We start from the raw sequence: 70,840 nt of genomic DNA on the forward strand, positions 1-70,840 counted from the left end.
CTCTTGCTTTGCCTTTGCTTTCACTAACAACTTTGAGCTAGATTTAAAGTCCTCTGAAGTTAAAAAAAAGGGTTTTTTCCTTCTTTGCTAGTCTTTGTGTCTGACTCCTAAGGGAAAGACTAGGTATTTTTTGCCTTCTGCCTGCAGCATCTAACTTGCTTTTGCAAATGAGTTTGATTCAGTGCCTGAGGGTCTGTTCAGTCTTCCTGCCAAAAAGCCCACTGAAGCCAGAGGTGGGTGAATTTTTCCAATGAACAGTTTGCTTTGAGAAAGATGCAAGTTTGGTCTTTCCAAATGTATTTGTAATTCAGAGCTGAATTTGGTAAGTAACAGTGATGAACTAAAACACACACAAAATATTACTGAGGTGTTTCCCTCCAACATTTCTAAAACAAAGAGCCTTGATTTTCTAGCGCTAGAATGCTGAGAGTCCCTTTAGTACAGTTTGGGGGTCTCGCAAGGGCAGAAAGGCAATCACCACCCTCACCGTGAGGCTGAGGATCTGAGACCCCTTGGGTTTGAACTGCTTTCCATCTTGATTTAGAGCAGAGACCTGAACTATGCTCTTGTTCTCAGAAATGTGCCTTCCTGGCTGATTTGCAGAACATACCACCACAGGTACTTTTCACTCTCCCCACCGAAGCTGGTTTGCTTCATGTAAGCAGTTAAACCCTCGCTGGGCTGATGGGAGAAATTCCATAGCTGGTATTTAAAAACCTCAGTGCTGCTCCTGGGCTTTCCCTTGCTTCTGCCAACTTACAAAGTGGAGAGGTGATGCCAGTGAGAAGGACAGAAGCAATCTGGCCGACGGCCGGAGGGAAAGCTCGCTCCAGGTGCCTGGTCTGGCTGGTGGAACTTTGCACCAGCCCTGCCAGGGGAACAGAGGAGCTCATCCTGAACTGTGCTGGGGACAGGCTGTAAAAATGTCCCACTCACCAGGCTTGAGGGCGCGAGGGCACGTATTGCTTCTTGCCTGTTTTGTGAATCTGGGTCTGTGTTTCAAATAGCGATCCCATAAATGAGAGATGTGGATGGCCAGGCACTCCAGTTAACTTCCAGTTAACTACAGGTCAACAGAAAGTTATTATCATGGAGTCCTGAGAGCATAGTGGTTATTTTTTGTTTGATCCCTTATGCTGAAGCAGTGCATCTGAGGCTAAGGCATATTCATTTATTTTAGCAGGCTTTCAGCTCCTGCAAGGAGATTGATATTAGTATCAGAAGGGAAACAGAGACATTAAATGAGGTCAAGGCAACTGTACATAAGCATTAGATAACACATTAATTTAAAATGATGAATGAAATAGTTAAAGTATTTTAATGGTAAACTACTGCACAGACACAGACTGTCCCTTGAAGCATGGGGCCTGTGAAACTGTGTGAGTATTGCTGGCAGCCTGGTGCACGGGAGGTACGAGGGGTAGCAGCAGGTACACAGAGAGAGGAGCTTTTTCACACCCAACTGAAAGAGATGAAACTCCTGCTGTCCTTGTACAAACCAGTGTGGGCTGGGTGAGGGAGGAAGCCAAAAAATGAGAAATAGGTAGCTTTCACAAAACAAGTGAGAAAAGACAAAGCTAAAAAATAATTCAGTTTCATACATGTTGTTAAAACATAATGACCCAGTTAACTGACAACAGCTGGAAAGACTGGATTCAAATAATTTTCTCTCCAATGTCCATTTGTGATGAATACTTAAGAATAAATTATGCAAGATAACGATAGTTACAGAAGCATGACTTGTATTTAATAGAGCTGCTGCTTGGGCGTCAGATGTAGGAAACCAGCGCTCTGAAATAATAGGTACGTGATTGTTTTATAACAACTGTAGAGTCTGATTCTGCAAATCCTATGCAAATCCTAAGCCATGTCAGAGTGGAACTACTCTTCTGAACACAATATATTATATGAGTTCAGCAATATAGATTTAACATGCATAGTTATCAGAGCCTTTGTCTGTGTTATAATTTTAAATGTTACATCTCCATTTTGGTTTAAAACTGTGGAAATATACAGAAAAAAATGCATGCACATCTTGGGGCAGAAATAATGATTGTGTTCTGCTGCAATAAAAATAGGTTTTTTCCTTTTATATCTGTAGCTTCATGAGCTTTCATTAAAAAAATCAAAATCTTGTTTTTTGTCAAAGATAGTTGTTAACTTTCCTTTTTAAAATCTATTCAGAAAACGCGATGCCACATAAGATAGAACACATTAAAGAAAGTCAGTCTTTCTCTTTTCCTTTCCCTCCCTCTCTTTTTTTCAAAGAAGTAACTTAAAATATGTGTGCTGTGTAAGAACGTGTGCTGAAGTTTCATGTTTCAGGTAATCTTCTTTAAAATAATGGGAGTCTAGATTGCATCAGTTAGTTTAAAAACTGCTATGCTATTGGTAGGGACAAAATGGGATTAGAGCCAAAATTTGACTGTGTTACTGCCAAAGTCTGTATCAGATTTAAGACACATGCTTCTGCAAGCTTCCATGAAGGTTGTGAAAAAAGTTTTAATACAGAGTTGGATTACAGCTCTCGAGCTCAAAACATTGGCCATTACACTACCATCTTAAAAGCCTGCTGTAACACGGAGCACAGAATAGAGCAGATTTCTTACATTTTCTGGACCACAGATGGATTTTGGATGCCTCTTTGTGTCTTGATGGAAGATATATTAACTTCATTAACTGGAATCCATACCTGATCACTTGTGAGCGTGTATGTTTATACATACAGATATATATCTATTTAAACCCTTATCATGATTTTCTTTCAAGTCTATCTAAAATCTGCTCTAAGAAATGATATTCTCTAGATGAACTTAAAATTGTTTTGAGCAGTAAAGAGCCAGATATTTACTCTCGGATGTTGGAATCCTTTGTGAGTTTATAAGAGAAATTCTGGAAGCTTTTCTCTTCTGTACTGGTGATAGAGAAATGCATTTTGAAACAGACGCCTCTAGCTGTATGACGACGACTGTGTAGTAACCTGTGGATTTTGAACACCAGAATGTACAAAACGTGGGCAACTGTGAATATATTCATAGTTTCTTTTCTACATCTGCTGCAGGGATCTGACTATGAGAATGGGTCTGTGAAGGTAGGTGATCTTTATTTACTGTCATTCTTAATCCAAATTGCCAGAATTGCATACATTTCACGTGCAAGGTGGTGGTCTTTTTGCTGTTTTGGTGCTTGGGGTTTTTTTGTGATGGTTTAGTTGCACAGATGTTTAGCAGTCACAGAGGAAAGAATCTATAAAGAAGTTCAATCCATATTCACTGTTAAATATTTTATGTCTTTTTACTAGTTATTATTAGGTACTTGTATACTTTGTTCTTAAATTAAACTTTTAGTGTCAGTCATGCAAAATAAAAGCAAAATCTAAACAAAAATGCAAGTCAGAGCATCTAGAGTACTTGTTAAATACACTTTTTTATTTCAGGTATTTATAATTGCAGGAATTAGTATCCTGGTATTGAAAATTTTCCTCTAAAAACACGTGTTCATCAGTTGTTCACTTGTTTGCCAGAAATGAGAGAAATGTTTTTCTTTTGTTTTATTAGGAGATGTTATCCAGGACTTTAAAATAAGCAGCAACTAGTAATAATAGAGCACATTGCCTGGCAATTAACCTGTCTACTGAATATAATACATGCAACAAAATTTAAGCTGAAGCCTCACCTTGAGAGTAGGATTTTTCAGATCTGACTTTCTGAGACCATGTGAGAACATCCAGGACAATCATTTAGAAAAATCAGAACAAAAACTGGAACAAGTTTCTACATGTGCAGTGTGTCCAAAAAGGATTAATTCAGTGTGTGGTCCACAACAAATTATTTGTTTTTCACTAACAGAGCAAAACAAGCTAATACTTTTGTTTTCACTTCAGAAAACCTCCCGCTTGCAAGAGATGACCACACACTAGTCTGTGAACTGCACTGCATGCTGACCTGTGTTTGAGAAAAGAAATGCTAAGTTACGTGCTTAATTGCAGACTGCTGTTGCCAGCATGAGAAGTTAGCAGTGGTGAGCAATGTGCGCCTCAGGGTGACTAACAGCTAACCCCTTTGCCTGCTCACCATTCACGGGCTTTTAATTTACAACCTCAGCAATCAGTTCTTTGAAGGCATCAGGACCAGAGTAATCAGTCTTGTATACATTACCTTTATGTACTGCATGACAAATCACTGGTTTCTTGCATGTAGGAATCGCACTATTTAAACTGGAAAGCATTTTCTAATATAGAATATGAGCCATTGTATAATTGGCAGTGATGATAATTCTGTCCTCACGTGGGACACAAGTTTATTCAGCTTAATAGTAAACCACTAGTTAGTCCTTTAATTAAATTTTGAAACCATATCCACTTTGCCTAGAATAAATGCAAGAGCTTTTCTTGCTAATTTATACTGGTTTATAGTTTATTCACTGTGATAGGATTGCCCATCCAACATATGTACATCTGTAATTGTTTTCATTGAAATCTGGCTACCACACTCAAGCAGCCAGCTTAGCCACAGGGTACTGTATATAATAACAAATCACTGTTAGTTTCCCAAAGGTATTATTGTATAGGTCACACTAAAAAGGGCTGTGTTTCACATGCATTGGCTGCTGATTGCCACATGGAAGAGACTGGTTTTCCGCTTGTTCTGTCTCTTTCTGCGTAGACAGAGATTTTTGGCTAAGCTGTTGATTATTTTTCTTTTAATGTTTTACATAGTATGTTAGATTTCTGGGTTGTTTTAGCATGTATGACCTGTGGACTTTCGTGTGTGTACATATACCCCCCCCCCAAGTCCTTCATGTTACAGTGTTTAATTGTACCCAGGGTTATGCCTATTCTTACCAATCGCATTTCAAATTGAATTTGCAGAACACAGAAACAATGTATTGCATTCACCTACCATACCGTATTTTTTTGACGTTCTTTAAGATCAATGGTAGTATTGCCTGGATAAAAAACACAAGGTCAGGATGCAGGTAATATGCAATTAATGAGACCCAAGAAGGGTTAACACCAGCAACCTGCTCTCCTCCCATGATACGTGTTCACATAGCTGAGCTCTGCCCAGGAGACCTGAAGTTTTAAGTCTGTTGATGCTGTAAACAATCAGGTGTTGTCGGTGTGGTATCATGCGACATCATAGTTTCAGGGGGCTAAGGATTTAAATACTCTCTTACCCTCCTCCCGCAAATATCCTAACTAATGCCGTGAACGTTAAAAAGCTTACATACAAGCTGCCATGATTCAGCAAGGATCGCCATTGTGCTTGGCTTTTCCCAACGCTTCAGAAACGCCGTGCTCTTCTGGATACAGGGCTCCCTTTTCCCCCATGTGCGCACCAAGGCCGGTTGTCCCCTGCCCGTCATGCCCAGCTCCTCCTTGTCTCTCCATTCCTGACCTGTTCCAGTCCCAGCGTTTGACCTGTGTTCCCTCACCTCCAGGACTCAGGGTCTTGGTTTCCCCACTAGGCTCCCGTTCGTGGTCTCCGTGTGCCGTCCTCCTTCCCACTTGCTTCCTCCTGGGTGGGGATGTCCTGCTTCTCTCTCAGACCCCCAGGAGGTCTGCCCAAGTTCCTCAGAGACAGCCCTACCAGACCCTTTTGCTTTCCAGTCCCATCTGACCATGCTCCCCCCTTCCCTCCTCCATCCCTAGCTTCTCGCTTTGTCTCTGTGGTCACGACTTCCCGGCTTTCCTTCTCTGGACCCCAGTTTCTAGCTCTGGTCTCCCTGGATGCTCTCGGTCTCCTTGGCCAGGTCTTGCCCTCTTCCATCAGTGTTCATCTTCCCCTTCCACAGGCAAATCTGGCAGCTTCCCTTCGCTGGTCGCCCGATGCCCGTGGTCTGAGGGCGAGGAAGGGCAGGTCCTCTGCTCTCAGCCCCATGGGCTGGACCGGCGGTGGCCGGCACCCGCATCCTGCTCCGCTCCCAGATGGAGTGGGGTCAGCACAGGTCCCGTCTGCTGAGCGCCTAGCTGCTAAACTCTGGCAGGTCTCTGCTGTTGCTCTCGGAGGTTTTTACGTTTGGGTGGATTTTTGCAGCAACAGCAGTGGACGTATCTGGGCCAACAAAGGTTCCTCAGGTGTCAAAACTTCACATCTGTGACCCACAGCAGGGAAACGCCAGACGTTTGCAAAGATGAGATTGCCAGGAAATGTTTTTGCGTGGATAAAGAAGGACCTTCATCCTCAACTGCAGTCAAACCGTTTTGACAGCGAAAGCAAAAAAATTATTAAAATCATTTTGAGGCAGACATCTGGCGTGGAAAGTTTCAGCCTGAACATCTAACGTCTGGCAGTGTTATAAACAACTGGAAAACAGTCTCATGATGGGAAGCGGTGGGCAGCCTCAGACTGGGACAGTGCAGGTGTCCGGCAGGGCTCCTTAGCTGAACTCTCATCAAGGCTGGCAGCAAGCCCTCTGCCTCGCACGCCAGTTGCTTGGTTCGTGATGCCAGCCTGACATATGAAGTCCTCATTGAACAATTAGATTTCCACATGGGTTTTCTGAAGACTGAGCATTTTTTTTTTTTTTTTCATCAGGAAGTGCTTTAAAAATTCCATGTTGAAGTTTTCTCCTGACAGTCTCTTACGTTTTGGAACCCCTCAGCTAGGGAACCGCAAACTTCACTGTCTCTTTTCCTGTCTCTCCCCCACACATTTTTCCTCTCCTAGAGCAACGACAGACATAGGCTACTTTTTCCAGAATTTTAAAATTAGATGCGAAGAGCTATGTCCTGTATTCACCAGAGCTGAGGGAATTTTTTGCCAAGAAAAGCCAAAGATCTGTCAGAGCTGCTTCTGCCTTCCAACACTAAAACTGCCTCTCTAATGAGGCTGCAAGGTCTTGATCTCTGAGAATTTGAGTCTCATTGCTCTCTGCCCTATTCTGCCCCTTACGTTGTTAATAAAGTGTTAGGGGGAAGGCAAGAGAAAGGGACAATCGGTGATGCCCAAGGTATAAACAGACTCACAGCCTTTTCTTTTTGCAGAGGTCTTCTCCCCATGGTGAACTCTCCTTTGGTTCATTAGAGAGAAACCCACAACTGATAGGCCTGAGGAGTATCACTGAACTAGAAATCTGCTTTCTGATCAGAAGACCGAGGGGTTAGACATGCTTAGCCCAGGAGGTAAACACGGCTGCTCTCTGTTACGTGCACTCCTTTTTGACAGCTAAACCTTTTTTACTTCTGCACCAAACGTTGGTACAGCCTTGAGTGGTCGTTTTTGCTCTAACAGATCTTAGATTCAGCGATCTCATATTGCCACTGTGAACTGGACAGAGGTGGAAGCCACTTTCCAAACACAGCTGGTACATCGTCCTTGTCTGCTGGTGAGAGTGAAACAGCACTTCCCCATGATCCTCAGGCCCTGGACCACCTAAGTGGAGAATGCCGTGCCCTTGGGAAGGCATGAAAATACTGGAGAGCCATCACACCACGAGCGGAAGGAATCGGGAGGCTCTTTCTTTGCATCTCTCCCTTCTCAGAGCCAGCTGCAGTCTGTCTGTCTGTACAGCCAAAACAGAGCTCTGCGAAGAAACCTGAGCAGCAGAGCTGGATGTAAGCTTTTGTCTCTTTAATTACCACTGACACTGTTTTTCTGATAGACCTACACAGCTCTCTAGTAACTGCTTGCAAATGTTGCTTAGTTTCTAGACAAGAGAGATTCTAACAAATCTTCTGTCTCATGGGTTATCTTCCTCAAAGGCAACTCCTGAAAGTACAGCACACTGCTCAACAACTAGAAAAAGCAACTCTAAAGGTTATTTGAAACAATTTGTCTGTTTAAACTAGGTTTTTCATCCTCACATCCAGCATCGTTTCGAAGTTGACAAACTCTTTTAGATAAAGATTATGAAATTGTGGTTTTCAGAAGTATTTTATTATCCCAGCTTTGTCACTGCTGCTTTTGATTCTCTGTGATTACCATCTCTGATAGGCATGATAAGCCAAAAACGTGTGAAAATGTACTTGCCGCGCTCCTGCAGAAATGATTGTTTGTGCTTTTCCTGCAGGAGTGGGAAGCTATCAGCCAATTTGTTCTGACTTATCTGCTACTGCCTTGACAAGGTACAGTGAAGGATAAGAGAACAATTCTGTATTGTTGCCATGCCACACGGCATCTGTCCTTGGCTCTTATCAGTTTGGAAAGGGAACTACTAACACACTGCTACTTTTCAAGAGCAGGTCTCGCTCATGAGAAATAGCAAAAAAATCGCTCCCAGTCCAGTCCCTCTGAGCTAAGATTGTAATGTCTGAGGAAAAAGCAGAGCTCTGAAAAGTACATCGGGCTGTTTAGATTAACAAGATGCAGCATTTGAGAAATTCATTCTAATAGTCAGCTGTTTGAAATGAAGACAGCGCTAATTAACTTTGACATCGGTGGCTCACATCTGAAACTCTGGAACCAAGGCGGGGCAGGAAGGCATGTTCAGAGGGCAGTGGAGCAACTTTCTGTTAATTTGTGGTCACAAGGCAACCAAAACAAGCAATCGGCTCAGGCTCAGCGAGCGTTGCTTGTCTCTGTTACCTGCAGCCTACTTGTGCTTTCTCCCTCACAGGCATTTGCGTTGTTTCTAACCATTGATGTGGTAGTATTGATGCAGGGTCCTACAGGAGGCAGAAATAGTCTGCTTGAAAATGAAAAAAAAAAACCTCGTGCAAACTGGTTTGTGAGACCTCTGCCATTGTGTCTGCAAATTTTGTTCTGATCAATACTGTCCCTGCTCCGGACTAGATCTGAGTAAGGTTTACTTCTGTCTTATCTACTGTGGACACCACATTGGTATTTGGGAAAAATAAATAAGGTGCAGTTGCTGTAGGTGACTTATTTTAATTCTTATTGCCATTAAAAACCTTGTACAGTAGTTTTTATAGTTATCACTAAATGACTGGGACCTGTGTTTCTTTTAGACCTTTCTCTCAGGGCAAGTAAATCCAGTTACAAAACTGGCCATTGCTGTTTCTTGGGCTTGGCTTTGAGATGTAGTCCCAAAATGACTGTATTGCTCAGCTTTGCTGGGGGGGGGGGGGGGGGAGAAATGACCTGAGATACTTTGCTGCAGGGAAGTAAATCCAATATGATACCTTTCCTACAGAAACCCTTATTCCGTAGGAATTCCTTATCCTCCCGCTATGTGCTTATCCACTTTTCCACCTGCTCCCTACCTCCCCAGCATGTTTTGCAAATCTTCATAAGTATTGTTGGGATTTGAGGAATGGACACAAAATGCTGTGTGCCCCCACGACAGCTGCAGACACCCCATTTGCCCATGGGAAGACCAAGCAGAATTTGCTCTTTTTTTTATGTCCTTGTGAAAGAGCTGTATATATGGGCTTCTGTATCAATGAATAGCGGAACCATTGAGCAGGGTATTTTAGTTTGCTCGCATTAAGAAAAATTCAGCTTCCTGAAGGACATCTGCATATTTTTTCTATTTTCCCCCCAAATGTGACTTAAAGCGTGTGACCACTCAGCTAGTGGTAGAACGCCATCTAGGGTCCTTGCTGCTTCAGCAGAGTCCTGCGGAGTACCACGGGCGCGCAGCTGAACATACGGGATTTGGCAATCCAGCGTGGGTGCCACAGGCGTTTGGAAAGGGGCAACTGCTCTCCTTATTATCAGGATGGCTTTGTCTGAGCCATGCTTTCGGATGGGAAGTGTGCTGGGTTAGTTTTGAGAATTCGTTGTCGCTGGCTGCAGTGTGGTCCCTATTTGTGTGCAGTTGGGGAGGGAATTCTATTTGAGTCAGGTTTAATTGCAAAAAAGTTGCATCATGTTACTGTATCACATGTCACGTTGCACATAGAGAATGTGCCATACAAACAGGCAAAACTTTTCACTTTAATTAGCAATGTGACTCAGAAACCACGTTAGGATACTTTCCTGAACTGCTAGGGAAATATTACTTAAGAAAAACTACAATTCCAGGAAAATGTGTGCATGTGATTGGGGTAACATAAGTTCATTCAGTATTGGCAATGACTTTGCTTTGTGAAGTGACATTTTGAAACCTGGCTATCCAATTGGCTAGTCACACTTCCAAAACATTTATTGAAGTGTCTTGGGGCAAACCCAGAAACCAATGAAAGCACTAACTGAAGGAACCTTTATCACATTAAAAAATATTTTCAAGTATTAAAAGAATACAGAGTCATCTGATTTCATTCAGGTCTCTGTTACTGAGCCATTCCAAAATCACTGTCCAAACACCAGTGACTTCCAAAGAATGGACAAATATGAAAAGAGACTACCATCTGGACACGCTCTTTGTAAACACATATAATATGCTATTTTTGACATGTGTACCCTGTCACAGTGTTAGACTAGCACCTAACATTGTGTATGATGAAGTAAGTGCTATGTACTGTTTCTATAGCTGCGCTCTGTACTGAGCATCACAGCTTCCCGAACAGATTGCAGCAACGCAAGACGATATGAACAAGCATACAAGCAGAGGCCCAGAAAACATACTGTAAGACTCCCAAAGCTGTCAGTAGCATTTGGGATGTATCAATGAGAAACCACCCTGGACATTTATGACAATCCATCTGTGTCCTTTCACTGACCAAGCAAATATACTTTGCGTGATCACCATAGGAGGGACCTAGAGGTAAACTCTCAACGTAGATGACTAGGCTTCAACAGAAAGAAACTCCATACCATAGTAGACCTACTCTTTTATTCCATCTGCCCGTCTGGCGTTTCCATCACTGCCAACAAAATGATGCACATTGAATGTTGTTGCCTTCAAAATCACACTTCAGCTGCTGTGAGGATGTTTCCCATGAGAGCCAAAAGACCTCGCTGTGGGAAGAAATATTTGTTTAATGAGAGTTGTAGCTGGTTCTCAACATGTTTCCTGGCTAGAAAAAAACCTCCCTCATTTTGGTGTAAAGATCTAGCTGGCTAAAATTTTATAGTTGTGACAGGTGTTTTGATAAAATATTATCAGTCTCTTGCTTTGGATATGAAAAATATGAAATATTCTGAGATTTATGCTTTCACAAAATCATGTAGAATTCTGATATTTTCAGTTCTTTGCTTTGAATATTTTTGTTCATTCAAACCAAAAATACAGCAACTGAAATGTCTTGTCTCTGAGGATTTTGATAATGTAAGCATGCTACTAAAGTGCAAGAAGTCTGATTTGTTTGCTGTAGCACCACAAAAGATCTATTCTAGTTCAAAAGGCCATTCAAAATATGAAACAGCTGTTCTCTTGAAGCCATAGGATAGCTAATATGATTTACTTGTGAAAACATATCATCTTCAGCTAAAGTAGAAGCTGGTTTATCACCACCTTGACCACCTAGTTTAGGAAACGGGTAATTAAGTCTCCTGTCTTCACTGCCAGTAAGGCTGGAGCCCAAGGAGACAGACTCCCAAGGAGAGGAGTCTGGAGTGAACTTTTTACCACACTGAACCTCAGAGGTGGAGCAGTCTAGAAGTTGCTTCTCCTCCAGTTTTTGGTCTTGGTCAGACGATGTACTGACAAGGTTTTAGCAAAAGAGGCCTTCAAACATCACACCTGTATCAGTGAGAAATGTGACAGTCTCGGATAAATGACTCCCCGTCAGCCCCCTGCCCCCTCATACAACACCTGGTCAAACTATCAGTTTTACCTTTTCCCATTCCTCCCAAACCCACAAGTAACGTATCTGTCAGTGCTTCTTTCTGTGCTCTGGCAAAGCGCCACTGCTCCTCTCACAGCGCAGGGCTCTGTGCAGGGTCTCTTTCAGCAGCCGTGACGCAGAGACTTCAGGGTGAAGCGGTGCGATCGCACGGTCACCCTTTCTTCAGAGGATGCATGGCCAAGGCCAACACTCCTTAACTCTCGAGGCAGACGAGAGAGAGGTTTCACATAGGCTGCGGGTGGGGGAAGCAAAAGTTTTTTTCCCGTGCCTGCTCTTCAGTCCTTGAGCTTTTTCTGGGCAAGCAGGCACTGATGAGGGTAGAGAGGTGACCTTCAGGCGTTCCACTCGGAGTACCATTTTCTCCTCCGCAGGCACAGCAGGAGTAGCCGTCTGGGCATCACAGCCAGGCGACGCATGTCTGACACGTGTATTTTTGCTGGTGAGCGTTATTCAGAGTCTCCCTTTGATGCAGTTGCGGAAAATGCTGTAGTAGTGGGCACAGCTGAAAATATTAGCAGGCAAATCAAGGTATCAATTATCTGAGAGGGCTTTGGAAAACAAAAAGTGCTGCCCTGGTGATTCTCCTCCGAGCCCCCAAACCCTGACTTCTTTGATGACCATATGTCTGATGCAACCCTAGGGTTTCTCAACTGTAACACCGTCCTTACTAATTTTATATTCAGGGAAACAATGTGGAAGCCATTTTCAACCTCTTAAAGAAGAAATTCAGCCCAGCTGCACATTTTTTGCTGTATACTTGGACAACATAGCTGTACGCTTTCAATACAATTCTCACTGGAGAAAGCACCCTTTTAAAAAAGTGACAGCTGGAAATCTGCCTCACAGGGCCTAAACTTCTCCCCACCATGAGCAGCATGTCCCTCCAGGTTATTAATGCTGTAACTCTGGTGATCAAGTGAATGTTCAGTCTGGATAAGGCAGTGCACTCAGAGAGCCTCAACTTTTTTCTAAGTACTAGAATGGATTTGAGTATTTGTTTAAACAGTCACCATTTGAAGGTGGAATGAAGTACTGCATACTCCTGAAACTTCATTCATGCTTCTGATAATGATGGCAAAGACTGTAATAGTCACTGAAAAATCCCGTGACAAGCCATCTGTTTCAGAGAACAGTATTAGTAAGAAGTCAGAATATCTCATTGTTTTGTTTCTCTGTGGTCATGTTCACTATAATTAAAAATAGCTTATTTTTGCACTAATAATGCATAGATAATCATGCTTCCAGAGGGGATACAGTCAGGGATGGGACTTCATACTCAGAAGTTCACAGCTGACAGAGAATCAAAATTCTGATTTTATTGGAGCTGTTGAAAGGTAGATGTTCTTCCTCTCCTCAGAAAATAAATACAATGGTGATGATAAAATTAGTGTAAACTAGTATGTGTTAGACATGTGGTAGAGTTAGATGCCTCATGCTAGATGTTTATAGGATGATGCAGTTGCTTGTTGATAAGGCAGTAAGTCACTCCTGCAAGCCTGATGTTTTCAAGCTGCAGAAGATTCCCTTACTATTTTATTACCCATTATGCAACACCCCAAGGATACAAGATGCTGTATTGTAGACAACATTTGTTATAAAATTCAGCAATGGTTGAGTCCCTGCTATCTCAAAATCATGGCCAATCACTCTGAGCAATATCTTCTTGTGTTTCCTTGGTACTCCCTTTGGATGAATGCCTTCCTCTGTTTCTCTCATCTTTTACTTTGGTTGTAGACACCAGGTTACGGATAGTCTCTTTATTTTGTGTAGGTACCTGACCCCATACTCCTAGGAGCCACAATAATGCTAAAAATACTACTACTAATGATGAAAATCCTCAGAAGGAGTTCTTCTTACTGCACAGACTCCACGCAAGCTTGTTTGTCATCCTCACCAGGAAAATGGTCAAACATGAGACCTTGTGCTGGTTTTGGCTGGGGTAGAGTTAATTTTCTTCATAGTAGCCAGTATGGGGCTATGGTTTGGATTTGTGCTGAAAACACCACAACAGACCTCACAATAGCAGGAGCTGCCCTGTTTTCCTGCCAAGAGAAAACAAGACTTTTCCACAGGAACTCCCTTGCAGTTCCCTGGCCACATCAGCTCACAGTCTGTGCGCTGCGAGCCACAGCACGGCTGGGCAACTACCCCACGGCTTTGAGGCCACCAGCCAGTCCCAGGTCCTTCAGACCTTGGTGCAATTGCACATCCCAGTTGTTTATATTTGTGTATCTGAGAAAAATTGACCACTGTCCCTCATAAATTGCTTGTGCTTTGGATAAGGAGAGGGGATTTCATGTCATTTGAGTGCTCTCAGTTGAGTGGGATTCAGGTCACCTAACTACAGCTGAGCTAGTGACCTGCCGACTCCTCCTTCAGCATCAGTGGGGAGAAAGAGGCAGTTTGGAAGCACAGTTTATCCAACAGACTTCAGAATGAGATGAACATTCACCCAGTGGACCTATTTTTCTCCATTAACTATAACAGGAGTCTCAGATAACTAGTTCATATTCATACAGGTGAATGACCCATAGGATTGGATTTTTTTTGTTTTAATGATCATGGGGTGGCAGGGAGCTGTAGGCACTCTATCTTTGCAAGGTGAGCCCTTAACTATGATCGGCTCATACACTGTCATAAAAACACCTTGGGGAATGCATCACGGAAGAAAAGGAGGTTATTTTCAGGCATAGCATACATAGCAGCAAAGTTCATTGGTATTTTCATGTGGCGATGAATCATCTACCTAGTATTTAAACTGGTTTGAGCGTAGTTCTGAGAATAGCCTTTGGGCAGCACTGGAACGGGGGGAGTTCAACTTCTGGTTGCGTGAAGTCTGTGTCTTCTACGTGCCTTCTCTTGAACTGAATGCAGCTGCATTAAGCACAGAATACTCACATAAAGGTTCAAAATGTCCTCACATGCTGCCAGCACTCTTTGTTGATGTCCAAGTGCCCTCACTTTGTGATGAAACTCTCCCCCCCAGATTGGTTACTTTTGAAAGATTTAGTCTGAACTTAGCTTAAACCTGTTTGGCCATGTTTGTGATACAATGGCATTAAGAGAATCATCGCTCTGGGTTATGCAGCTACGATCTGCTTTCCCTGGCAAGATAAAGCTGTTACCTTCTTTTTATTGCTTCACTGCTGAGAGGATGGATCATGAAACAGTGCAAGGTTATTGAGAGGTTCCTTAATCATTTGTCCTGGCCCCAGACACAGTGATAATGTTGAAGAGTTCCATCGGTATTTATGCAGCCCTTGCCACAATAGTATCTGTGACCCTAACTCAGAAGAACATTCCTTTTCAGAAGAGCTCTTGCACGTGTTTAGCTTTTAGCAGAGGTTTATGTCCCACTATGGATAAAGACTGTGAGGCTGGGGCTTAAGGAAAGTAGTCATCTGTGTAAGCTTTCAGGATGTATTTCCTGGGTCTGTGGGTGTGCTTGAGTACAGTCTGAAATGCAAGCAGGACTTTCCTCAGATTGAGCAAAATATGGATTTCAGTCAACCTTTATTTTTGTCTTTTCATGTACCCAAAATATTATTCACCATGCATCTGTTTTCTTAATAAAAATACTAATAGTTACTGATGGCCTTGAAAAGAATTAATTTTGGGTCCTAGGCATGCGTTTGTGCTATAGGTCCTCAAATAAATTTAGGACTTTAGTGGGCCTTTCTTTTACTATTGTATTCTACACATCTTTCCTCCATTGTTCAAAATACCTCCAAGAGATCCTGAAACACAGCATTAATACAAAGACCATCTGTGTCAGGCTTGCGAGAGCAGCACATGCAAAAAAAGGGGTTCCACAAACATGGGTTCTGCTGACTCACTCAGACATCAGTTTGAAAAGGGTAGGGTATTTTTTCTTAGGCAAGAAACCTAGGAGCTTGTCAAGCATGGAGAAAAGGTGCAAACTGCTGAGCTGCAGCACCTGGTAGGAGATTGTCAATACTGATTCTCAAGAAGGGGCCCAGTTTGAACAATGTAGACTATGTGTGGGATTGTGCATCTGTATGACATGATGCATGAGCCAAATATTTGACTAGCATAAATCAACAGGGTAATGAACTCACTGTCTGATTTAAGCCAGCATCCAAGGTGGGAAAGGCCACTGAATGTATCACGGCTTTTTCTCTTGTTCCTTTCCAATGGTAACTACTTTTAGGGTTTTTCTGGCATCTGAGATTGCTGGGAAGAAGATAGATAGCCCATTATGGTTTCTTTTGGAAGGACTAAAGTTGTAATTATCCAAAAATCACAATGCTAACCCATGTTATAATTTCCTGATGTCAGTGATGTTGCTCATAGCCCAGATAGAGGAAAATAGATATTCCTCTTTGAACTGAAGAATAGTTTTGGAACATATGAGTGATCAGTGTTATGAAAAACATACAACTTCATTTAAATATGAATCTGATTTTTATCTCTGGGTATGGGATTCATTCTTAGATAAGGTACTTCTTAGAAAAGTGATATTAAGAGCAGCAGTAAGCTGAAGAGATAAGAATGAACTACTTAAACCTACTACTTTGATATTTGTTATTGATGAGTTCTACGCAAACATTTCTTGTGAGCAATAGCATTATGTGTTTGGTTGACTACAGGGTGTACATTTACAGGTACTGAAAGTTTAGGCCATTTGGAGCTTTCCAGTGATATGGCTCCAAAGGTAATTTGTTCATTTTGGGAGCACGTAAAGGACATTGCCCTGGCCCTTTGCCAATGGCTCCTTCTCTACTTTCTTTCTCTCTCAAGCCTTAATGTATATTATAAGATTTCTGAGGCCAGAGATCATCATTTTGCTACCTGTGTGAACCACGCCAAGTGCAGCGCAGTCTTGCTCCACATCTAGGTTGCAGCCATTCCAACCAACAGCTCCCACAGTGGTGACAGCTCACCCCAGCTGACTACTAGAATCTGGGTCAATGTAAGGGAAGCGGAGTGGGGGCATGGCAGGGAGAAAAATGGATGTTCCTCTGCACCAGGAGGCTGAACAGCTCAGCCTGAGGTAGGTCTTAGTAGACTCCCACGAGGCAGAATATGGGGAAAGGAGTAAAAAGAAACAACGTAAAAGCATAGTGGGATCCAAGCAGTACAAGATGATGAGAGCAGAGTGAAGAATGGGAGGGGAACCTGGAAGGAAGGACTGTAGTTATCAGAGAAAGCCTAAAAAAGGGAGCTAGGGAGTATGTGAAAAGTAGGAAATAGCATGTGCAGATGACTACAGTCAGGAGAAGCAGACAGATAGTGGTTCTGTTCCTCTTGCTTTTTGTCAGGAGCTGGATCTCCCAAAAATGTCAGTGGAGGTTTGACCTCTCTGCATGCTTCCCCCTGCTCTGTGGCTGAGTGGGGAGCTCCCCTCCTGTTCAAATGCTGATTTTAACTCGATATCACTGTGAGAGGGGATAAAGTCCTTGATCATCACATGAGGGGTAGGTTTGGGATGCTGTTAAACCTAACACCTTCCTCTAATTTCACATTTTGAAACATTTATTCACCTTTCCCTGCAAAGCTGCACTCTTTTAAGTGGGGCTTTTCAGTCAGCCAGATTATGCTTGTCTATATCTAAAGAGGGCTTGAATTTAAACTGCAGTATGTAAAAGAAGCCTCCACATCTGCGTGGTGTAGCAGCCCTATGGCACATCATCTATGGCATTATCTGAGACCGTAAGGGGTTCTGTGTTTTCATTTGATGACGTCCTTTTCAAAATAGGATGACCAGAAATGAATGCTTTGGAAAGATTTCATGACGACACGCTATTCAGTACTGCTGTGCCATAGCAAGAGGATGCCCGCCTGAAGCGGTTCAGTCTGTGGTGTCCGAGGCCATAGGGCTGTGCCTGGCTGGTGGGGCTGGTGCACGTTCCCCACTCTTTTCATTTTTTTAAGCTTTTAGTTTTGAATGATTTTAAGTGGTGGATAGCTACCTCTATGGTCAAAGTGTATAAGGATGAGGGATGTCCTTCTAGATGTTGAACAGTCTGTCCATGCTCTAGCAAGTGTTTAGAAGAACATTTTAGGTGAGAGTATTGTAGTAGTCTCAAAGGAGACATACCAAACATATAAGGTGATATTCACTGTTCCCATTTCAGCACTGTCACAGTTTAAGCCCAGCCAGTAACAAAGCACCACGAAGCCGCTCGCTCACTCCTCCCCCCCCCAGCCCCAGTGGGATGAGGAGAAAATATAAAGAAACGCTCGTGGGTCAGGACGAGGACAGGGAGGGATCGCTCCCCACTTATGGGCATGGGCAAAAGACAGGCTCAACTCAGGGAAGGAACAAAATCCATTTCATTTACTACCAATCAAATCAAAACGAGGACACTGGGAAGTCAAACCTGACCTGAGAACGCCTTCCCCCCGTCCCTCCCTCCTTCCCCCTCAGCCCCACTCCCGGTTCTCTCTCCCTCCTCCCCCCGGCGGCGCAGGGGAACAGGGGATGGGGTCAGTCCGCCATACCTGGTCTCTGCCGCTCCTTCCTCCTCAGGGGGAGGAGGACTCCTCCGCACTCGCTCCTGCTCCGCCGTGGGGTGTCTCCCGCGGGAGACGGTCCTCCACCAACTGCTCCAGCGTGGGTCCTTCCCCGCAGGCTGCAGTCCTTCAGGCACAGCCTGCTCCAGCCCGGGCTTTCCCACGGAGTCCCGGCCATCTTGGGGGGCATCCCCCTGCTCCGGCATGGGCTCCTCTCTCCCCAGGCTGCAGGTGGGCATCTGCTGCTCCGCTCCCCTCCATGGCTGGGGGGAACACACAGCCTGCCATCACAGCACAGGAGTTCCTCTCCCACCCCAGTCCCCCACTCCCTGCAGGTTTCCCCTCTTAAATCTGCTCTCCCACAGGTGTTTCCACTGTCACTGACGGGCTCGGCCTGGGCCAGCGGTGGGTCCCACCTGGAGCCGGGGGAGCTTCCAGCAGCTTCCAGCAGGAGCCGGCCCTGCGGACCCTCACCTGCTACCAAAAAACCCTCACCACACAAACCCAAAACAGGCATTTACATAGATTGGAACACAATTAGGTGCTTCCCTTCAGATGTTTTATACCCCAGATAGCTGTGGTGAGATTTGTTTGACCAAAGATCCACCACACTGATACCTCTTGTGATGTGGTGACCCTGGGCTTGCTGGACAGCCAGCAGAAAGACTTTCTGTGTGATTGCAAATGAATCATGCTCTGAAAGTGTCTTTATTTCTCTTTCTTGGCTATAGAGGGAGCTGAGAGTGACTAGCTCACAGACAAAATAGACATCCACACTGTAAAAACCTACAACTACTTGGGATTCAGCCCTCCCTTAAAAGCGAGCAGTGCCTTCAGCTCACCACCTTGCCTGGTGTCAGGAATGCTCAGAGGGAGAGACCGTCCTTTATCTCAATGCTGTTGTTACAGGAAAGGGCATTAGGAAATTCTGTACTGGATAGGGACTCCTGTGAAGAAGTTACAAAGTCAGGTGTAAAATCTGTTCCATCCAGGAAGATGTCAAATATAAGAAGAAGGAAGACAATTATTCTGCTATTGTGATGGTAGGCAACTGGTAATCCTGTCAAACTGCAAAGCTCAGATAGGTGTTAGGAAAGACGAAGAGAGTAGAGGCAACAGATTCACTCACTTCAGGGTTGAATAGTCCAGGCAACGCTGAGCGGGGCTGGAGCCGACAGAGAAGTGATAACTCAGTTCCAAGGGCTCTGTGTGGGTTTTGGATGATCATGGTTTACTTAATTAGGATACATTTCTGATGACTGCAGAGGTAATTCTGTAATGAGCACTACTCCTTCCATTTCCTTTGACTGTACTTCTCCAATTTCCAATATATGAAAACCAGTAAGAGGAGGAACAACCTGCACACATAGGCAGGCTTTGTCAATGCCACTATGACGCGTCAATATCAGAGGTACCTTTTTTTAATTACCAGAATTCAAATCCTATTGGAGATGCATGTTGTTGGTATAAAAATTACTTCTACTCATATAACTTGTTCCTCTTTCTATACATAGTACTTGTGAAGGTACAAAGTTAGTTAATTTCAGTGTATTCAGTCCACATTAAGGAACTTGCATAGCTTTAAAAATAAAACAATCCTTACAAATTCTTGCTTCAGATAAACCCAGAGATCTTTGCTTACCATGAAGAGGCATGTATACTTTTTCTGTACTCTTTCATCTTAGGTTTAAAACTTATTTTCCTCATGTAATAATAATTAATAAAAACTCGTGATATTTAACTAAAAGAAATGGAAAAGCTAGTCCCAAACTACTGACTCTTACAAGAAGTGCAGGCATATGTCTTCTAACTTACAGAATACCATCGTCTCATTTTACAGGTTCTCTGTAAATTCAGTCTCGTTTAGAAGTCTTGGGTGTTGATTCAGCTAGAGCATCTTTTTACTGCAATGAGAGAAAAAAAGTCTTGTTAATGGTTAACAGAGTTCGGTTTTAGTATCTTTGGTCCCATTACCATGCCAGTGCTGGTCCTACACTCGCATGTTTTGCAAGGTCAAGGACACAGTTTGTGAATGGGAGTGAATGTAAGCTGCGGTTCTTAGAACAAATAAGTCTCGACGCATTGACCTCAAGCTGAATTTCAGATTTCCTAGATCAGCAAAATTCTGGGTAGCTTGTTTGTAAAACTGTCTTGAAATTCAGTTACTGGTGCTAAGTATTCGCATTCCTTCTGAGCTATTTGTCTGTAAGTATCAAGATGGGCTTTCCAATTTTCACCACATATGAAATGTATGAGAAATCATTCACCTATGAAAAAGAGCCATCTCCATAAAGAAACACGGCAGCTTGCTAGAGCACAATGTAGTGTTCTGTATGGGCATAAAAGAAGAGCAAATAACTTGTCCTGAGTTAACTACATAGGGAATTTTAGGTCAGTGGAAGGTAATTACCCAAAAACGAACTTGGCCCGTATATACAGGCTAACATCTGTATCATTGCAAAATAAATGCCACAGATGTTTTAATAACAAATAACAGATGCGCTCAGTGCCTGAGTTTCAGATCTCATCTAAAAATGTTCCTCTTATAGGTGACCCTTTCCCCAGTCCTGTACAGAGCACTCGCTTGCTGCTGGTTCAGACTGCAAGCTGCTACACGCAGCATCGCCAGCTCCCTGTACTTCAGCTTTGCTTTTAAGAACTGGCGTTTTATTTATGACAGTTGGCACTGACACTGCAGCCCTTTATTTGCAAGTCAAAAAGTACAGTCAGCTGCATGACCGCAGAGTACAGCTGACAGCACCAGCCCAGTGCAACACAGACATTTACAAAGATAACCTTTTACTTGGGTTGGAGGCAACAGTTTTCAGCAGATCTGGTGAGTCAGTGGCAAGAAATACTCAATGCCTTGATAAAGGCACAAACACAGATGTTGGAAAGCAGCAGCAGCCAAAGAGACCAGTATTGTTACGGGGTGCTGTGCAATATTAAGTTTCTGTTAAACGGGTATTTTTAAAGTGAGTTACAACTCTAAACTGATGGGGTAGGCGTTTGTAGGGAGCGTTCTCCCGTGGGAGCGGATAATGGTCACGTACATCACGCGGGTGGAAAATGCAAATCCACAGCGCTGAGGCTGGACTTGAGGCCGCTTTGGCTGACTTGGGCACGACCCAAACGGTAGTCAGGATGGGAAACGGCAGATGCATCCTGCGCTTTGCAGCGCGTTGAATGTTGCGTTTGCCCGCCGTGCGGATGGGCCCGCGTATTCAGGGCAGCTCCCAGCTGCATCGCCTGCCCCCGCAGTGGTGTCTCACGGCTGGCACCAGAGTTTTGGCACCCGGGGTGGCCTGCCGAGAGGCACCTGGGCTGTGCTCACCAGCCGAGCTCAGCCGGGTTGTCCGTAGGGGCGACCCGGGATGCACGCTGGCACGGCTGGCCAGCTCGGGCACGGCGGCGATGTGATCGGTGTCTGCCGGGTTCCCTGGGGACCAGGGATGCAGTAAAGTCCGCGTTTGTCAAATAGCTCTGAGGGCTGTGATGGAAAGGGTGAGGAAGTGGGTATCTCCCCTTCCCAATTTATACGGGCACAAATCCTGCAGGTCAGTCTGGTGCCAGGTACTGCAAAAGCCCAAGACATCTCTGTGTGCTCCTGTTTTCCCAGGTCCTGTTGGCTGTCCTCAGTAACGTGCTGCCTTTTTGTGTAAGTGCTCCATGTGCTACACTGGGGACAGGCTGTAAAGGTCCTGGCTTTCTGACTTCCCCCTTCCCTTCCAGAGGACATCTCTGTCAGCATTGGAGCGGTCAGAACAGCAGATCAGGAGAGCATCCAGCCTGGAAGAGCTGCTTCGCATCACTCACTCTGAGGACTGGAAGCTGTGGAAATGCAGGCTAAAACTCAAGAGTCTGGCCAGTTTAGACTCCCGCTCTGCATCGCATCGCTCCACCAGATTTGCTGCTGCTTTCTATGATATCGATACACTGAAAGGTAGGTGCAGGCTTGCGGCTGAGTCTGATCTCGGCTTCAGGACCACCGATTCTTGTGCAGTAAAGCGTGAAGTACCAGGGGTTTCCTAGAATACACCCGTACTGGAAACAACAGCGCATTCACAGAAAATGACTTTGTGTAAAAAAACGTCAGGCAACAGCCTGAGTACACCTCCCTGTTTTGTGGCCAAATCAGGCTTATTGTTCTCTGTATACTCTCCAAAGGGAGATGTATTATGTATGGATTTGTCAGTCCACAGAAAGGAGGGGAAGTCAATGTGCAAAGAACAGGTCAGAATGACTGGCCAAGGGGCCGGCCAGCAGCATTGTGCTAAATCTCAGAGTTTGCTTGCAGGCAGAAACAAATCAGCTTTACTGCAGGCATAGAAATCCCTTTTTTGTTAGGTGTGCTGTGATATAAGGCATTGCATCAGCAGCAGTGTCTGGGTGGGAATTGCGGAGGAAGGAGGTATTGCCCTAATTTCAATCTATTTGAGGAAGTCTCTCCAGAGAGAAGTAGATCTTGAAACAACCCAACACCTGAATGCAGGGAATCACAATCTATTCCCTCATCTGGAGCAAAAATGAATATCTTGCCTTGTAGGTGAGAGCCTCAAGAGGCATTATATGTTCATAGATGTAAAATAAAGGATCAGTTACTATACTTTGGCCTAGCAAATGGATATCCTACAGCAAAGCTGCACTGTAGCCTAATGAAGCACAGACTGAGCTATTCGTTTCTGTTCAGTCTTTACCCTGAAGTGATATGATCATATTGCTTTCCTTTTGGGAAATCAGATATTGCTGATCCTGTTCCAATACCACTTTTACAGTAACCACAGCCACATTTGCACACCATTACTCAGCTAAATTATGGCTAAGCAAAGGCCTTAATTTGCTTTTCTGAGCCACAGCACAGAAATGCAGACATGAGTGCCAGTCTGAAAAGAGTTTGCATATCACAGGCATGGTTTTAAACTTCCCATAGAAATTTTGTACAGAAAGAAGCTAAATCCAACACACACTGGAAGAACAATTAAGAGGGCTTTAATTAATGATAAACGTTTTGTTTACATACCTTTACGAGTCTACACAGCAACACTAACAATCTGTAGGTTATTAGAAGTAGTACCCAGTGTCAAATGCTGTAATTCTCTACTCACTATTGATCATTTAGTGAGCACCAGCATTTCTGAAAAAGTAAAATACTCCTTTTATCAAAACAGCAAGACAACAGAGGATGTTGTCAAGTGTTACTGAGGCAGTGCATATTGCAATGGGCTTTTTTCAATGGCAGAATAATGTAACTGTTCAGGTAATAAAGTCAGATGACTATAGTCATATAGACGTAATTTTCTGCTTGGAACAGCTGTTAGGTCGCTTCCTACTTTCCCTTTAAAAGTCTAACTCTAGACACAGAGATGTCAGCTTTCTCATTCAAAGTCAAGCCACTGAAATTTAAGTTAAAAAAAGCCTGTTGGGTCATCCTCTCCATTCTTCCATCCAAAGTGGAATTATTCCAGGACAGAAACTACTTTTGTTCTAATATCTTAATATGTTCAAGGCACTAAAGCTCCTTTTAAAAAACCCAGGCCTATAAACATGTATTTCTTTCCCACACCCTTTCCAGTCATTAAGCATTGACCTTTTTGCCAAGGGCATCTGTTTTGTTTTAATGAAGTGTTTTGATGAGAAGGCTGGGTCAAGGCTCCCCATTGTTTTGCTGCTAGCCCATCTTCCATAGCACTCCGAACTCCAAGCAGGGTGAATTCAGGACTTTGTTCTTCCTTTCTAGAGCTTTAACAATTAATTCACTGAAAGCATGTGTCACCTCATCTAACCACAGGCCCCTCGGAGCAGCTCAGCTCACCTAGGACTGCAGCACTTTAAAGCTGGAGTCTGTGTCAGAGCCAAATTTCTCAGCAGCTGCCCTGTGCTTGCTCACAGAGCAGATCGAGGTGACCACGGTGCTTCTGAAAAAAATGTGACAGCCGCTTCTTTGACTGGCCCCTTCCTATAACAACAGCCCTCCTGCTAAAGAAGTGGTTAAAAAAGTGAGGATGTGTGCAGTTGGAAAGGTCATCACCGCTTACACTCATTGAAGTGACCTCTGAAGTGATTACACGCACATACCTTAAAGAGTTTGGCAAACACTTTATTTTCTATTTTAAGGCCTAGGATTAGATTGCTGTTTTGATAGACTAACATGACTCCAGAAAATTCTATTTATTTTAGTGATTCTTCTCTTAATTTATGCTGTAAAATGAGAATTCGGACCCCAAGCTCTTATTTCTTGTACTTTTTGCATGACTGGGAAGTGGAGTGAATCAACCCTGGGGAAGGACGTTGTAGGAATAAATGAACTGATTTAAATATACACAGTCAGCTGAAGAAAAATTTAAAAAAAAAAAAAGTAAGTCAGGTAGGAAAGAGAGAAATAAATGCTCATCTGAAGACAAAGTATAGCATGTAGATTCAAAGTATTCCAGATTTTTTTTTTCTTTCAGAACTTCCCTTTAAATGTATGTACTGCTTGCACAATAGTAGGGGCGTGGACTGCATTGGAAGAGAGAGCAATTTTCTTTATAGTATAGAAGTTACTTTTAATCTTTCAGAAGCCTGCTGGAGGGGGGCAGACAGAAAAAATGTTTTTCATAGTTTTAAGAAGGACTTAAAGCATAAGCATTGATGACTCTTGAGTAATTCCATAACTTGAATCAAATAAGCAAAAGCCAAAAAAAGCAGGGTCACCTCTTAACAAGACTTGACATAATACTATGTAAATGTCACTTTTTTCTCCCTCTGGTTCAGTTAGTTAAAGCATTATTCCTTCTCACAGTCAGAATTTGACAGATCAGTCTAAAATAAATTACTAGTCTACAACAATTCAGTATTTGAAAGATGCCACAGTGTTTTGAATAGATAAATCATGCCTGAATTCATATTCCTGTTATTCAAACTTGAACCCCCTGATGGTACTGAGGTGTGAGAGTGTTTGTCTTGGATTTCATTAGGCATTTTGGAAACGGTGCTCGCTGGCTGACATCCAGTAGGAGTATTAATACCCTCTGACCAGAATCTGTTAATCATTAATGTGCTTTTGCAGTCAGGCCCAGGCTTTACTGAGTCCGCGGTGGGGTACGCACAAAGAGAGGATAAAATGACAATAAGGAGGTCGACCCTGGAGAACAGGAGAACATGGTGTGGGTCAGCTTTGTCAGACAGACACCGTGGAACTGACTCTCAGCTAGGGGAAATCAATGCAGCTCTACTTAACCCACTGGAATTAACGGAGATTTTGGTCATCCACGTTGAAAGCTAAAGGCGGATAAGAGTAACAACCTCTCTGCCAGTGCAGCTGGTGTAAGTTACTGGGATAATTTTGCTCCCAGACTCTCTCTGGTCCTTAGATCAATCCAAGCAAGTGCAGATTGGTCCAAGTAAGTGCAAATGGCCTGCCAGCACTTCATTTTTATTTATATAATGCTTCTGCCTCACTAATCAGAAGTTCAACTTTGCCATGATTGCTCATAAAAATGGTGTTTTCTCCAGTCATAGATGAGGAATGGCAAAAGACTCAATGCGTGCCAAGGGAAACCTGCGTGGAAGTGGCCAAAGAGCTGGGTACAACAACCAACAAATTTTTCAAGCCTCCCTGTGTGAACGTGTTCAGATGTGGAGGCTGCTGCAACGAGGAGAGTCTGAGCTGCATGAATACAAGTACAACTTATGTGTCGAAAACGGTAAATGAGGCTATTCATCTGCTTTCTTTTAACCCTGGCTCTCCAAGAAGGGAGGGAAAAGAGGATGTTTGGTTTCTGAGATCCTGTTACGAAACATCTGTCTGCACTACCATAACAAACAGAAGAATTAATTTTTTATCCATGCAGAGTGAATGCAGGCACATGCAATAGCGTTTTACATTCATGCTGCATTATTAAAAATGGCTATCTGTGTGTAGAGACGGAAAATCAGGCCCTGAGAAAGTGACTGCAGGCTCAAGTGATGTTAGGGAGTTTAACCCTTCTTTAATGTATCGCTACTTGGACCTGGGACCTCGTGAGGGTATTGGCTTATGGGAATCCTCTGCACCAAAGGATTAAGAGCAACTCTGGGACATTTTGCTGTGTGAGGCCAGGAGTCCAAGTGCTGCATTTTCAAAATTGCCGTCAGCGCCAAAAAGGCTGGCTAATAATTTTGGATATGCAGTTTTGCAAGCCTAAAAAAGAGACATTTTCAGCAGGAGAATCCAGATGCTCTCAATTTGAATGCCTCACGGTCTGAATGTCCCAAATCACAAGTCACTTTGGAAAAGAAAGGCTTAAACCAGTAGTCAGTTACTGCTCAGGTGGAACAGGTGACAAATATCTGAGTTTTAAGAACCAGTGCCAAAAAAATGACCATAAAGAGAGCAGCTAGAGAGCTTCTTTTTGTAGACTCCCTCTAGTGTCTATGTACAGAGATACCTTGCTCCAGTGGGTGACTGAGCAGGGCTCCAAGTTTAGTACTTTCAATCAGCTCTATGGATGAAACCAACTGTGTTCACACCTACAGAAGGAGCACAGGAGACTGCTCCTGCTTGATTAATCTTCATCTTGTGCAGCCCTACTTATAGTTGATAACACCTTTTGACTTGGAGTAATATATTAAATTCTACTCATGAGAAAGGCTTTTCTTTAAATCAAAACAAAGATCGAGGGCAGTTGTTTTAAAAAGAAAATTGAAGTCCTCATGGGGAGCAGGTCCAATTCACTTCTGTATTTGTTTCAGGTTTGTTGGAATGTAATTCCACTATGTCTGGTTGTACTGGAATATAGCTGGAGTAAAATAAATCAGGGCCCGTCCTTCTTGCATCAATGTTCATTAATTGCTTTCATTCCACACCAGAAGGAGGAAGCCGTATGAGCTGTTGGCCACACACACAAGACATCTGATCAGCTCAGGGAGCTAGGTCAGGCTAAAAAGTATTTATTTATTTATGTGTTTTTGGAGCAGCAGTTCCTAAGTTTGTTGAAAAACTGCAGTTTTCCAGAGTGTAACATTCCTTTAGCATCCTTCAAAATAACCATTCCCTCAAAAGCCCCCAGCTAAGTTCCACTCCTGGATACACCACCATCAGTCCAGATTTACTCCTCTAAAATGAATGGAATTACTCCCATATTAGTCAGAGCATTTTTTTTTTTTTCCTTGGTATAAAATATCCACTGAAGTATGCTTATTCCACCTCAGGTTAGACCCTGCGACACCTAAGTTTACTTGTCTAAGCAGTCTGGCTTAGGAATACTTCTCAGCCCCTGCACGTGGATGCAGCATTAAGCCGAGACGTGCTGGCAGGCAGAGACGTGCCCTGTGCTCTGGTTTCCATGGGAAGGATGCTGGCTTGGGGGGGAAGAGGGGGTGTGGGTCACTTCAACAGCTCCCACACGTAGCTGCCCAAGGAACCAGGGCTCCCACAAGGCTACTCAGAGATCATCCTAAACAATTTGGATGCACTGAAGGTAGTCTGCTTGGTTCCTTAGGCTCCTGCTGTAGTCAACAGAGAGATGTTTCCAGGATGATTCCTTGCAGGAACCCAGCTGAAGCAGAATGAACTCTCCTCTGTTTCCTCCTGTTTCTTCCCTCTCTGAGGGGGCTGTGGAGGTTAAGTTAGGCCCCTAAAGATGCATGCTGTGATTATACCCTAGGACAGTTAAACAGCCGTTTCCATCAGTGGTTGAGATTCAACTGATATAACTGAGAACAAAGTTCCCAACACCTACATCTTTTCCATTTGGCCCTAGCATCCAGAAGAGGCTTTTGAGTGTGTTTGCAAATAATTTTGAATGGTGTTGGATATTTAATAGCTGGTAATACAGCATTGGGACCACTGTTTTGGCAAGTTCCTACCTTGGTGGGCATTGCTTACTCTTCAAAACCCTCAGTGCCTACCTGCTCATTTATACCTATGGTAACTATCTCTAGAAAAGAGCAAGGGTGGCAAAAATGGTGGCAAAGAATAAGAGGTTTTGATTTAAAACTCCAAATATTAACTGTATAATGGAAACTGAAAAATAAATGTAATTTCACCCACCTAGCTCTTTGAGATCTCGGTTCCCTTGACAAGTGTTCCTGAGCCCGTGCCAATCAAAATTGCCAATCACACAGGCTGTAAGTGTCTATCAAATACCCAGCGCCATCAGTATGCCATCATACGAAGATCTGTCCAGTACCCGGAAGAAGATGGGTAAGTTCCCTCATTTACAAACTTCTACACATGTTTTGCTGTCCCAAGTATGAAAATTATTTTGTTCTGATTTGGTCATTATAATGGTCCATTCACTTTCTGTTACCCCAACAGTTTTTCCAAATAACTTATCACTCAGGGTTAGAAAGCTTCAGCTAAACCTCGTGAATTATAAGCGAATGGACACCAGAATCCAACAAACAGCAGGCTCAGCAGCGTCTGGAGTCACTCAGACATTTAGGTGCTTGAGCGGGGACTCAAAGTGCACATACTAGCACTATGCTCCACTGGAGCTATTTGGGTATGTGTGCATAGACTTTTTCAACCTGACACGAGCAACTTTGCTCACGCATTATTTAGCCAGGGCACACAGAGTGCTGTGCTCAAGGCTAAAGCCCTCTGCCATACCTCATGGCACGTCGGGTCAGAATCAACGTGAATCGTGGCTTTTAACTTTCTGGCCCAGCCCTGGTTTGCATCTGTCAGGCTCATTGGCTGGAGAAAAGCGATCTCACACCTAACTCCAAAATATGGTATAAAATAACCTGTAGTCCTGGTGAGAACGGGCTACATTAATTTAGCAAAGACTCTAGAAACACAGATAGCTTGAGTGACTCACTGGAAGTCGGCTCAGATGTCTCTGTCTAGCCCTGCAGGTAGGCTTGCCCCCGTACCTGCCCTTCGGTCACACATCTGATCTGGGGGAGAGGTGGCATTTCAGCAAAGCCACTCCAGCCCACACTCAGCCTGCTGGCCACTCTGAATTCTCTTCCTACACAAATACAGGAGAATCTCAGCCTTCTTCCAGTTTGCGAGTTCCCCTCCCAGAGCCAAGTGCCTAAAAGTCAAACTGGCCCCTCTCACCCTGAAAACAGTCCACTGTACCTCCTTAAGCATGGGCAAATTTAAACTGGAGCTGCACTTTCTGGCAGCATGGCAAAATTGAATACAGTTATGTGGCATGAATACTGTAAGACAAAGACTACCCTGGGTAGAGTAGGGCTGTTTTATGGAAAAGTGAAGCTGCAAAATTGTAGCTGTTTCCTAAGGGTGTAATCTGAAATACGTGCTGTACTTGCTCTCTCTAGTTGCTGGGAGCCAGAAAGCTCAGCCCTATCAGCAAAGCCATCCAGTCCCAAGGTTTTCTGTTTGCAGCAGTAATGCACACAGATCCCCTACCTTCACATAGTACAAGTGGCAGACCCAGCATACTAGCAGGCTCATTCTACCAAATGACTACACTGATGTTCCTTTTTTTTTTTTTAATTCCTATCTTTTTTTTTTTTTCATCTAGATGCCCCTTTACCAACAAACTGTGCCATAACGGATGGATCTGGGATAGTGACAAATGTGAATGTGTTGTAGATGTACAGCACCCCAACAGACGAGAAGGTAAAGATGAAATTACAAATGCACGCTTTTGCTTACTATCTCCAGGCTGCTTGTGTTTCATTTTGGTTTTGTCCCATTTTTTCATTGAGAGAGTTATAGTTTTGATTTCACATCCCTAGATAGATTTGGCTTACGATGTAGAAACTCACCTGAAAATAAACACTTGTATGTGCTTATGCCCATCTCATGTTTTTTTGCTTGGACGTTTTACTCCCTCTATATTAGCAACCTGAATAGGAAATAGGAAAGTATCAAAAAGAGTTAGTGAAGTAGGCACCCTGGATAAATTTTTATTTTACATGGGCCTTAAATTGTATAATGGGCATTAGGGAAAACTTTTTAATTGTAGAAAAAAATATGCCCTGGAATATATTGCAGGGGGAAGGTGCTGAATCTTTATTTTGAGAGTTTATTAAGAACAGACATATCAGGAATAAGATTATTAGCTGTAGTCAGTGCAAAAGATTATATGACCTCTCAAAGGATTTTACTATTGTTTATGATAATACTGAGGTATTTAGAAAGCTTTCAAATTGGTATGCCTCACATACTCAGGTGTATATAAGTATACCCCTTTCAGGTCTGTGGAAGCAAATGGACGAGGGTAAAATTAGAAGTGTAAACTACTTGCCTTTTCCTTCTGTTTTCCTGGAAAACTTTAATCTGTCAAAGACATTTGCAGGAAATATTCGGGGGGGGTGTGTAACTGTGTAAGTCTAAAGCCACTTGCTAGCAATAAACATTATGAGAAGTTACAATTTCTCCAAGCCCTGTGTGAGATTTTTTAAAAATTGTTTTTCTCCAAAATTTCTCCAAAATTTTGACCAGGAAATTGCACTGGTCAAAATAAAATTATCATAGCACTAGAGCAGACAGACACAGAAGGAAGCCCTGCCTTTGTGGTTTAACCTACATGCAGCAAGCAAAAGAATAAACCATCCAAGGCAACAATTAAAGCAAGCTGGCAAGCAATTCCAAGACTAGCAAGCTAAGATAAAACAAAATAACCTCATAAACTGGTCTGTTGATTACAATCTCCTAATGTTAATAAGCAAGAGATCAGTTGCATAGAGGTTTCTGTAGGATCTGTTGTCATTCTGGATCAGATCATTTGACTGCCAGGTTAGGTAGTTAAGCTCAGGTTAGACTTTTCACTCAAGAAAGGATTAGTACTCTGTATTTCAGGGTACATCCAAAGGACTGTGAATAGGCAGAGTCCTCCTAACTCTTAGCCTTTTGTAAGGTCAGCTTGGAGCATTAAAAAGTGTGGCTTCTTGAATTACAGCTTTTGTTGACATAGACTCAATATTTCCTCAGATAAAATACCATTCTCTGAAGTACATTGTGTTTGGCAGCGGCTGGGACAAAATAACTTAAAATCTGTCTTTGAGGTTGAAACAAAGTGAGACTGAAATATTCTACACCACTTCACACATGCCAAGCTTTATGACCCCAAGGAAGGGGTTTGTCTTCCAAGAATTTGGGGCAGATTCCTTCCTCCCTTCCAATAGGACTTGGGTTTTATTCTGTCTGGATATTGGTTTTCCGGCATTAAGTAAATAATAATGATGGTTTCTTTCAAGTAATGTGCAAGCCTTTTCTGGCCACTGAGATCAGAGCCGAGGCTGCAGAGGTCACGGACGCAGGTTACATTCCACATTCCGTAGAGTAAATCCAAGAGCTAATTGTAAAACTACAGGAAATTACCTTCCCAATGACACATTATATGCCATGACCTTTAACCAGGGATGTGCTGCTAGCATTTTAATAAAGCTTTCACAAAATGTTTTCCCTTTTTGCTAGGATTAGCCTCAATTGTACTCCAGATGTGTATTTTGAGGGAAGATAGATGAGGTAGACAGTGCCTTCACTTGGCTGGGGTTTTGTTTCTGAAGCAGAGTATTTTCTTATTCCTTGAACTCACAAGTGTGCATATGCGCCTTATCAAAGTGCTATACCAGCTCGCACGTTACTAGACTTAGTATTACTTTTGCAAAAATTTCCAAAGTATATGGATAATGAAGTTTGTTGAGTAGCGAGTGTGATAGTTTGTGTGAACGTGCATTTTTGTCATGGGTATAGACTAAATCCTTTTTGAAATTTTATTTTTAAAACCTGCTCTCCTGTAAAGATTTGTGCATTCCATAACCTAACACTAGGCTCTTTTAATATACAGCTCCCAAATAAAGTATTTTTATACAGGGTTCAACCCACAAGAAATAGCAGTATTAGAGTAAGTGAAATAATCAGCCCAATCCTCTCAAGTCCTTTTCTGCACTGTAAGTTACAAGAGAAATTCTGAAGATCAGAATCTATCAGAGAGTACATGTTGTGAGCCCTAGTGATTGCAAAGAAAGAGTTATTCTCTTCAAAAGCAGGATTCAGGCATGTAAAGCTTACCACTAAAAGATGTATGTGCTATTGCAGGACTCCCTCCTCTTGCTGAGCTGGCTATGTGTGGACAACATATGGAATTTGATGAAGAAAATTGTGAATGCATCTGTAGACAGAAGTGTCCCACAGATTTCTTTCAAAGTAAAGAGAACTGCAGCTGCTATTTGTGTAGGGAGAGCCAGGAGAGCTGTGCTCTAAAACACAAGATATTTCATGCTGAAACCTGCAGGTAAGTGTTCCTTGTCATTCAGTGTCTACGCTGCAAGATCTGAATTAGCTTGTGTAGATGCTGGAGGTTCAAGTGCTGAATTAGCTAGGAGGTCCACCCAGGATTAAATACCTTGCTGCAGTTAGGGAGACGATAATAATAATACTAGAGATGATATTCACAACACTTACCTCACAGGAGGAGTCTAAGGTTTATTTAATTAACATGTTTTAAGGAAATCTGGACAAGGGTGCTATTCACCTACCAATATTTATTCCTTTTTATTCCCTAATCTTAATGGAATGATCGTTAAAACTGCTACAACTGAAATTACTGTATGAGACAGGGGATTTACAGTAAGATACCGAGTCTTGCATTTGTAAGTAGGTAGAACCCATCCCGTGTTCTCTGCGACAGCTGGATGCAGTCTCATGGACATCTAGGGACAAAGGCTCCCTAAGTTGGCACCCACACCATATAGCTCATTCCTTATTCAGTTTGTCCTCAGAGCAAGTGATTTTCTAGAGCTAATGCAATTTTGTACACATACAAACCCACTCAATCAGCTCTGATTCCACTGAGAAGCAGGAAAATTGTTCTGGGGCTGTTATACTCCAGGCATTTCCCTAATCCTTTTCTGTAATTAGTTTTGAGGTTTCTTTGCCAAAACTTAGATAGAAAATTCCCTCTCAAAATACCTGTTTTCATGCATTAGTTTGTTTTTTAAATTTCTCAGAAAGCCTTGGTCCTGTGTAGAGACCCAGGAGAATGCAGTAACTCGGTCTGAAAGTTTACGTAAGGACAGTCAGCATCTATTTTTCTTGGGTACCTCAGCAGAGCTGCAGTTCACTGAATGGTCACCCACAGGGTCCATTCGCATAGACTTCACAGGTTCATTCATGGAGAAGAAGCTGTGGAAGAAGTAACCTTTGCATCTTTAGGTTCAGCTTTGAAAATACAGACAAGCATAAAATAGTTGACAAGTATAAAAATAGCTAAAACAATCTGCAGAGCTGAAAGTAAGCAGGAGAGATTTGGTCATTTATGTATTTCAGACAGGTGGGAGGGGATCAATGCAATCAGTTGTTTGCGTGAGTTTGGCTTCTAGAAATTACTATAGTCTCGACACTGGACTTCTATGCCAGACTTTCATGCCCAGTATTCCTGGAGGACCAAAGCTGAAGCATCAGGTGGGCTAAGGTACTTTGCAGAATTTGAGGGCAGCACTATGCAGTGCTGACACTCTGGACTTCACTGCTCTCCAGAAATGAAAGCATTACTTAGGTCATGACTGTCGACAAGTGGACAACAGCAAGACATGTTGCTGTAGACAAGAACTGTCATGAAAGCTGAGGAATGTGACAGTAAAGAATTATCATATTACAATACGGCTCTCTTTTTGCTTTTTTCTCCTTTATCAAACAGCTGTGAGGACAGATGTCCGTCACAACCCAGAACGTGCCCAACTGCAAAACCAATGTGTTCCAGGCATTGTCGTTGTCCGAAGGAGAAGAGAGGATCTCATGGGTCCCAAAGCAAAGAAACTCCTTGACTGAGCTTCCCCTATTCTCCGAAAATCCACTGCTTTGCAAAGTAGCTGTCACTGACTTTCAAACAATAGTAAACACGAACATCTTCCACATTAATAGCAGAAGAATGAATCCAGTCTGCATTTATTTATTAGAGTAATCACTAACTGCAGGTGAATCCTCTGGGACACTGATAATTGCTTTCTAAGAGGTAACAACAACCAATGAATTGCTGGCTGTGTGGAAGAAAGAGCGGATAGAGCCAGTTTGATGTTACGGAAGATGAAGCTGGTATATTGGTAATAGAGTCACAGTCACCAGCCAGTGTTTCAGAAATTGAGACTGGGTAATCTTAGCCTCTGAATCCTTAGCTAATGCAGCTCCTGGGTGAAACTTTCTTCAGAAATTCAGTGTACAGGATTTGGCTTCTAATAGGTTCAGCACTGAGTTATTTGATCTACTGTCCAGCTTTGATTATCATTTTGAGTTTATTGTACAACTACTGTCAGATGTGCCATATTTAATTGTATATAAGAAAATAAATACATCAGTTATTCGAGTGGTTTTGATTTTTCTCTGTCATTTTAAAACTCTGCCCAACAAAAAGAAAATAAGCAAAAACCCAAAGCCATTTCAAGCACAGCCGCCTTATGTTTGTCCCACTGGGACTGGCTTCTGCCCAAACCCAGGTCGAAACAAGGTCACTTGATCCAATAGTTTCAGTAGAGAAGAATCATTTTTCCCACGTCTGCCTGACAGCCATGTGTGATTTATTTATTTGTTCCTGGTGTAGTGTGTTAATGTCCCTAAGGGGTAACAGCCACGCTAGTACTAACTCTTCAGTGATTTTTTGGAAAGGCATGGTTCACTAAAAGATGGTTTTCCTTTGAGCTTACCATGCTATGAAAATATCTCCTTTGCACTGAAATTCCTTTCACCAGTGTGAGGCCTGAGTAACAGTGTCTTAATGAAACCAAATACAAGGTCAGCATTATTTTCTGAGCCACTGAAGTCTGGAGAAAATATTGTGAGCAATAATCCTGAACTGGAAGTGATAGTCTTGATGACTGAATCATTTTTTTTCCCCTTTGCTGAATTCTCCAATTCTATACTGGACTGTGAATGAAGGGAATAGAGCAAATGAAACAACTGCTACAGAGATGGAAAGCTTGACACAACACAGGGAATAGAAAATGGCTTTTTGATGTGCATCTCAGATTTTTTTTATCTTTATATAGGGAAAAAATAGATTGCCTTAAAACAAAATTAGAGCCAAATCCTGTAAGATTGATTGAATCGTTGGACAGAGCACCAAACAATTTAATGTGTCTTTTGTCCGAGTAAGGCATTTAGGATTTGCCCCTGGACGACTGCTCCGGGCGCTTCCTAAGCCGCCTGTGATCTAGGTCTGCGCGAACAAACCGGCAGGCTGTTTTCGTCATCTGCGCTGGGAACTGGCCTGGGATCCTCCGCCCGAGGAACACGGTCTGACCTGTGAGCGTACTGGTGGCGGCCCTGCCGTAGGGTCACCCACCAGTCCGCGCTGGGCTCGCCCGCTGAGGGTTCTCCTCCAGAGCGAAGGACGCGCGCAACGAGCGAGCGCTCCGCGTGGGCAAGGAGCGCAGCGGGACCCCGCTGCAAAACCCAGTGAACCACCGCGGCAGCAGCAGAACTCCCATTTCCCTCGCTCCTCTGAGAGGCTCTGCATTCAGACGCGTGTACGTGGGGGGGGTGAAGCCCCTGAGCTATACGAGGGTCCGTAAAAGGCACGAACTGCCCCATCGCTTCTCGCCCAGCTCAGCCGGGGGCACCCCGACCTCGCGGCTGGGTTGGCGACAGGCTGCACCATTAGCGCTTTCCTCAGAAAGCCAGGGAGCTGCAGAGGCAAACCAGACACTTAACTGGTGGCACCAGAAGCATATGGAGTAAAAATACGCCGTTGTGCGAAACTACGGCAGGGTTTGTACAGCTAAATTCTGTGGAAAGAGTTTAAGCTTTCACATTTCCTAGCTTTTCTTAAATTGAAGTTTAGAAACTGGAACCCTGTATTAATTATGCCTGAGTCTCATCAGGGTTGACCTGTAGAGGCTTCCTCAGTTTTCTGCCCTGACCTGTGAGTATATTAACTTTTTTTACAAAACAGAACTGCTCCAACCTGAGAGACAAATAAGCCTGCTTCAACTCCAGAAGGCTCTTAGGTAAAGCAGTCACTGCAGGGGCTGAAACCATGTTCAAAAGCTTTTCTCCGTGAGGCAGAGAGGGATTTGAACGTGAGCAACCTCACCCCCAGGAGAGCGCAATAGCCATTAGGATACCCGGGCTAGGAAGGGACCGTCGCTGACTACCACTGTGAACCCTGCTCTGAGGTCTTCACACCTTCGTGGACCACTGGAAAACAGACCCGTGCCTGGAGGTCTACCTCAGGACTGAAGATCCCAGTGGGAAGGAGTGAGATGTTGCCATGTCCACAGCTAAACCTCTGCGTGAATTTAACCCTTAACCTCACTGACGCTGTGGCACACCCCTAAATCCTCTACTTGGAAAACCAGGACTAAAAGGAGGCTCTGGGTGGCGATGGAAACATGAGCAGATAATTGGGATTTGATGAGGATTTATAAAAACTCATAATGTTATTTTATTTGGGAAATTCTGGATTCTTCAATCCATTTAAAAATATTCAACAAACTTTAAAATAGAAATGCTTTATGTTATCTTTCATATCGATACATCAGAATTTAATAACAGAGTTTTAATATAACAATTCAGAAGACTTAAATGAGGTACGTAAAATTCATAGCAGATCTGTTTTTTGACTGGTGTCATTAGCTCTTAACCTATGACTAAATGACCTTCTCAGAGGGAAGGTTATTGAGCAGAGAAATGTTCTCTTTGAAGTCCGAAATGCCTTTTATTACTGTGTTCAGCGTGACTTGCTTTTTAAGCATATGGACATGATTTACAGATTTCATAGCCAGAATAATAATGCTAAAACTTCCTGTTATGGTGTGTCTTAATTTTTATATAGTGAGGAAGATCTTTAATGTGATATTTGCATTATTGCCTCTACATATTCATGTGTATAGTAGGAATGAGAATACTTAAATAATAATTGTTAATTCTAAATAAAAACGCATGAAGTGTCTAAAACCACCAGGTTTTATGAGTAGCTAGCTTTCACTTGCATATGCTTTTTGAAGGGAGGGGGCAAGGGAAAAGACTGAATGAGAATAATAGAAAAATATGCACACTGCATTTGAAAGGGTCAGGAAATTTTATCTACTTGCAAAAAATGTACTTGACTTCTAGAAGGACAGAGGTATGTGTGATCTTAAAAAATGCCAGTGACACTGAAGAAATTCAAGCAAATCTTGAAAGTACTGCTATCATTTACTTCGAAAGCCGTCATATGTCATGTACTGTGACATTGCTTATAGCAAGCATTATTCATAGGAAGGTTGACAGACCATATATAAATCCTGTCATACTCATGTACATTGCAAACATATAAATCTATATGTATCCTTTGGCCATCAACTCCAGCTGACACTTAAGGTCCCTTCCTGTTTTCCAGGCAAAAAAAAATGTGAATCTGCTTGTTTTTTTCTTTTTTTCCTTTGTTTTCTTGTACCACTGTAAGCTAGGAGTTATGCTATTTAAATCAAGAGTTATTTTGCTTTACAGTAGTATAAAAAAAGGAAAGGGAAACCTTGAAAACCCCAAACAAAATCTGTGGAAGCTCCTTCAGCTGCCAGTTTCCTTTGTATTTTCTAAATAACTGATAAAAGCGTTTGAACTTTAAAATATCAAAGAGGTTGTCACCTCCTAATTTTGGACTCCTGGAGTGAATTCGTCCCTCTGGAACTACAAGGTGGTTACCAGGACAAGTGAATCTATGTTCTCATTTATTACAGTCTACATTAAAAAACAAACAAGTCAGGGGTTACGAATGATGTACTGCCATTCATTTTATTTCTGTCAGACTCCTACATCAGCAGTTACTCAAAAACTTCAATAAAAACTTTTCACTCAGGGGGGAGAAAGTCTGTTTTAAACTAAGTTAAAAGGAGATTTGCCAATAAAGCAAAATGAGTACATAAAAGGATGCTGTCAGGGCTTGGTCTGTATTTTGACTTCTATGCCATTAACACTCTGCTTTGTTTCCACTTCTGTCATACTTTACAATACTACTCAGTGTGAAAGGTCCTCCCAGGTTAAGAGCATTGAGGATCCATGACTTAGTGTGAACTGCTTCATTTCTTAAACATCAAAAACTACCTTTAAAATGTTTATGGATGAATAATCAATGATTTAATTCTAGTCTGCATTAGTATATGCTATATATTTAAAAATATAACAGTGGTTATATAAAAAATACCCAGTTATTGAGTATGATTACAAATTAAGCATCAAGAAAAGAAGGTAAGAAAACAGGAAGCATTCCACCTAGTCTTCTGCCCCACTTGTTTTGCTAAGTGGTGTTTTTAATTGGTGAAGACTGTATCTCTAATAGGTGGCTTAGTATCAGAGGTCCAGCTGACATGGTAATGCAAGATACCCAGACTAACCCATCAGTTTCTGCTAGGTGACTCATTGGCAAAGCATTTATCCAAAACTTTCCCTTGACTCCGGATCCCACTGCCTAAGCACACTCATGTGGCTCCTTTGCTTTTCTTTTTTTCTTGGGAAAGCGATTCTTGCTCCCTATGAATGGGCTAACTGTTCAGTATTGTGTTTGAACACTCAAATATGGTTGCATAGTGGTTATTTAGCTTTACTCCTCCCATTCAAGTGATGAAACACAAGGAAAAGCTCAACATTTTCACAAGAACTATGCAACACTTTTTATCAATGTTGTCTCCATAATAAACTGCAATATTTTCCTGTAGCTCAGTTATGAAGGCATATCATGAAAATCCTTTCGAAGTCATCCAGTCTCTCTGATCTGCCGTTTCCCTGTGCATCCCATTTTAAAACTACCCACAGCTCACTCCTGAAGTTTTCATAGGTAATAATGCCTATGCCTCTCTACCTGTCCCCTAGAGGCCAATCACCTTATCACCTTGCTCTGCTCCACATTAATTAAATTAAACGCACAGCACTAGTTTCCAACCTGCACAAAGCTGGAAATCTGTGGCTTCCGTTTCAAACCTCAAGAAGAGTTTGCGTGCCTGGAAGCCTCTCTGAGTCTTGCCAATTCTAACAGTCAAATAAAAAATACTGCTTCCTCTGTGGACCTTATCTTGTTTTTATCTTTAGATATTCAAGGCTACAATAACACTATCAACTTAAAGAAACCCTTGTTTCATTTCATGGATTTTAAAGTATAATTACAATGAATTATTCTTGCTTTACAGTTTAAATCTGGATATAAACTTTCAAAATATTGGATAGTTCATGTTTAGTTTTTATAAGAAACTCAGTTTTCTTTTAATTCAAACTATAGAAAGCAGGCAGGTACTACACTAATGGGTATCATGAACAAAGAGAACAGCGCTGATAATGTTCTGGAGCATACTTGTGGTAGGAGCATTAGTAGCAGGAAATAACACATACCAGGTGCAGGTTCTTCAGCCTTACACTGAGAACATTTTGTATCTCCACCAGGACGAACACATTTTAAGTTTCCAATAGCTCCATCTGCTGTTGTCACCGCACCTTTTTTTTCCTCCGCTAGGAATTCCTTACACTTGTTTAACTTTCAGTTAAACCCATTTTGTTAGCATTTTAATACTGAAACCCATCTGAGAGTTCTGGCACTTAAGTTTGTATTGACTCTATGACATAAATTCCCAGGATTTTTTAAAAGAGTTCATCAAGTACAGTCTTAAAGGTACAAACAGAAGACCTCTAAGGCCTTCTCCTCTAACGCAGCTGATCCATGAATGCCAAAGCACTTTGATGTGGCCTCAGGGCTGCAGAAACAGAGATTTAGATCTGCAACTAAACAGACAGTAAAATCTAGTAAAGCTGAGAAAAAGTAAAACCAAGTCTAGTCTGGTCAACAGGCTGAGGCTTCATAATAACTGATACCAGATCTGTGTGTTACTGTATCTCATTTGATCCAGATCAGATACAGGCAGAATTGCATTTCTGTCAAATTAGTCAGATGACTTGTTAGAGCTGATGCTGGTGGTATGCTGGCTGCAGGACGGTCATCCCTTAGGTCTGCCAGTACAAAGGTAACCAGTCCTTCTGACGGATTTCAAATGTCAGGGAGAGCACAGCCATCACTTTGCATTATGTACCCAGGAATGTTTTCTGCCCCGTTTGGCGAGCCCTTAAGCTGGATCACTGACTCGGCTGAGAAGGCAGAAGACAGCCAGCACGCAGGTTTTGCTTGTGACGACTTCTCCTGCTAGGGACCAGGAAGGACTCTGAGACCAGGCGCTCATAAATAAATGCGTTAATTTAATACACCAGCTTATTACACACAGCAAAGCCACTTCACCAAATAGTGATAGTTTTTGCTCCAGACAGGCATGCAATAGAAGAAACATCGTCCACCAGGCTGAGGACAGAGTAGCAAATTCAGCCTGAGAGGAGGCTGAGAGGGAGCTGATCGAGCACAGTACCCACCAGAAAGTTTTCCTGCATTTTCAAGAACACCAAAGTGTTCTCATGAGGCGAGACAGCATCTGCTACCAGAACAAAGCCACAGGAGTCTCTTTAAGTGTCGTCCATCTTCTCTCTCCATTAACTCGATTTATGAGGGTGCTTTAGGGAGCATTCAAGGACCAGGCTTGGAAGCAATAATTACTTTGCTGTCACTGGTTTAACATCTTTACTCTCTACTTTACATATCCCATGGTCTCACTCTGACCTTGTACGTGCTCTAAATGAGGGAGTGAATGCATTGAGTTCAGGCATTTAGAAAGGAAGAAAATTTGATTCTCTCTTCAGGCGTTGTTCCCTTCACAATGGCTTCACCTCAGATCAGGGCAGGACAGACTCTGGATCTGCCCAGGATCAGTGACAATTTTATGAATAAACAACAGAACACCACAGCCAGCGAAAAGCGTGTGGTACCCCATCCTTGTGAACCAGCCACGGACAGAAAATTTAGCAGCACCTTTGCCAGCTTTGCAGTGGCAAAGACTCCTTTCCTTTCCATTAAGCTCTTTCCTAGGCTCCTTGGTAGACAAATTTTTCAAGGTCGTTTGAACGTGACAATGGGAGGAGGCTGCTGATACAGGAGGATTGAGTTGGACCACCGACAGGTATGACATTAAGCACAACCAGACACACTTAATGAAGAACACAGATGTCAGGCCACCACAGCTAACATGCCGGGCCAAAGGCAGGAAGGCTTGGCCACAATACTTTTCCTGACCTCCTTCAGAAAGACCTTCAGAGCCTATGGCCAGCTGCTGCAAAAGTGCCAAGTCCTCTCCAAAGTTCAGATAAACATAGAGGGACAAAAAATCACAACTGCTGTGGCATAAAAAGAGGCTTCTGACATTAAGTGGATCTGTCCTGCCGAAGGTTTTGTGGGTCGGTGCCAGTATTCTAGATTTGCACAGTGGTTGGTCAGCATCAGCTTACGGAACATGTCAAATCCCCCTTCTTTCACTGAAGAGAGGGGCTGCTATGTTGTACACCAGTTACAGTTTCTCTTTGGATTTTTTAAGCTTGCATACCTAGAATTACAACTTCTCTAGACAGCACACAAGAAGAACTAGTCTAAAAAAAAAAAAATCATTTTCCAAACAGTTAAAACCGTAAGCATGGTTTTTCTGACAGCTAAAACTGGAGTGACTAGTACAGCTTGATTCTTCAGGGCAGCCTGACACCAAGGGAGGTCACCACTGTCATTTACCACGGATTTACCAGGATTACCACATCATGGGGTGCTGCAGCTGAGAACCTCCAAGTGCTTTCCTCCTTCTCCTGGCACTACTTTTTTTTTTTTTTTTTTCCCCTAGATGTAATTTAAGGCAACTGCTTTACACCCAGGCTGCAGTTTCTTCTGAGAACTAGGATCCCTGTGACCCCCTGGTTCCCGGCCTCTTCTTCTTTCACAGCAGGATACGTGCTGCTGCAGGCGAGAAGCCTCCCCCCTTCTGGCCTCATACTCAGCTTCTCATCCTGAAATTCAGGTTCTTGCCACCCCACCCCGGAGGAGCACCTGATGATGAAGTCAGATTTGCCAATACCGGTCTCACCTTTCTGAACACGAGAAAAATTCAAACAATGAGCAATGTTTTTTCTTATCCAGCACGCTAACGTCTTTCACGCTTTTCAGTCCCCAGAATGAAGTGGCTGATGTCCTCCTTGGTCCCTCCTGGGATCAGCCCCTCCAAACCACGTCTGTCCAAGCCTCAACCTAACCAGGAATCCAGCCAGCCCTGCAGTCTTGGTCAGCTTGTACGGTCACTCGCCACACACGTATTTGCATAGGACGACAGAACCAAATCTGACAAAATTTGCATCAGAAATCTTGGCCAGAAGTAGCTGCCGAACATAATTTGGGGAACCTATAGGAGAGGCATGAACAACCCTAGCCGGGCGAGGTAACATCTTTCTTGGCAGTTGAATGTAGTCGGGCCGGTGCTGAGCTGCTGGCAGCAGATTGCAAAGTTCCTTGAGAAAACCAGAAATGAGACAGCCACGCGGTGCCAGCCTGGGGCGTCAGAGCACAACTGACACAACCCAGCCGCCTTCCTCAGAGTGGGCTGTGAAAATCACGGTATTTTTATTTTCATTTAGAGAGAGCAGCCTTCCAGCACTGGTGGCGAAAGGCTTGAGAACGTTTCCAGAGTTCCAGCTGTGACTGAGCCAAACAGCGCACCGAAACAGGGTCTCCGCCGGGGGCAGGGCAAAGCCTTTGGAGCTTTCAGGCAATTTTATGGCTTTACAGCACGCAGCTCACTTTTTTCAGCCCTTTGGACCGCGCTTTTTTTTTTTTTTTTTGCGTACAAGTTTTTTGGTTTGGTTTTGCGGGATTTTTTTTTTTTTTTGACAGCGACCGGCCGAGGGTGGTTCCCCACCACAGCAAAGGCAAACTGCAGCCGAGCTGCCCGCCGCCATGCCCGCCTCTCCTCCACAGCCCGCCGCGCCCTAGGACCCGCCCCGCTCCCGCCTCCGCTTACGATTGGCCGCTTCTTTTCCCGCGTGACGCAGACGCCGGGCGGCCATTGGCTGCGGCGCCGCTGCGACAGGCCGGAGGGGCGGGAACGCCCCGCTGCGTGACGAGAGAGGTGGGAGGGGGGAATAGTCGCTCGGTTGCCGTGGTGACCGGGCGGCCGTGCCCGGAAATGGGTCGGGCGCCGGGAAGCGCCGGGAAGCGCCGGGGGAGCGCCGGCGGCCGGCAGGTACGTCCACAGACGCGCGGACGCACGCGTCCCCCGTCGTTCCCCCCCCCCGCCCTCCAACGCCTTCGAGGCGTCCGCCGGTTGCCGGGGTGATCGCCATTTTAAAGGGCCCGCCGCCGGGTGCGCCTCGCCGGCGCCGTCGGGGACCCGCGGCGCGGCCTGCGCGGGAGGGATGGCCGGGCCCGGCGGTGAGGGGGCCGGGGGTCTTGGCGGAGCCGCCGCCGGCGAGTGATGGCGCCTTGTGGTTCCCCCCCGGCAGGAGCGGGGCCCGGGATGGCGGCCGGGGGCCCGGCGAGGGTGTCCCACAGCGTCTGCATGGTGTCGGACTTCTTCTACCCCAACATGGGGGGCGTGGAGAGCCACGTGTACCAGCTGTCGCAGTGCCTCATCGAGCGAGGCCACAAGGTCCTGGTGGTCACCCACGCCTACGGCCGCCGGAAAGGCGTCCGCTACCTCACCAGCGGGCTGAAGGTCTACTACTTGCCCCTGAAGGTCATGTACAACCAGTCGACGGCGACGACGCTCTTCCACAGCCTGCCCTTGCTCAGGGACATCTTCGTGAGGGAGAGGGTCACCGTCGTCCACGCCCACAGCTCCTTCTCCGCCATGGCCCACGACGCCCTCTTCCACGCCAAGACCATGGGGCTGCGGACGGTGTTCACGGACCACTCCCTCTTCGGGTTCGCGGATGTCAGCTCGGTGCTCACCAACAAACTGCTGACGGTGTCCCTGTGCGACACGAACCACATCATCTGCGTCTCCTACACGAGCAAGGAGAACACGGTGCTGCGAGCGGCCTTGGACCCGCGGATCGTGTCCGTCATCCCCAACGCTGTTGATCCCACCGACTTCACCCCAGACCCGTCGAAGAGGGACGACGGTACAATAACAATCGTTGTTGTCAGCAGGCTCGTTTACAGAAAAGGTAACGGGGGGTGAAATGTAACTTTAGCTTGGTTTGGTTGTTTTCTTTAGGATACGGTAAGAAGGGCCTTGGTTAGGTACCACTGGCGCCGTGTCTGTGGTATGGGTTGGATTTTAGACGGGAGCTGTAAGGTGGTGGTTCTGAGCTTTTGCGTCTGTACGTTCAGGAAGAAGAAATGTACGTTTCAGTTTGCGCGTGTTGGGTTCAGCGGTGCATTTCTTTTGTAATAGTGAAGATATTGAAATTTTTAAAATGGAAGGTTTGGCTTATATTGGGGATATGGTTTAGGCCATAATCTATGTATTCTGTTAGAAATGTTTTAACTGTATTTTATTTACTCAAGCAACAGCACCTTAAGTGATTTCCCCCCCCCCCCCCCATATTTGTCTCCTGGTAGATCATAAGTTGTCTTTTTTCAGAATTTTGTGTTCAGCAGTGTAACTGTCTTCGAGAGACTTTTTTTTCCCTCTCTTGAATAGAGTTATAGCAGTAGGCTACATCATGGTAAGTTCTAAAATCAAATACAATAACGGCTTCCCCTAACTTTTCTACTCTTAGGTATAGATTTGCTTAGTGGTATAATTCCTGAGCTCTGTCAGAAATATCCAGAGTTACATTTCTTGGTTGGAGGAGAAGGACCAAAACGAATCGTACTGGAAGAAGTCCGGGAAAGATACCAGCTACATGACAGGTTTGTTCCATGCATGCCTATGACCCTTCAATGTACTTTAGGGGTGGGGAAGACAACAGCAACATCCTTTCTGCCTGACAACCTGACCCCCCCCCCCCTCCCCCCCCCAAAAACCCCAAACCCAAAACACCAACCAACCAACCAACCAAAAACTTAAGGCTGGAGAAGATGAAAACTATTGAAAGCAAGGCAGATAGACCAGACACTAACTGAAGACTTACGGAGTTGGACTGTGATCCTGCAACTTAATGCATAGAAATTGACCCTGTGTGAACCTTCACTTGAGTCGGAGAAAAGCTGACTTAGACAGAAATTTATCGTATTCCTCTCTGAAGCCGTGATGCTTGGATCGCATATTGCCATATGGCATAAGGTGTTAGACAGCTAGTTCATGTCACTGCTGCTTGTGAGGATGACTGCTAGTAATTTATTTTAATATTTCAGTATGAAACTCTTCAGGGTAGTGCTTATCTAGTATGTGTTCTTGTGGTACTATGAACATGTTCCCTGGTGCTACTGTGTTACTGAAATGTTTCTGTGATGCATACACATTTGTGTATTTCTTTGGGGTTTTCTTGTTGTTCAAAGACAGTTTTATGTGGCAAGGACAAGCTTCTTAATTTTCCATTTCCTTTTCTCTGTTTTGTTGCCTGTTCTGTACTTCAGTCAGTGATTCTGCTGATAAAATTGTTTGTTAGTATTGTTCTTATTTTGCCCTTTTCTGTGTCCCAGTATCTCTTCAAAATAATAGCTCCTGATCATTGTCCCCTAAATACTTTTTTCCACCTCAGACTGAGATTGATCAGACCTCACATTGAAAAGTCACATAATAGATCTAATCAAAAAGGATGACAAGTCTTAATTATTAACTGCGTGAAGCCATGTTCTCTTACAGAACTGGAAAGCTCAGTAGCAATGTTTTGAAGACAGTTGCCAGTAAAATAAACAGAGCAACTTCTTCCCCCAACTTTATTTTCAGAAGTTTCTTTTAGTGTGAAAATCAGCAGCAGTCTTCTATTTCTTCATTGCTGGAAAAATTTAGAGAAAACGGAACAAAGGTGTCTGTGTTCCTTCCCTCACTATATAAGCGTGATCCATTGGCACATTTTTCAGAATATGTGTAACACCATACCGTATTACTACAGTCCAAATCTAGTGTTTATCTCTTTTCTTTCTTTCTTTTTTTTTTTCTTTTCTTTTTTTTCTTATATGCAGGGTACGTCTCCTAGGAGCCTTGGAACACCAGGATGTTAGAAATGTTCTAGTCCAGGGGCACATTTTTCTCAACACTTCCCTCACTGAGGCCTTTTGTATGGCGATTGTGGAAGCAGCAAGCTGTGGTTTACAGGTAAAAAAAAAAAAAAAAAAAAAAAAATCTCAACTATCTAGAATGCATGTATCCATTTTAAACAAAGTTCATGATTAAACACTATGTGTTTGTAACATTTGATTTCATCTGAGGCTCTGTCTTTACAAAGGTGAGCAAATATTATCCCCATTTACAGATCACCTGGAAGCTGAGACAGAAGGGTTAACCGAAACTGCTTAAGCTCCCAGAAGAAACTTGTGCAGAATTGGGAATAACATGTAGATCTGCTAACTCTCAGTTCTCTGAACTAACCAGGCTGCATCTCCAAAATGCTATTTTGTATGTACTGCTTTACAGAGTTTCGGGGTAGTTGATGTTCATTGAAGGTTTACTTTGACACTGCTTTAAGAGGAGCTGCAGAAAAACGGCTCATGAGCATGGGTGACTGGTCAGTCAGGCATATTGAATTATCAGACTACACCATTGTACTAGAACTGTTTTCTTCCTGCACCAAGAACTGACATTTGTTTTCTTGTATTAACTGAAAATGTATTTGCCTCGCCGTGTAGGGATTCAAGATAAGAGTTGGAGAGAGAAAAACCAGTAAAAGCCCTTTCTGGCTAACTTACAACTCGGACTGACAACTCAAAGAAAGTTAAATCAACAGCCATAAAGATCTTAGATTTTCGCATTAAAATATAAAGAAACTTTTTTTAAAAGACAGACTGATAAGAGTGTCTAATATATAAGAAGTATAGAAAATGTGAGGGACTTCTTTTTTTTTTTTTTTTTTTTTTTTTTTTTTTTTTTTTGCTCCAGTATCCTTTGACAGTAGTTACTACCTAGTTGTGGTCATTATTCCCCTGTCATCTGTTTCGCTCTCTAGAGGTGAGGAAGTTCTGCAGTTTTCTTGTTGCTGCCTGCGGTTTAGAGATGATTGTGTAATATGAGTCTTAGTAGTTCCTGATTTCCCTTTAAAAATAATAATCCAGATTTAAAATTACTGAACTTCTGAAGAAATTCTTGTAAATGTTCAGTAGCCTAGAAAGCGTAAACTGAAGGCAGATGTGGTAAAACTATCCTCCCCAAGTAGAGGTAATGGTTTTCATGAGGGGCTATGGAAAGTCCAAAATCTGGTTACACATATTTAGTAGCGTACTACAACGAACAACTTTAGGAATGATGTCTCATAAACTGCTCATTAGACCAAGTCTTCTGTTTTATCATGCTACCAAAGAATCATTCTAAACATTGTTAAAGGTAATCTGCTATGCTAGGTCTTTTCTAGGGCCTAGACCTTTAGTTCGCATACAGGTAAAATTCCCAAAGCATGATATCGGTCTTTGCCTTCATGGCAACCACTCCTTGTAAATTTTTTTTTCCTATTCTTCTTAAGTGCTGTATCTAAATGGTGTAATAGCAGTGTCATCGCTCGATTTTATTGTTATGCAGCATACGTGCTATTTCTTTTGTTTCTTTCGAAGGTGGTAAGTACAAAAGTTGGCGGGATTCCTGAGGTGCTTCCAGAAAATCTCATTATTTTATGTGAACCTTCCGTGAAGTCTTTGTGTGATGGATTAGAAAAAGCTATTGCCCAGCTCAGATCAGGAACACTACCATCTCCAGAAACTGTTCATAATAAAGTGAAGACATTTTATACATGGAGGAACGTAGCAGAGAGAACTGAGAAAGTATGTATAACCACTTCTTTTAAATTCTCTTAAAGTACATTTCTGAAACAGCTGTTTCTTTGAAACATTACTATATACATTCTTTATGTAATCTTTCAGTGTAATTTTTCAGTGTGTTTCCTTTCAAAAAATACATGGTTTAAAAAGGTTCAGACAATACTTTCCCCCCTGCCCTGAATATATCCCCAGGTAGGTGGGTTTTTTCCTATTTGCATTTTTTTTCTATGCCCTAACTGCTGATAAATATTCCAAAGAACAGCATAGATCTTTAGTTACATTTCTACTTACATATTTTTTCCAGTCTTCACATTAAGTAACTTTTCTGGCATAACTGGAAAAAATGCTGTATGAGATGTATGAAAAGGAAAAGGCAGAGTTCATGATGAAGTTTTGTCTGCCACCTGCTAACAAGTGGTTTAAAATTATGAGAGGCAGTTTAATGCTGGTAGGCTGAACATAGTTGAATTTACATAAGCTATGGATGTAATGAAAATAAATTATCACACCTTTGAAATGGTATTTTGCAATTAGAACTGCACTTCAGCATAAAAACTCTGCTGTTAGTGAAGAATGTTTACTGCAATAGTGTGATAAATGCCTGTGGAGATCTGTCACTTCTGATTTCAGCCCCTGTGTTTTAGTAAAGAGAGTAGCTGAATCACATGCCACTTAATTACTTTGTAGTGTACTGAGATATGTATCTCTTATAAGTCTCCTTGAAGTATCATGTACAACCAGTTTATTTTATCGTTTTCAAGTACTGTCAGTACAATTTACTTTATGATTTTGAAACTGCAAGCGGCATTTCAATTGCAAAGTTTTTATAGAAGTTAGTCTAGATTTCAGTTTTCTTTATAGCCCTTTATTATAAGAAAAAACAAAACAACAAAAGCTCTGTGAAGAAAATGTTAGTATAATTGGAAGAAGTCTGCATGGAACTTATGTTATACAAAAGACAGTTGTTTGTTAGCTTATTGTGAATTTACCCATAGGATGAAGTCTGTAATATTCTCTAGGAAAAAACTCTGTGTCCTTTAAGCCTTTTTTCAGTTGTGTCTAGTGGGTATTTATGCTTCTGTTCTATGAAACACAGGACTGTATATTTTTTTAATTATTTTTTTTTAGTGGTTGCGGTTAATATATATATTAAGTCACAAGTAGCATGTATTTGCTTTTCACGTTCATTGAATTTTAACACTTTTACTAAGAATTACTAGTGTTTCTTTAAATAAAAATCAGTGTACTATTATGATTTGCTTGATTGTTCAAACACAGAGATTTGGAAGATTGCCAACTCATCTATGAGTTCATCCATCTTTGTGTTGAAAATCTGGTAATTGCATGTTCAGATTCTTTTCCTGTGACTGATGTGAATACGAGATTAGAACCCATTCAATTAATTAAAAAAACCCAACCCCCTCTATATAATATTACATGAGAGACAAATTATGCAGTCTTTCTGTTTAATGAAATACTCTTGAGGTCTGTCAAAAAAATAGAACGTTTCTTTTCCTTTTTCTCCTTAAATAAATAAATGAAATTTCTAGAACAGTACTCATAAATCAACATTTAAAATCTGCAAAGCTTTTTGGGGGGTAATATTTGTGCCATCTAGTAGTTAGGAATAGATAATTTATTTTGCACACTGACAACAAAGTACTGCCTGATTTTTGAGGTAGAAGCAACATCGTTTTAAGATCTTACTTTCTGTCTCTTCCCCGTTTAGGTGTATGACAGGGTGGCAAATGAAGTGGTTTTACCAATGGATGAGCGACTTGACAGGCTGATGTCTCACTGTGGCCCAGTGACTGGGTATATTTTTGCTCTTTTTGCTGTTCTGAACTTCCTTTTCTTGGCCTTTCTGAGGTGGATGACTCCAGATTCCATTATTGATGTTGCAATAGATGCCACAGGACCTAAAGGTGCATGGACTAAGCAGTGTTTTGGGGGGAAAAAAGGAGGAGTTAAAGAAGAACTTCCAAGCTCCTAAAATGCTCAAATGGAGAGGAGAGAACACGTCAGTCACTAAAGGTTTTAATGCTTGCTGATAGAGACAGTACTCTTAAAATTCTTCAGTTTCTTTCTGAAGTTCTTGGAAAGAAACTTGGTTAAATGTGCTACCTCAATTTAGGATGATGTTTTAATTTAGTTTTGGATTCATGCAGATTTATGGAGATCTCTTTTGCACTTAAAGCTGGGAGGAGAACGTGGGTTTTTATATGTGTCAAAAGCCTTTGAGACAAAAATACAAGATTTTTCTCGACAACTTGAATATTACAGAAAGTGACTGTAAACTTTAGTGGTATTTGGGAAAGCAGAACACAAAAATTACTAGCTTACAGTAGTCCCTGCTAATTCCTGATATTTACTGTGATTATTATTTTGAGACCTGTTTAAAAATACTTAATTAAAAACCCAGCAAAACACACCTTTTCTCTTCTAAAATGAAAATGGCACTTGAAATTAGTCATGAAGTCCATTACCATGGAAGTTTCAGAGACTTAGTTCTAGCAGTTGTGTCCCAGTGACAGTGTTTTGCCTGCATAGCGTTATTATTTTGAAGTTCTTCCCTAGTCAAAATTGGATCATCCTGTTGCTAAGTCAAAACTCCATAATGAATTTTTGGTATTTTCAGAGGTGCTAAATTTGTCCTGTTCACTTACATGCGTGAAAGTGATATAAAGCTTATAGCGGTTTTTTTTACAGTACTTAGGTGAAGAAATTATATTATTTAGAGATAATATAGCCTTCAGAAACAGCTCAGGCCTGAAAACTCCTCCAGCAGACTATGCCAAAGTGTGAAGTGACGTGTGTATGCGCACATGCGTGAGAGAGAGAAACCTGTGAAGGGCTTAGCAAGCACCATTGTGCTTGCGTGCTCTGTCTCCCTTCTCTGCCCCGCGCCCCCCCCCACCTTATTTTTCTTTTTTTTCTGCCTTCCCCTTAGTTATGACCAAAATGGCATTTCAGTCCATCTCTGGGAGGGACAGACAGTGTTTAGTATGCATGATTTCACCTAGACCACATCAGAGACACTGCAAGTGAAATCTTGGGAAGGTATCCTGTAAATGGAAATAACCAATAGGTATGCTTTTCATGGAGAGGAAAAAAAATAAAAAGTGGCTCCTTGCATCTGTTAGTAGTCCTGAGTAATGTATACCTGGGCCAAAAGAGCACAACTTACCAATGTGCGAGGAGGCATTTATCTCATTAGTGTCACCCACCTCTAAACCCCGCCCCTGCCTAATGCACTGGGTTAATTTCTTTCTCAAGCATCACTAAAGACTAAAAATCTTATGATTTTATGACTCTGAGTATCATGTAGTGTTGGACACTGTATTAATATTAAAACTGTGCAATATGAAAATACTGTTCCCAAACCCTTGAAGGGCAGTGTTTAAAACACAACTTCTGTCAATATCATCTTGTTTGTGTACAGACATAGTTACCCTAACATCTGACATTTTATAATTTCACTGAACATATTTTCATGAAACACAGAAAGGTAATGTGAAATAAATGCCATATACAAAGTCTATTTTCTTTTACTAGAATTTTTAGCCTTTGATATGTAATGTACAATATGCATTGTATTGGAATTTGAATTTTTCAAACTCTACATTAAAAGTGGAGGTCAGCTAAAATGGTGCCACACAGATTATGGCTAAGTGGATGGAATTAAGGTAATGTTTTACTTTTCAAAGTTACTTTTTCTTTTTTCCAAACACTCAAGTTTATAACAGCTTTAAAAAAATACTGATTATCATTCCAGGGAAAAGTTTTATATATATTTTTTTAATAATATTTTGTTGATTCTCGTTTATTTCTTTTTGGTTTCCTGCAACATCTAGAAACACAAATCAAATTTTCAACAGGATTGTAAGAATTTATTCAAAATACTTCTCTTTTCTTTTGTGGAACATGGTTTACTTATGAATAATATAATAAAACCATGTTATAATCTTGTTTACAAGACAAATTTACAGTTTATCTAAAACTTTATTTACCTTTCCATAAAGAATGGATATTTTTCATTAATATTTGGTGGTTGGACTTCTTATGAGAAAGGTGATTATTAAAAACCATTCTGTACAAGCTGCCACAAAAATTTAATCCATAACTGGATAACTACAAATATGCTGTTTCTCAAGTAATGCAACTTGTATTACGCATAACTCTTTGCGGGACTGGTTCGCTTACTGGTCTTGTGCAGTGGAGTAAGGGCTGATGTCACAGAATCATTTAGTTTTAAAAAGCATCAGTGGGTGAAATGGAAAAGTTTAAATAAAATAATCACAATAATAAAAGAACAGACATACGAGTATATTTAGAAATGAATAAAATAACTATTTAAAAAAATCTAAAATGTTTCAGTTGTGCTTGCAGGTAACATTTGATCATTGTGAAATACTAGGGAAATGTTACCAAAGAGAGAGCGATACTGAGTAATGTCTTGCACAGAGCAGAGCCTCCGGTGTGGAGGAGGAGGGAACACTCCCACACTTTCTGTATAGAAGGTCCCCCCTTTCATAGGAGGGACTGTTCATCTGCCATGAAATTCCATCCCGCAGGCACAAGGAGCAATTGTGTTTCCAATACATTATATGCAGACACTGTGAGTAAAGGTATAGACGGCGTCTTGATAACTGAAAATTGTATGTTAAACCAGAGCAAGTACCAAGTAAAGTATGAATGTAAGATTCGTCTTTCAGATTGTGTTTTCGTGGATGTGGATCGATCTGTAAGAAGGTAAATACACTGTAATGTACTTATTTTTGTGGTCAAGTTTTTCTGCATCTTTTTAAAATAAACTTATTTTTTCTCCTTTTGATACTTACTTCTCTTCACTAGTCCTTGTTTTCATACATGCTTAGGCTTATAAATAAATAATTATGAAAGCGCATCTTTTTGATGCTCCAGTAAAATACACACTTCATGTAAATAGATACAAGAACAATCAGTCTCAAAAGAAAATGGTTTTACAAACTTTTTTATATTAAAAAATATTTAAATATTTTTAATGTTTGGTTTGCTATCATTAAGCTACTCTCATCATATTTGCTGTACATCTTTTATGACACTCAGTAGTATCTTGACTTCCACAGTTTTTCCTAATTTTTTTTTTACATAGTCAGATGATAAAAGGTGGATATTTCTTGTTAAGGGAATAAAACTAAAGGCAAGATGCGGTTATACATCTGAATTTACATTTGTGCTGAAATTATGCATTTTTCTTGTAGACTTAACAGATTGGATTATTTTCAGATTCTGACTTGCTTCAACACTGGCATAACTCTAGAGATTATATTTGTGCGGGATTAATTGAACTTTAACCCTGCATAAGCTGGCTGTCTAGCACGTGCTAGTTCTTTAAGCTGGTTGTTTAAGCAGGAGGGACTGATGGCACGCGGGTAGAGAAGGAGTCATCCCCTTGCTAGCACAGGGTTGGAGGCGCACGGGGAAATTAACTGCCTGCTGGAATTTGCTGTCTTCCTGCCCAGGCAGCAGCAGGAGTTTCGATAACCAGACCTTACGTGGTGTGACGGGCGGCGGATAGGTGGGATGAATCCCACATCTGCTTGCTTGAGAGCAACCAGGGAGTTGCTATGTACGTCCCTTTTTAAAAGCAGGAGTGCTGTAAGTGTGCTGACCTAAGGATGCAAATGAGGCAAGGCTTGTATGGGAATTAGCGTCATTTATTAGGTCACACTGATAGAAAAGAAAGAGGTAGGCTCGCCGTACGTCTTTGTCCTGATGTCTTCCCTGTGGGATAAAGGGTTTCTGTCTCCTCTTTTTCCCCCGTTGTCTTATTTTGATTGAACATATTTGAAATTCAAACTCTCAACTATATACATTAGAAATACACTGCTGTAATTCAAAGAGTGTCTAGCATAAGAATAGACTGATAACCTCTCTTAATTTCTTTGAGAAGAGGATCCCTCTAATCTTTTATTTCCTTGCCAAATTCTTCAGGTCACGTCTGACATTTCTCACTGTTGGCTAAAGTTAAGGTGAACTGTGGTGAAAATGAGTTGTCTTCTAAGCTGGACTGCCTTTTTTTTTGTGCTTATTCCTTGCATGTTTGTAAACTAAGGGTATGTAAACATTAGCTTTCCAATTCTTTGGAGGATCTAGCTAAACTACTTCTATTCATTCACCATCTCATGACAATTTTTTTGAAGGATTAATGTATTTTCTGGATATTTTGATTTGACAATTTAGTAATTTCTCTAACTGAAAGCTAGAGTGATTCATGGAGTAGTTTGGGCAGCTTGCAAAAGTTCTCAATAAGGCATGTTTTTTCTACGGAGGGCTGACTTGTTCACTCCCGTCTATCTATGGAGTTGCAAAATCCATCTCATTCAACTCATAGCAATGTTGCCCAAAACAGCGAGGGAGGAAAGATGAGATTCCTGTTTCTGTGTTGTCATTGCTCTTCCATTGTGTTACGTCTGTTCTCGTGCCTACATTATGTTGCTCACCTCTATTTAGTTTCAGAAATAACAGATGTTTCTGAGTGTTCACACCAGGTCTTGCTACGGCTTACCTGACTACCATCTTCACAGGGAATAATACTTCCCACCATGCTGTTCAGCCATCTTCCCACTGATGATTTTTTTTTAATCCGCTGCAGTAATTTTCCTAGTGTTCTTGTACACTGAGAGCAGATTAAGAGATTACATGAGCTTTTCTCAGATGACTCCTTCATTTAACTAAAAATCTTCAGTTATCTTGTTCCGGAGCCACAGGGTGATTTTGCTACTACAGGAATGGAGCTTGTCCTTCTGGAAGAGTCACGTTCCTGTGACGGCTTCCAAGTGGTCAAACTTCCTCGTGGTTTTTTTAGACCACTTGGAGAGTTCTTCAGTATTATTGGAATTTCACCTTCCTTTAGGGATAAGAGAATTTCAGTGGAAATCACCTGATCTCTAGTTTCTTGTATTTTTCTGAGGGTTGTGGACTTGTACAATTCTACCTACTACCTGGCAGGCTGATTGTGAAAGAAGATCAGTGGATCTCCTTTGTGACCAAAAGTCTGGTTTCTGGCCTTTCTCTTAAAAGGTGCTGTTCTTTCTTGCTTACATCCTACTGAGTGCCAGTTTTGTAGATCCTGCACGAGAAAGATTTCTCCGTCATTTAGACTGACCTTTTCTTTGTAATGATCTTAATTTTTTTCTGTTTGTTCTTTTTCTCTGCATCGTATTTTCTGTTCTTTATGCCTTTTGCTATTCCTCTGGCTTAGGAGGAGTGTTTTCATTATCTTATGTTTTTCTAGGGCTAACTGATCATCCTTTTTTTGGTCCGCTTTTGTTTGCTAATTTCTCCTTTTTGTTTCCCAGTGGAGCAAACTTAACTGCTTTTTTCTGATTCCTTAACTGAACTTCTCTTGCCATGTAATCCGTGTCTTCAGCTGTCTTGTCGTGTGGCAAACAGTATTAAAGTGACTAAAAATAGGCAATTTTCCTCTTTTGGATTCATAGGCATTACAGGTTCTACAGGTATATTACTGTGGAAGGAAAGGTATACGTAATATTTATGTAAGGTGTTAAGTTATTGGTAAAAATGTAATATCTTGGTTTAATTCAAAATTTTAGAAAAACTGCTTCACTTGAAAAATGAAAAAATAGCTTGGGGTGGTTTCTTCAGTCTGTCCACATGTATTTTATATAGCATTCTAGTGTATCTCAGAGGGCAGAGTGCTGAAGACAGCAAGGTACTAAACCAGCTGTATTGCTACAAAGCAAAACAAATTGCATCTAAAATGTCCTGAGAAACAATTTGCCGTAAAATTTCCTTCTGCATATCCACCATCTCCTCGGGATCTCTAAGAGAGGAGAGTCATCCTGCTCTTTCCCTTGACAGGTCTGTAAATTGAAGGGTGAGAGAACCTGGGCATGGAGGGGATTCAAAGAAAGAAAGAAATCTCCCTCCTGCTGTGCATATAGGAAAATAGGAATTAAGAGAAGTTTAAATGAAAAGGAGATGGGCTATTCTACATAGATTCAATTAATTACATGCAGAAAAAATACTCTGTTCTCTATGGAAGCCATGGGCCTTCAGAAAGAAAAAAGGGCAGTTAAAGAATGGGTGCATCTTCTTCAGTTTCAAATATTACACCTTTGAATCAATGATGGATAATGTAAAAATATTTCCATTCTTTCAAAACAGTAAGATGCTGTTTGCAAGAGATATTAATAGACACCATTCTTTATCCCTGAGTGATGGAAAATACCAGTGTGTTATCATGTGTTTCTGATCACACACTTTCAAGGTATTTTTTTTCCTCCTAGAACAACTTTAACTTCTTAGCCTTGGCTTTGAAAATATGTGGTTTTATTTCAGTTTCTTTCATGATAATGCTTTTCTTTGATATGCTTGCCTTTGTTCTGTATCTGAGTACCAGCAAGGCCTGTTACCAAGACAGGAAAGACGGAAAAGTATTCTTTTTGCAGTATCTCTGAACAATTTCTGCAACTTTACCTATGCAGCCTCTGTAAATGAAGCTGCTACATCAAAGAAGGAATATAATGTGGATGTATAGGCTTTCAGGTGGTATGGACATCATCTATCTGACAAATTATTCTAATTCGTGTGGGTTTGGAAAGGATTTTCTGTTTGTTTCCTGTACGGCACGGGATGGTCAAACTGCCTTATCCTTGGTATTGTTATTTAGTATCAGATAGCCCATACCAAATAAAACCAGAATGTATTTTTGGTAAGTGAGGAACAGCAGGTTCTGGAGGGTTTAAAATAGATGACATGTGATACCAAGAATAGCCCGGTGCAACTTAGCCGACCTGAGAAACTATTCAAAGAGCAAACCAAAATGGAGGGCAGTTCTATACTCCATTCTTTCACTAACATTTATTTTGCCATTTTTGCTTTGTTTTGCTTCAAGCTTTTAATTAAGATTTCCTTGGCTTTGCTGACCCATTTCTATATTGTTAAAGGCAACAGAAAAGAGGCTGCCAGGATAGCAGAAGAGATCTATGGAATAGTCCCAGGTAAAGTAAAAATATGGACCCTCTTACATTTAAATGTGTATTATTTGCTACATTTTTGTAACTTGAGGATTTAAATCATTGAGTTGCCATGAAATGAGGAATCTGTTGCTAAATGCATGGGTGAATGTTTTAACCTGAAGTGCCTTCTATTTCTGGGGTCTTTGCAGCGTCAGTATCTGTTGGCATGATTTAGGTGTGCAAAATATGAGACTCCAACAATTACCCAGCTAGAACGAGGACAACATTTGCTCAAGGCACTATGGTAAATAAAAAGATTGTTCTCGGAAGCAAGGCATTCTTTAGTGGGCTTAACAGATGATTTTACTAAATAGCTAGCTTTACTGCCAGAGAATATTTAGGGAGAAGTTTTAGCACGTTGATTTTCTGAAAGGAGATACTAGGAGGATATAACTAATGAGTTTATGAATCCGAGCCAAGAACCCCTGTTTTGTTAAATCAGATGATAAAAATGAATACAGCTAAAATTATTCTGAAAAATATATGGCACGGGAATAGATTGTATTTAGTAGGTCTTTTTTTGTTGTTTGTTTTTTTTTCCAAGTGATTTTACTCCTTCACATCACTGCCATAATAATGAGTAGACACGCATTTGCATGCTTGGTAATTCCACTAATTAAAATGACAGTATTTTAAATTTACTAAGACTGAGGACATATTTTCCTACTTGAAGATTCTTATCAGTGTTGTGACATCACAGATTTTTATGTGACTCATTTGTTGGGCACTTGCTTCATGATGAATAGGGCCACCATGAACAGTGAGCAGAACATGGGTGGTGCGAGATTGCCACCCAAAGCAGAGAGATTAAGATCTGGCCAAGAAAAATACTGCAGCAAAGCATTTTTTTACAAAGCCTTTATACACAGGCATGTCTGGGTTATTAATTTATTTGTTATTCTCCAGAATATAATTTCAATAATTTATTACTGTCATTTTTTTCCAAGTGCCTTCATGCAATTGTAGTCAGACACACGGCAAACAGCAGTTTTTCTGTCATGCAGGTTATTATTGAAGTGCCTTGAAGTTTAGCAGACCGCAACATATTTTTATCTGCAAGTTGCCATTTGCAAAAAGCCATTAAGGATAATCTTACAAAACCTAAGATCATGTGATGCTGTTGCTGGGGCACTATATTGGATTACAGGCAGAGCTTCACAGCCTTTCCTCTTTGCAGTGGAGGAGTGCAGCAGCAGCAGGGCTGCTTAATTTCTCTGTAGACATTTAAAAAGACACAGTGTTTTCAGACATGTCACTCACAACTGTGAAGGGAAGAAGTGCCCCATATGGGAACTATATTTGCCACACGTTTCAGGGAGGTAGGTTGCTGTGGCTAGCATGGAAGTATGCAGCAGCATGTGTTTTCATGGTGAGGCATGCGTGTGCATCCACATGCATTGTAAATGCATGTGACGTGCACTGGCACATGCTATACTGTATGCATAAAAGGTTAAATAAGGCACTGCAGCTCTGCTGTCTGAGTTACTTTGGAATCTTCCTGCTGTATAGGGGCCCTGGGTTTTGTCACTTGCAACGTCTTCTGACTTTCTGAACTGAGCTTGCCTATTTCAGCCACCAGCATGATGAGGGATGTGGGGGGTTTTGGATATTTTCAGGAAAATGTTTCTCAGTCCCTACCTGGTTCCTGTTTCCATCATTTTGCCTGGTGTGTCCTACTTGGTCTTTAGGAGCCTGGTTGTATATTGTGCTGGCTGGTCTTTCCCTGCCAGCTTGCTGCCTTAGGAGCCCCGGCACAGCTCCTTAAATAAATGGAAACAAAAGTAGTAACTAAAGTTAAAGCCGTAACCCCATGAGCTGAAGTGCATCCCGGTTCTCGGGTAACAAAAGGAGACTCCCTTGGCCGAGGCTGAAACCTCTGCTGTGTCCTTGGCCTCGGGTCCCCAGGGATGTGTCTGTGTTGATTTCTCCCTGCCTTGGCTTAACACCTGAAATGGAGATAAATCACCCTTTCCATTCTCTCTGGTGTGCGCCGTAGCTGAAAAAATTAAACAAGACAAGGGTTTCAAATACAGTGCTCATGGGGTTGCTGTACAACAGAGCATGAATGCAAACACTGGTATTGCTTCTGTCCTGTGGCACTGTAAATGCAGCTGGCCTTTGGAGAAATACTTACTACACACTGTGTTGTGGTACGGTTATAAATTTTAATATAGGGCAAGTAAATTTGCTCTCTACTTGAGTTGCAGGGATTTAACCTGGGCTGACTGACTATGCCTGTAGGTAGTAGCTAGGCTAAGGAATTTTTTTTCGTGGCACATGAATAGATTAAGATAAGGAAAAGGGCAAGCTAGCCTACATGAAGGAGTCTGAACAGTTCAACAACTCAAAATGATTAAGGAAGAAAAGTAAAGCCTCAGGCAGAATTTATTTTTTCCATGTCTTTTCTGAAACCTTCCAGTGAGGAGGAGGATGAAACCTGTTACCTGGTAGTCTGAGCTGGAGGATATTATTTATGAAATTGTCAGTTCAGGAAATAAAACTGCCAGGGACATGCCAGAATTCATTTGACGGACAAGTCATCCCTGCGTCTCCCTGCTATGAGTCTCTTAATGACGTGCAAGAGAAGCTGGAGTATGATTTGTGACAACAGCTCCCTAGGAAAGACGGAGGCTGATACGGTTTTGAATAGGAGAATTGCAGGGCTCTGAAGTCCCTGAGTGAGTCCCAGCAGCACTAAACTCGTGGTCTTTGCTGAAGCATGTTTTTAGCTCTTTTTAAAAGTTCTGCCAAGAAGCTTTTGTTTAGGTCCCTTAGTGAGCGGCCAGCTTTCTCAGGAGTGCTGAGCCCTCAGCTGCTCTGCTGAAATCAATTTATCAAACAGTTTCACCGCTGACCCCCACATTGATTTCAGTCCCGATCTGCGTTTACACGCAGCTGTTTTCTCCCTGTCCTCCCAGGATCTGCTTTTGCTGCTTACCTGAATTAACTTCTATGCATTTGGTATTTCAGGCAGCTGGGCAGACCGATCCCCTCTCCACGACGCTGCCTTCCAGGGACGCCTCCTGTCTTTGAAAACCTTGATTGCACAGGTAAAAGCCCACAGGTAAAGAAAAGGTTGGGAAGCAGCGTAGTTTCTGTTGAATTGCATCTGTGTGTTGGTGAGCTGGTAATAGACTGCAGCAGAGCATAAGAAATGCAGTTGTATAAATAATAGATTTGCGTGTATGCCTTTGGGCATGCATTAGTTTGCTTAGTTAGGATGCTGGGGACAAGTCCAGGACAAAGACGGTTACAGCTTGTAGCTTGCTGTATGATAAACAATAATCCCTGGGTTCTTTCTCAGTGATAAACCATGCAAACTGGGCTTGGGAATAGGGGCAATATATATATATATCAGCTATTTAAAAAAAATTGGTAGAAAGCTGTAAAAGTACATCTTGCTTTATAAAACAGCAAGCATGGTCTTCCTAAAGGGAGAGCTGTCAGCCTTAAACCCTCTGCTCCAAAGGAAACCAAGAGTTCAGGCAAAAGAAAGAGAAAAGAATATACTAGAAAGGACAAGAAGCTGGATCTGAAAGTGGGCAGCTGGAAAGAGACAGGTTATGGTTCTTCATGCTTTGCCAACCGTCTTCCTTGCCACCTTCGCTTAAACTCAGTGCCCTCATCTGGCATGGGTGAGCAACTGCCCCCCCCACCCCCAAGTCAAGACAAGTGCAGGGAAATGAATTCCCTGAGTGTAAGCTCTGTGACTTGGCCATCAGACCTTTTATATTCAAGGTAAATAATTTTTACCAGTGAGGCCAGAGCTCAAATGGACAACGTCCTCAGGGAGTGGAGCCGCCGGTGTGAAAGCCTCCACTCTAGACATGTATCGAGGCATGGCTGCAGCTGAAAGAGGTTGCTGTTTGGAGCCAGTATTCCCCCTCTCATTCCCTGATCCCTCTCTCCTTCACCTGCTGATATCAAATGATTTCATGGAAAAGGAAGTGATGGAAGTTAGAGATAATAAGGAAGAGGGCTTATTCATTTGGGGCTTTGCCGGTTTTCTGACCCCCTCTATCTCCATTTATGCTGACCTGACACCATCTTATTAGTGGGGCTACACTATTATTGTGGTTACACACTAGATGCCCCAGTTATACACTGGTCATGGTTATACACTAGAGAAGCAGCCGGTGTTGTGGCTATACACTATTTAGTTAATCCACTCTTTCTCCTTCTCCTGAAGACATTTAATTTTGGGAGTGAAGGATGAGGGTCCTTACTGATGAAAAGAGATCAAGGGAGCAATGTCTGTAGAGACTGAATTGGAGCTGATTCACCACAGTGTGATAAATGTAGGGATGAGCTGTTCATGGAGCAGCATAATCATTGCTCATTGCTTCAAATATACTTACACCACTAGCCTAAACTTAAATATGGAGCTGTACTTCAGAGTATATGTGAGACACTGAGAAGTCTCTGCCGTATGACCATAGCTTTCAAGAAAGGCAGTGAGGCTTCTGCTCCCCAGGGGATGCCTAGACATAAGGGAACAATGGAGCGCCGGAGTTTTAAAAGAGCTCAAAAACTCACCAGTGCCTGTTCTAGCACCGAAAGAAGATTTTTCAGATTCATTGATTTTTCAGATACATTGGGAAGAGTTTATAACCATCTGAAAACAAGGTTTAACATGAGCAGTGTTTGGCAAACAGCTATAGTAAGATCTACAACTCGATCTTCATTTTGTAATGGAAGGGATTGCTGTTTTGCCTTTCACTTGCAATGACTGAGTTTCATTTAAAAAAAAAAAAATATGAATAAAGATTGAGAATATGATTCTATGATTCTATGAAAAGGTCTCCTCTTTTTATCAGAAGACATTCCTCTTGAAGGAATATGCTGATCATTAAGTATAAAACATCTATACAATTAGAAAATGGAATGATCTCAACATTTTTTCAAGGTTTTATCTACTCCCCTGGCACTGATGTAATGTACGGGAAATTTTTAGCGACAGCCTTTACATTAATAATGCTTTCACGTAACTGAAAAAACCATTGTTTTTCTATTATAGAATTTCTCTCTTAAAGAGGTTGCAGTGGTTGCTTTTAATGCTCATTGCACGGGCACTGGTGACTTTTACAGTGCTCGCAGATACCGATTTCTGCCCGTCGCGTTTGCTATAGCCTACCAAGAAGTGCATTGCTGCCATCTCGTGAGCCGCCGAGTTTGTAGCACATCAGGTAGAGACCGACTGGGTTACAGAACACCAGACATCAGTGGAAAATGGAGCTGATTCCACGCCTGTTCTCACACGTGGTTGTGAAATCGTCATTACCAGGAGATTTAGCTGCATTCTGGGGAAAACACATATGCCAATTGCTTTCTGCTTTGTGAATATGCCTGGTTTCTGCTTGTGCAGGAATAGATGTAAAAACTGTCATTTAGGGAAATACCTGCAATAAGGCATTTGTAAATCACAGTTCTTTCTTCCAGTGTAGAACATTTCCTGGGTGGTCAAATAAGAGGAACTGATTCATGAGTGGGATTTATCATCTCACCTATGTTATGGGTTTACCAGGTACTTGCTACCTGTGAGTGAAACACACTGGGCACCCCCTAAAGTCAGTGGGAGTATATTTAGGACACGATTCACCTGACCTACTAGAAACAGCTGGTTTAGCACGGGATGAATCGTGTGTATCCTAGGGGAGCCTGTTTCTCCCCACTGAAGGAGCCGAGGGCTCCCGCCGAGCTGCTGATCCCTCTGCCAGAGGCGTCCCCGCTCAGGGGGGTGAATCCCACCAGCTGTAGCTCCTGGTGCCGGACTTAACAGGGAAGGTAATGCCGCCTTTATAAGTTAGAGAAACATGATCGACTCTGCCTTGTAAAGAGCTAGAAACAGAAGGCACGGCTTGTCCTGGCTTTCCTCTTTAACCCCATCACCAGCTGCCGCCTTTGGGGGCGAGCACCGAAGCACCGAACGGCATTAATCCAACCCGTTTACCTTCCCCGGACACGCGCCCAGAGACGCGGCTCTCCCCTGCCGTGGTCCCACCACCCTTGGCACCCGCGCCGGCCTCGGGGGAGCCGCGTGGTGCGGGCAGGGCTTCCCTCTCATGCCCCCCGCCCTGCGTTGCAGGGTTTCGACGTGAACCTGGTGACGACGGACCGCGTGTCGGCTCTCCACGAGGCCTGCCTGGGCGGCCACGTCGCCTGCGCGAAGGTGCTGCTGGAGAACGGCGCGCAGGTGAGTCCCGGGGATGCGGGCGTCGGGACCACGGATGCTCCCTGCGTCAGCGGGGGTGTGGGATGGGCTGCCCGCGTGGCAGGGCCAGGCTGCAGACAGACGGGAGCATCTCGGGCAGAACCGGGGGGAAATAAAAGGGTGCTTTGTTTCCACGGGTGATGGATTTGCCTTCCCACAGTGGCTGCTTGGGTCACCCCGTTATTCTGTTTTGTTCTCCCTCTGTATGTGAAACGTAGTCGCGATTGATGGAAAAGGAATGAGAGGTGCTAGGTGAAAATAACCGTGAAGAAAATGACTTTTTTTCCCCCCCGTAACGATCACTGGGATTGCCACTGGTTTTCTGTGGGATGGTTTGGGAGTCTCACGTAAGTAAAAAGATGTGCTTGAAGCAATGAAACATTTTATCTGCTAATAAAATAACTTTTCCCCCAGTTGGACCTAAGGTACAATACATATTAACAATGGAGATACAGGAATGGATGAAGTATTTAAGACTACATTTCATTCAGCTGGGTTTTCAAGTACAATTTATATGGCAAGAAATTGAGCAACACCAAAACAGGCAATCAAGCTATCCTCTGCAGAAGAAAATGCATTTGTTAACTTCCTGAACTGAATGCCAAATTTCAATCCCTTAGAAAGATGAAAGGAAAACCCCTTTCTGCTCAGTTTTACTTGATTTGGGTATATTAATAGCATTGCCTTTTTATAACTCAGAGAATCATCTCTGAACTACCTGTTGCTTTCCTAAGAAATCAGCCTATTCCTGGTATAATACATAGTTCTGATGTTTTTTTTGGTTTTTGCTTTCACCCCACTCTGTTCATAAATAAAGTCAATGGGCTGTTGTCTAACTTCTGGGAGAAAATGTGCCATTCTGCCACTCTCCTTTCTTGCCATGCTCTTTATTTCCTTTTTTTTACCAACCCATTTACTCCACAACAGCTGTCTTACCATTCTTTCCTCTTTTACCAGTTAAACCAATGCCCAGCAGAGAGGGAAACCAAAGAGGTCATTTTCCTTCTTCACTTATCTCCTTGCTTACCCTTGGTTTTCAGCTTGCTTGAATGGCTGGCCCTGTTGTGAAATGATGCTGATAGACGCCCAGTGCCTGCAGCAGCTCCAGCCACATCTGCTCGATGAGACTGTGGGGAGGTGGGATGCAGTGCTGGGCTGCAGGGCTCCAGCATGTAATCTGTCTGAAATACAGATACCCCCAAGGCACATCTATTTCTTACTTTGTGCTGGTTTTGAAGCTGTGCAGGATGAGGGATAGTTTAGCTCAGCAATTAGCAGGAGGGGAAGAAGATCAAGGAAGAGTCTGGGATCCGTAGTGATGATTGCTGTTGAAACAGCATGTTAGTCGGAGCTTTGCAATTTCACAAAAACAAGCTGCCCTTTGGGCTCCAAAATCTGAGCAGACACACGTCCCCCTGCTGTGGTACCTGGTATCTCCCCATAGCGTGCTGGCTTGCCCACCTCCTGGCCCTGTCACGATTGTTTTCCAGCCAGATCTGTTCCTGCCGCTGGTTTTCCATGAAGATGAGCAAGCCAGGAGGCACCGAGGAGCAGGGGCACCTTGTGGGAAAAGGGGTTAACTCATACAGCATCGTAAACAAGTTGGTAGTTCAAATGAGACAGGACAAGTGATATCTAGGACGGTATCAACTGCAGATGGTCCGCTGCTGAATTACCTGGAATAAACCAATAGGTCCTTAAACATCACTGCCTTTCTCCGCTTTAAAGGCAAAATATCCTGCTAGTTAAACTGCGTGAGCTAAGGTATTTCTACCCTGGTGCTCCATCCCCTTTGCAATGCAGGGTATTGAAGATACTCAAGCTGTCCACATAAAAAAAAATAAATATCTGCATTTTCTGAGCACCTCTAGGAGGAGCATTCATAGTAGGCAGTGTCGCTGCCTTATGGCACTAGCTATCTGGGAAAGCAGACAGGCCTCGAAGGAGAATGTTATATGTTGTGGCACAACATATATAACTCTGAAAGTTGTTAACAAAATGAATTCTGAAATTAAACAAGACAAGCATCTTTTTCTGGTGCATTTCTGGCATGCACATGAGGCACGCTGCAAGGGCGTTCCTCTTAAATCAGATTATCCCGAGTGTGTCTTGCTGTTCCAGGTCAATGCAGTCACCATTGATGGGATCACTCCTCTGTTTAATGCCTGCTGCAGTGGCAGCGTGGCCTGTGTCAACATGCTGCTCGAATTCGGAGCCAAGCCGCAGCTCAGGAACCACCTTGCGTCGCCCATTCACGAAGCGGTCAAGAGAGGTAATGTTCAGGCTGTGAGTGAAGCTAACAATGACTGAAGAATACATCTTTTATTGATGTTAAAAATTTTTTTCAAAAAACCCCTTGTCTGTACTGGTATGGATAAATAGGTTTGGCTTATTCCCAGCCCTTGTGCCTCACTGGCTGTATCTGCAGCACTTCAGTAACAGCCCTTCTTCTCTCCACAGGTCACAGGGAGTGCATGGAGATCCTTCTGGCCCATGAGGTTGACATTGACCAAGAAGACCTGCAGCACGGGACCCCGCTCTACGTGGCTTGCACCTACCAGAGGACAGACTGTGTCAAGAAGCTTTTGGAGCTAGGTACACCTGGAAAAGGGGCCGGGGGAGAGCTGTGGTGGGGCGAGCCCACACTGCTGGTCTCTCCAGGCTGCCTCTGCGCTGCAGACATCACGGGTTATTTCCAAAGAGGTGTTTGGGCAGCCCGAGTCTGTGAGACTCGTTTGAGGCTATTAAAAATTTCACCTGCATTCATGAAGACTTTATGATTTTTTCAGTAAAAAAAGCCCTAATTACAGAGACCTGTCTGAGACTGTCTGAATGTGAAAATAAAATACTTTTAGTTTTCTAGAATGATGTCAGGAAGCACAGACTGTGCTGGCTAATATTGGTGACGAAAATCAACCCTTGGTTATGATAAAGTGCCATACTAAGCACTAACTTCACATGCTTCTCAGTGGATGATAAAGACAGCAGTAAAGGTGCTTGAAAGAATAATCACTGCGGGTCCAGGAACAGCCTTTGAGCTAGCACAAATTTTTGCTGTCGGTGTACATTAGCTGACTTACGCCTGCTCGAAGCGTGGCCCTGCTGTGCCTGGTGACCCTGGGGCAAGCATTTCCCCTGCTGTGCTCCCAGAGTTATCGTAATGAGATACCCAAAGGGTTGTCGTCCGTCCCCCACCCCGTTAATTAGATTAACATAATGTATGTTACGTTTTATGTTATTAATAAATTTACAGAGCATATGGTAGGCTTTGAACATCTGTTGGGCTGAAGGTCAAGCTGCTCAGTTCTGTCCAGCGCAGACAGGGTTCGGTGGCTCAGAGGACTTTTCCACAGCAGGTATTTGACCTGCTGAGTTCTGCACTGCTGCTGTTGAGAGAAATGGGGGAGGCCTGTGTGCCATCCATCCCCATCGTTTATCGAGGCTACTGGTGGAAACCAGCCCGTGTGATGCAGGTTCGGACAGTTCCTGCTGCCTCCCAGATCTAACCGTGTACTCTTGTTCACTCAAGGAGCCAATGTGAACATGGGGAAGCGATTAGACACCCCCCTTCATGCGGCAGCGAGAAAATCCAGCGTGGAGGTAGTTGTCTTGCTGACAGACTATGGAGCTAACCCGAAATGCAGAAATGCTGAACTCAGATGTGCCCTGGATCTTGCCGTACCCAACAGCAAAGTGGAGCAGGTCCTTCTGCTGCGGGAAGGTAGTGGTTTCCTTTCTTCTTCTCTCTTTTTAAGTAGAACAGTATTTATTTCCTTCACCTAAGTACATTTTCTTAACTGCTTTTATAAGTAATGCTCTATATGAGTTCTCTTCTCTACCGATTTCAAGCCTGCAGCACAGGACACACAAATGAGTAAGAGATCTCTGTTTTCCTGCTAGAACTACCACCAAGTGTTAAGGTTTTAGTGGGTAAATTGGTCAGTTAGTTACTCTGTGCTTTCTTTTCCTGTCTACTGACGGAAAATTATACGTATTTACCTATCAGGACTCTAAGGATTAAAAACTGCCGTGCGAATTTATTCACAGATAATATTTTAGTACCACCACCTTGTGTTCAACCTAGCGCGGTGGCCCAATGTCCTGCTTCCCACAGGAAAAACAACATGAGCGTGTGTGCCGGTCGCCAGCAGAAAGCAGAGCTGTTTGCCAGGTGGCTCTTCAGCTTCACGGAGCTGCAATCCCAGCACAAACCAGTTTACTTTCAGCCTTCCTACAATTAATTATCTTTCCAGTCTACTGGAAGGAAACCCCTGAGCAGAAATTAATCTCGATCCTCTTGTGCTATTTTCACCTGCACCACATACAGCCAGAGCTTGATGCACCCAATAGCAATATCCCTGGGATATGGACGTGCTGAATTAAGTCGTGTCCCCCCCCTCCTTTAACCCCCGTGTTTCCCAGCTCGCTGGTACCCCGTTAGTTGGTCTGTGCCCCCCCGGGGCTTTGCCAGCATGGAGGGTGAATGGTGCTCCCCCGTGCAGGCAGCCTGCTCGCTCACCCCCAAGCAGCAAAACACGATGTGCACGGAGAGCCTGCTTCCAGCTGCAGAATATTGTTGTTATTTTTTTTATTAATATTGTTAACGTTGCACGTCGGAATTGTGCCGACCCTCCGCACACAGGTGGGTTTTATGGAGGAAATGAAACATTGGCTTAATACCCTTCTGTCCTGCTCCATTTCTCCACGGATTTTCACGCAGAGCTTTAATCTGTCATATCTAAAACCTTCTGGGAGGACTTTTGCTTCAATGCTTCTCACCTCTTGTGACTTCTGTCCCCGTATCTGAGACGTTCAGGGCTCAGCAATGTCAGGCAGCGTGAGCAAAGGCAGTACTAGCAGTTGTCCGGCTCCAGTTGCCCTGTGTGAAAGACAGTTTGTGTAGATAAAGAAATATCCCAATATTAATAATTTCCTCTTCCTGAACTTTCTTTTTGATTTCCACTTTCAGCTTGTTGCCCTCTCCTCCCTTACAATCAGAGGCACTATAGGGGCACTTCAGCTCCTGCTGGCTCTTCACTTTTCAGAAATGAAGTTTCCTCAGTTTCCTCCCCTTTCCCCTCAGTCCTGCTTTCAGATACTTTGCTGTATCTAACATCTGCAGCTGCCCTTTTCCCCTGCTTCTGTGTTTTCTGAGGTCCTTCTGTCTGAAATAAGCCCCCCAGTTTTCTTTCTACCCCCTGACTTTTCTGCTGTGGTTACTTAGATTGCTCCCTTTAACTGCTCCTCTTCCTAGCTATTAACTGATGTGAAATATAAAATGTTTTTGTTTTCCTAACTGCTTTGGGAGATGGTAGCTTCTTCACGTCAATGACAGTAGTACAAGTGCTCTTTTCTATATAGCCCATATTTTTCTATTAATTTCATCTCAGAGGGGGCATTATCAGCCTCTTTAGGCTCCTAAATTTTCCTGTAGTAAAAGCACAGGTTACGAAACTTACCTGGAAGATATAAGGACAGGCTTTTAAGCACACATCTCCACCCGTTGCTTGCCAAACACTGCTGCGATCGCTACTGTTTGGCCAGCAACTGGAGGGGAAGGGCTGGGACACGGCTTGGAAAGCGAGCACCTCCGAGCAGGCGTAAAGCTTCCACCCGGAGCAGCTCCAGCGAGAGCGGAGCGGAGGGCTAGCGGAGACGTGGTCACGGTCAAGTTGCATTTGCACGCGCAAGCCTGCAGTTGCAGAAGCAACGGGGCCCCGTTTCCAGTGGGTTTGTGCCTGGCGTGCCCCTCACCTGACCCACAGTGGGGTGGCACCCCGTGGGGAGCCCACCAGGGCAGCACCGCTGCGTCCAGCGCCGTGCGAACCACTGCCCAGGCGGCCTCACCGTAGTCCCGATGAGTCCTCCGACAGCTTTCCTACCAGCGGACCCTCCGATGTTTCACAAAGAGTTTTTCACACGCAGCAACCTTTCCCCCAAGGCAAGGGAAGGGCAAAAAGGCATCTCACCTTTTTTTTTTTTATTCTTTTTAAATTTTTTTTATTTTATTTTTTTACCCTCAATGCCTTCTGGCACAAAACTTTTGGAGACTTTCTATCTTCAAGACGTTTTCCTTTCAGACAGACTTAATTAAAATTGGATGACACATTAAGAAATTATTTTGAGGAGCACTGATAGACTGACTGACATACACAAATATTCAGAGACAGCGTGGTCATGTAAAAAGCCTAAGTTGTAGTTACTACTTGTGCAGGTACCTGCTGAGACACCAGCAGTTGGAAGAAGCATGTTCTGTATATATGAACAACCAACTGTATTTGCCATATCCATCCAATTGCGGCTGGTCTACACTGAGCACCTCTGCAGCTCCCCGAAATTCCTCTTGTCTTTATCCTCACAACACCGCTGGGCGTTGTCCTGTATCCTGAGCAAGGGCTATGCATCCTGGCGCTCTCTCTCCAGTGCAGCCACCTTAATGGTATTTTAAGTATTTGCTCAAGAAAAGATGCAGGAAAGCCTAGCCATGCATGCAGAAAAAGGTTTTTAGTGCTTATAGTTTTCAAATCACTGAACCAACTTTGACAACATAAATTAAATATGAACAATAATGTATTTAGCTCTCCCTGACTTCAGCAAGTCATTGTGTAGTGCTTGATCTGATTTTCAAACCTTGCTGGTGTTTGTTGCTTTCTGACTTATACCGTTGGTGGGGTTGGGGGTTCTTGTTCTTGCCTTTTTTTTTTTTCCAGGTCCCGCCAGCCTTGCCCAGCTGTGCCGGTTGTGTATCAGAAAGCATCTGGGTCGGTCGTGCCTATATGCAGTCCAGAAGCTGCACCTACCTGAGCCACTTGAGAACTTTCTCCTTTATCGATAAGTCTGTGACTATCTTTACCCTGGAAAAGAAAGAGGAACAAATGGTTGTTTACTCCAAAACTATTATATCAAAGAAAAAAATCAAAGACATCATTTACTGTCTACTGTGGATACCAAACATTAGCTGCTACATGACAGTGCAAATTGAAAACACCTTTCACAGTGAATGATATTATGGGTACAGTTCCCTCACAGTCTATTGCCACATCCACTTATGCCAGCCTGAGAAGTTGTAGTACATGAACAACGCACTTGACATGTTTGTAGATGCACATGCACACATCCACCCACCCGCAGGCGCATACAGATTTCCCCTGCATTTAGTGTTATATTTATTCATGCAGTATCTGTGCATCTTCCTTGTCTTGCCTATCCAATCTCACTGTCAAAAATCAAGGTAGTGGCTGTTATTCTTCCACTAGTGTGAGAATGAAAGCCTCCAGTGCCCAACGTCAGCCATATATAATATATTGCACATCTTTTGTTCGCATCCTGCCATCTCTCTCCCATAGTCTAGTGGAGCCGCAGCAACCTCCAGCAGGCTCTGGCTGTCCAGCCACTGCACATACCCTCGTCCTCAGCCCAGCTGCCCCCAACGCTAACACATCTTGTCCTCTAAAGTGCAAGTGATGTTACCAAAGCAGGTGGGGGTGGTTGGAGTAAGCCCACAAAAATGTGTGAAAGTCTTAAAAAAACCTTCATCTCTTCTAAAAAAAATCCCTCCTAAGCTATATCACCTGAGATCTGGCTGTGTTCATTACACGAATAATTTTTCTTAGCTTAATTCCAGGACGGAATTGCAAATGTTTTCATAGGCACAGCAGGTCAGCTTTCAAGGTCTGTCCTTTGCAAGGTTTAAAGAAAAGCAAAGGAATGCGTTGCTGCTCTTTTGAGATTTGCATGCTTTGATGTTTCTCAAGATAAGTCCTCAGACTGTAGAGCCAGAGAGAAGCAGGGCCCCTAAGGATGATTGTGCATCACCCAAATGTTCTCCTTGTTGGATATTGCTCACCAGGAGGAGAAGTTTGCAGGCTTGTCTGCTCCC

General features: G+C 42.8%; 3 protein-coding genes across 6 annotated transcripts in view; all 3 read left to right on the forward strand.

The window, feature by feature from the left end:
• Positions 1-2,475: 2,475 nt before the first annotated feature.
• Positions 2,476-34,359, forward strand: VEGFD (vascular endothelial growth factor D). The gene is made up of 7 exons (XM_052774105.1): positions 2,476-3,091; positions 21,845-22,055; positions 25,607-25,797; positions 28,129-28,277; positions 29,572-29,669; positions 32,097-32,292; positions 33,697-34,359. Exons 1-7 carry the CDS (start codon positions 3,002-3,004, stop codon positions 33,821-33,823), a joined length of 1,062 nt encoding a protein of 353 aa, XP_052630065.1. The 5' UTR covers positions 2,476-3,001; the 3' UTR covers positions 33,824-34,359.
• Positions 34,360-43,027: 8,668 nt separating this feature from the next.
• PIGA (phosphatidylinositol glycan anchor biosynthesis class A) lies at positions 43,028-52,560 on the forward strand. Of its 2 annotated transcripts, XM_052774011.1 has the most exons (6): positions 43,028-43,111; positions 43,371-44,036; positions 44,595-44,727; positions 45,943-46,075; positions 47,521-47,727; positions 49,454-52,560. In XM_052774011.1, the coding sequence occupies exons 2-6, from the start codon at positions 43,385-43,387 to the stop codon at positions 49,715-49,717; spliced, it is 1,389 nt and encodes a 462-aa protein (XP_052629971.1). In that variant the 5' UTR covers positions 43,028-43,111; positions 43,371-43,384; the 3' UTR covers positions 49,718-52,560. The 2 variants fall into 2 exon arrangements, with proteins under 2 accessions (XP_052629971.1, XP_052629970.1); XM_052774010.1 differs by lacking the exon at positions 43,028-43,111 and having other exon boundaries at positions 43,210-44,036.
• Positions 52,561-56,533: 3,973 nt separating this feature from the next.
• Positions 56,534-70,840, forward strand: part of ASB11 (ankyrin repeat and SOCS box containing 11) — a 16,628-nt gene continuing 2,321 nt past the window's right edge. The window contains exons 1-7 of one of the 3 annotated variants that reach the window (XM_052774035.1): positions 56,534-56,732; positions 59,721-59,800; positions 62,836-62,943; positions 65,083-65,233; positions 65,422-65,556; positions 66,491-66,682; positions 69,672-70,840. The exon at positions 69,672-70,840 is cut by the window's right edge and continues 2,321 nt beyond it. In XM_052774035.1, coding sequence (XP_052629995.1) covers positions 56,555-56,732; positions 59,721-59,800; positions 62,836-62,943; positions 65,083-65,233; positions 65,422-65,556; positions 66,491-66,682; positions 69,672-69,796 — 969 coding nt within the window. In that variant the 5' untranslated portion in view covers positions 56,534-56,554 and the 3' untranslated portion in view covers positions 69,797-70,840. Of the gene's footprint in view, positions 56,733-57,936; positions 58,070-59,720; positions 59,801-62,835; positions 62,944-65,082; positions 65,234-65,421; positions 65,557-66,490; positions 66,683-69,671 lie in introns of those variants that run through there. The other 2 variants (XM_052774036.1, XM_052774037.1) reach the window with 2 other exon arrangements.

Source organism: Harpia harpyja, chromosome 22 (genome assembly GCF_026419915.1).
Source record: "Harpia harpyja isolate bHarHar1 chromosome 22, bHarHar1 primary haplotype, whole genome shotgun sequence".
In the NCBI taxonomy this organism is placed as follows: Eukaryota; Metazoa; Chordata; class Aves; order Accipitriformes; family Accipitridae; genus Harpia; species Harpia harpyja.

What these genes read in the sequence shown, in the direction of transcription:
- VEGFD (XM_052774105.1), top strand. Translation starts at nt 3,002, where the DNA reads ATGTACAAAACGTGGGCAACTGTGAATATATTCATAGTTTCTTTTCTA. An exon ending in CAACTTATGTGTCGAAAACG is followed by an intron (nt 25,798 to 28,128) that starts GTAAATGAGGCT and finishes TCACCCACCTAG; the next exon opens with CTCTTTGAGATCTCGGTTCC. An exon ending in TTTCATGCTGAAACCTGCAG is followed by an intron (nt 32,293 to 33,696) that starts GTAAGTGTTCCT and finishes TTTATCAAACAG; the next exon opens with CTGTGAGGACAGATGTCCGT.
- PIGA (XM_052774010.1), top strand. Translation starts at nt 43,343, where the DNA reads ATGGCGCCTTGTGGTTCCCCCCCGGCAGGAGCGGGGCCCGGGATGGCG. An exon ending in CAGCAAGCTGTGGTTTACAG is followed by an intron (nt 46,076 to 47,520) that starts GTAAAAAAAAAA and finishes TTTCTTTCGAAG; the next exon opens with GTGGTAAGTACAAAAGTTGG. An exon ending in TAGCAGAGAGAACTGAGAAA is followed by an intron (nt 47,728 to 49,453) that starts GTATGTATAACC and finishes TTCCCCGTTTAG; the next exon opens with GTGTATGACAGGGTGGCAAA.